The sequence below is a fragment of the Bufo gargarizans genome, chromosome 11, assembly GCF_014858855.1.
Source record: "Bufo gargarizans isolate SCDJY-AF-19 chromosome 11, ASM1485885v1, whole genome shotgun sequence".
In the NCBI taxonomy this organism is placed as follows: domain Eukaryota; kingdom Metazoa; phylum Chordata; class Amphibia; order Anura; family Bufonidae; genus Bufo; species Bufo gargarizans.
The window spans coordinates 30,201,926-30,274,014 of NC_058090.1; positions in this window are offsets into that span (position 1 = coordinate 30,201,926).

Consider the following 72,089-nt stretch of genomic DNA (forward strand, 5'->3'; position numbering starts at 1 on the left):
TTCTAATCACATTTTAACCTCTTTGGTGTGGCTTCGTGTTCCTGTAGACTAGTACCAACCAGTGGGTCCAGATGTACATGTGGCTCTTGAGTGTACCTGCAATCTGCAGTTAATTCTTGTGCTTCAAGAAATGATGGCTGTAGACCTCCATAAAATGACTCAATACCCCTTGTGATGATGAAGCTAAACCATGTGAGAACATGTACCCAACATTGACGCAATGCTTTGCTGAATGTTCTGTAGTTTAGTGAATGTTTTACTGAATCCTGCATTCCTTGGAGATTGGTCAAGTCTTCTGGGACTTTAGAAAGTCTCCTCTTTTTTCATAAATCTTCTTCATGTTCCAGGTGAGTTGGCAACTATGTTTTACACAAAGACTTTAACAAAAAGAAAGGGTTTATGCTGACTACTCCTGGTTCATGTGACTGCTTAGTTGAGACCAGCACGCATGGACATGTGCGTTTGTGCCCATTGTACTTCCATGGCCACATAAGGGCTCATACACATGGCCATACTATAGCTTTGTTTTAGAGATGCACAAATCTATTGTTTAGAATCGAAATTCAGCACAAATAAAATAAAAAAAAAATTGTTACAATCTGAAATTTATGAGATTTGATTAGAGAGAATTTTCCAGAGAGAGAACGATATAAAGAGTTTCTTGGTCGATTCTCAAGAATTGGACTGAAACAAATTTTAGAAATTTCATTCATCTAAATTTTGTTTCTTACAGAGTTTCCGTAGAGGTATATAAGGTCTCTACTGCACTTCCATATGATGCATACAGAGCCTTGTGTGTTTGAAACCGACAGGACTGGCGTGCTCCACATGGACTCCATCGGCAAAGGAGCCACACAATCTCAGTGGACTACTGTACAGGCTTCGTGCCATTGGGCAAGGGCCCTTAAAGTTGTGTGCCAAAAATACAACTAAGCAGCTGCAACCCCTTCTTCTTTCGATATCCCATTCTCAGAGGTACATTATCAATACAGTCCAGCAGGGCTTCTGAAGACTCGCTATATCTACAGTGTTCTCCTCAAGAGGGTGGAGATGTAGGTCTAGCATAGTCACACAATGACTGAAAGTCCTGTTCCACTCAAACTTACTTGAGCATTTTGTAACCAGCTCAACTTTTAATGTTAAACTCCATTATTTAAATAGTTTCCCTTTAAAAGAAACCCAATGGGGGTCAGATGATACCACTCAACACTATATTATCAGCTGGATGGACATTCTAGAAGGACCGAGTGGCCGTTGCCTTTCGACAACCTTCTATGTTTCCATGTCTTCTCCATGTTTTCCTTTTAAACTCTGCAGCTGTTCATGCGAGCCGCAATACCAAACTCTAATTATAACTTTAATTCCTAAATATTGCTATAAGTATGATGCTCCGTTACCAGGGGACTTGTGCTTAGAATAGCCGTGAAAGGAATCATTATGCAGCTTCTCATGCATTAACTGCAATACAAGCCTATCATTTAGTCTCGGATGCTCCGTCTGCCCAGTAATCTATCTGCACTGGAAATCGTCATTTGCCGTAGTCTTCTATTTGTGTCTGGTCTTATCTCCTCCTACATCTTTGCTTGTCATTGTTCATTAAGTCTCTTTCTGTTGGGCATTCACTTTGTTGCTAATGTCATGGTGACCTTTAAAGGGACTGCAGCCTAAAAAAAACTAAATTGGACTTGAAGAGGAGCTGTCCTCCTCTCTGTTTTAGTAACTACTTGCATTCCCGGTGTAATAACAATTCTGGAGCATCTATACTTATTACTCTATGATGTGTTCATTCCTTTATTATTCTTGCTAGAAAAGTTCTGAATGAATTGTTAACAGTTGGCAATAAAGGTCCAGCTGGGTGTTACCAGTTGGGGGGGGATGTCCCTGAACAGTCTGACATTTTACAATCAGTGGCCTTTCCACTAAGAAATATGAGAGGAAAAGCCTAGGAGAGGTAATATAGGGGGGAGTTGGTTCGGGTGTAGCAACGGAGTCCCAGCAGCGGAAGGATGAGGGTTCCTTGAGGACAGGTGAAATAGAAAATATTAAAATTAAAGGGGTTTTTGGCAACCCCTTCACCCCTAAGGGATCTGCCAAGAGAAGCATACATACCTGCTTCCTGGCACTGGCTTCCATCTCCTTCTCTTCCTTGGCTTACAGGATGTATGCTTCCATTTTGATGCCACTACAGCCAATCGTGCACCGCAGCAGTGACCTGCCACCTTTGCGTCACATAACCATTTCACATGACGCAAGGGGAGTAGGTCCTTGCTGTGGCCAGCGATTGGCTGCAGAGGCATAGTTTATATCCTGTGAGCCGAGCGGAGACGACAAGGTCGGGAAGAGAGGGAGCCAGCGCCGGGAAGCAGGTAACTAAGCTTCCATTTGCAGGTCCGTCAAAGAGGCGGGGGTTTGCCCAAAAAACAAAAGTGCACAACCGCTTTACAATAACAGCTATGGTAATTGTGGGATTGGGCGGTGCACTCAGCCCGTTGGGTGATTTCCCCAGATTCCTGGGAAAGGGTGTTGGTTCTGTATCATAATCTGATAACTGTTGCCACTTTATACATGTTTTTGTTGATTGGATATTTTGTATTATATTATTATATTACTAAGTTATTTGTATTGGCTGCTTGGATTTTTATACATTGTGTCATAAACCTGTCCACCAAGAATGTTCTTGGGTAGTTGGTAGTAAGCTTTCCACACAAAATCTGTCACCTCGTCATGAGACTGAAAGGCGATTTACCGTTCTCCTTGTCAGAGATTGTAAAGTCTACCACGTTTAGCACTATTTCAAGGAAAACGCTAATGTAACCAAGAGAGAACGGAACAGAAGAGGACAGCTCAAGATAATCCCTGCACAGCAGCGCTCTCCCACCTGTACCTTTCCAGCTATTGCAAAACTACAACTTACAGTCTGACCTGAGTGTAGGGGACTGGTGGTGCCTGGATGGTTTGTGGTCTAAACTGTGGTCAGTATATATCGTAATATTGCTTTCACTTCCTTTTTATATGTCGCTAATTGTTGGTGTTTCATATATAGCTCTATTTAGTTTAAAGGGGTTGTCCGAGTTATGAAAATCTGATATATAACTGAGCTAAGCAAGTTTTATGCAAAAAAAAATATTTTTTTTCCCCCTCATTTCCCTGGTTATTTTCTGGCCCTTTGTTTACATGCAATAAAAACAATCTCTGCCCCTCCCCCTGCTCTGCTAAGGGAGTGAATACAAAAGCTGCCCTGACTGACATGTCTGACTGCTGGGAGATTCTGCAGCATGTTGTATGTGTAGGACTACAAGTCCCAGCTGTATAATGGCACTGCTAAGGGAGTGGATACAAGAGCTGCCCTAAGTGCTGGGAGAAAACAGCAACTTGTAAGTGTAGGACTACAAGTCCCAGCTGTTTAATGACACTGTTAATACACACAGGATCTTCCCCCTACCTTCTTGTTCAATGCTCTTTCTAGTATGTCAGCTCCAGTGCCCAGAATTGTCTCCTCACTGCCTGCAGAGCTACCCAGTGTGTGCAGCTGAAGGGGTTAAGAATCCTAGCAGAGAGCAGACGGCAGTGAAGGGGGGCGTGGCCAGCACAGTGACGTCTCGTTTACAGGCTTGTAAACGACCTTTATCAGAGCAGGGAGAGAAGCTGACATCACAGGTCATGTGACCCTCCGTGAAATCTGAGAAACCAGCCACTGGAGATAAAGGGAGTGACTTGGAAAGCTGTTACATTTGCCCAGTTAGGAACATAGAACAAAAAAATAACTCGGATAACCCCTTTAACACATTTATACTGTACGGCTATATGCCTCTTGTGGCGCCAAAGGCGCACACTGACTTGGTGTATGTCTTTTACTAATCCAGTGATTACATTACTGTTGGTGTAAATATCGATTTATTTATAAATTTTTGCTGCGGATTGCACTTGCACTTTACCCTTTGGCCCACCAATCATGCACCACCAGCCCCAGTGCTTTTTTTTTAATTTTATTGTGTTTTTAACCTTGTGCTTTGTCAATCGGGTGTATTACTGTGATTATAATAAAATTGTGTATGGTTTCATTATATTTTGCGTTGGTATATTTCATGTGATTCAGCGAGTATCCATATATTCTTTTTGGGTTGAGCTGAGGGTAGGCTGGGAGGTGTAGTTTTGCAACAGCTGGAGAGCCACAGGTGGAGAACGCTGGTGAAATTAGAAGTAGATGTTTGCGTTTCTACAAGTATACAAATTAGGCTAAGAACGATGGTTCACACAAGGTCATCTGTGTCTAGACCTGTGATGTCATCGGCTGCTGTCTGTGTTAATACACAATGATTGTAAATAAAGAGCAGATGTGATGCGACCAGAAGCTTAGATTTCTCCTGTCTAGGTGTAAACCACAGGGGATAGTGTTCGAAGTGAAGGGCAGACACTATGAGTTAGTGTTCAGGTTGTATTATGGGGAAATGCTATTCTTATTTGTGGTGTTCTCTGATTACTGTTACATATATGGTATGGGTTATTGCAGTTCTGAGAATTATAGTTACCCTCACCCAGGGCGAAGATTTAATTCTGCATCTCTGCAAACCATACTGGTACCTTGACTTCTGCAAGGCTATGTCTTCCTTTATCTGCAGACGACAGGGGCAAAACTACCACTGTAGTGGCTGCCACAGGGCCTACAGTTGCAGGGGGCCTGGGCTATAATGGATGTCTGTAATCCAATAAGACCCAGGCCTCATTCCCCGGCCTGTGCTCTCCCCAGCAGGAGCAATGCTAGCGATATCGTGGCACCTACTGGGCTGAATAGAAGAGCCCACGGGCTGAGGATCATTCCTCAGCCCGTGCGGGACGATGTCACTGCATCACTCCTACTGAGGAGAGCAGGATATGCTCTATTCATTGGGGGAACGGGGCTAGGCGAGCATTAATGTTTTTTATTTTATTTATACCACAGTAATGTAAGGGAGGCACTAATGGGGAGCATTACTGTGTGGGGGCACCAAGAGGGCATGCTACTGTGAAGGGGACACAAAGAGGGCATAACTACTTTGTTGGTGCACTAAGTGGGCATAGCTACTGTGTAGGGGCACTAAGAGAGCACAACTATTGTGAAAGAGGCACTAAGGGGGCATAACTACTGTGTGGGTGGGCAGTTGTATGGTAAGCGTGGGTGGTCTTGACTAGCCGCAGTGGGGAGGGGGAGAGAAGGTTGCTTGGGATGGGACCCTGTTAAAAAATTTGCTATGGGCCCAACCTTTTCTTGGTATGCCCCAAGCCCATGGTGCACCCATTTCCCGCATTTAAAATTTTTAACTGCAGCAGTAAGGCATTGCATAATTGCGTTGAGACCCATTTACACAATGTTATTATACACCGTTGTGTTTGCACCTAGTACTACGATGTACAGTAGCTCTCTGCAGAGGCAATTTCATGTTTTGCTTCGGATATTGCAGTGTACTGGTTTGGAGCAGTATAGCATTGTGCCATAAATGATTAGAGGTGGGGTGGCGGACATACTATAGAAATACAGCAAAAGAGGGGAAGATACTAGTGAGTCAAACTACCCTGCTCCCCTAGAAGGTTCTGTAAGTGGACTTAAGTGGGCACAAGCCTCCAGCTGTGCTCTTCCATGATGGTGTAGTACAGAGATCAGCAACCTCCAGCACTTTAGCTGTTGTGAAACTACAATTCCCAGCATGCTCCATTTCCTTCTACAGGAGATCTAAGAACAGCCAAGCAAGTGTGCATGTTGGGAGTTTTAGTTTTACCACAACTAGAGTGCATGAACCAGCAGCAGCAGGAGGCCCCATTCCTTTGCTATGTTGTAAATAGGGCTGGCATTTAAAGTTTTTTTTCCAGAATTGGAAAAAATTAGGGTGACGGAAGGAAATGCCATATAATTATAAAAGGGAACCATTACTAGCCTGATAAATGCCCTGCTGGTCCAGCACCACCACTCCAATGGGCTTTGTTTATTTTCCTGTACCAGTGACATGCCATAACTACTGGCAGCCAATCACTGGCCTCTGCATCTTGTGCTGTACATGTCAGTATTACTGCTGAGGTCAGTGATTGGCTGCAGTGGTCATATAGGTGTACAGGACAGCAAGAAAATCATCAAGGACCAGTATTACCCACTGTAACAGCAGCGCTGGAGCAGCGAGGGATCGATCAGGTGAGTAATGGCTCAGATGACCTCGGCAAATGGAGCTTACACCCTTCCAGCCCAAAGATATCTGCTCTGGTTTCAGATATATTCCCTGGTTTATTGACTGGGTAGTAATATTGGGGCACCTTATGGCCATGTTATGTGGGCACCAGAGATGAGCAAATTCATTCTGTAGAATCAAAAGTTGACCCAAGTTTTTTTAAAAATTTGGATTCTGTCAAATCAAATTTTTTGCTGATTCAGTTCGGGAGAATTTGTGGAGAGAATGGTGGGGAAATGACAGAGAATGTGTGAGAGAGAGAAAACGCCAGAATGTCACCCACAAGTTTGCAAGGCATTTGAAGCACTTTTGATGTGGCATTGAATCACACCCCAACTTGGTTGAATCTGATCCGAATTTCTGGAAATTCACTCATTACTAAGAGTCCCTATGTGATATGGTTATCTGTGCACTATAGGGTACATCATTAACCCCTTCCTGACCAGCGCCGTACATGTACAGTGCTGATTGGTTCTTTAAAGATGGCACCAGCTCTGGAGAGCAGCAAGTGCCATGGCCGCAGGGTGCCTTCTGTTTCACACAGCAGACACCCAAGGCTAATCCATAAAGTAAAAACCAGCACTGTTCTTAAAAGCTGTGACGATCCTTTATTCTTGAGTACAGCAAGAACATACAAATAATCACAGCACCCCGACTAATAGTTTGTATGTGCTAGCTGAACTCAAGAATAAAGGATCATCACAGCTTTTAAGAACAGTGCTGGTTTTTACTTTGTGGATTACAAAAGGTCGGGAATTGGACTACAACCGTGCACGTCTGGTACAAAAAAGGTACAGGTGAGCTGGAGCTTACTTTTGTATATACAGGTGAGCCAGCGGGGTGTGCACCTTTTTCATCTCTGCATTGGTGGGCGAGCCACTTATAGTTCTCTTCTCTCTACTTTTGTATATAAATTACCCAAGGTTAATGTCTGCGATCGGCAACAACACCGTTCACAGACGTTTAAACCCTCAGATGCCGTGGTCAATTGTGACCACAGCATTTGAGCGCTGAAAACCCAGGAGTGCCCACACAGTTCCGTAGATGGAAATATAAAAATAAAAAAAAAGTTGTGTGGGTCAAAATATGGTGAACCAAAGAAAAAAAACTAAACATTTCTTTCCAAAGTTTTTTTCAGTATTAAAACACAAGAAAACTATATAAATGTGGTATCGCTGTAATCGTACTGACTTAGAGAATGAAGGAAACAGGTCAATTTTACTGCAGAGGGAACGCGGAATAGCATTTCTTTTTCCAATTTCATCCAATTTGGATTTTTTTCCAGCTTCCCACTACATTGTATGCAGTATAATAAAATACGAGAAAGTAGATATTTTCTTACAAAAACAAGCTATGTGAACTGAAAAAAAGTTATGGCTCCGGGAAGGCAGCGAGTGAAAAATGAAAACGGAAAATCTCCCGGGGCTGAAAGGTTAAAAGAAGGCCATACACCAAGCACCCTCCACCCTAAAGATCTATGCTACTGATGGCTACAGATTTGTTATTCTAATATCTGCTATTTGTGAAGTGTTTTCCCTTTTGAGGAATTAAATGTGCTTTTTTTTCCCCTGTCTGTGTTTCCTGATGAATTCGCCCCGAGGACATAAGAAGTGTAAGACCCAATAAACATTTTTGAGTCATGTAACCATGCACGCCCTAATCTCTTAAGACGAAATGTCATCCAACCCCTAAATCACGGGTCTATTTTCTTTAATCCATGTAGTTACCGTGCGCTGTAAATCTCATGCTTCCAGGTGAAATTAAAGGAAAATAATTATAATTGTAAAAAGAAATGTATATTGCTCCTTCTAATGCCCCCATAAATGGGGAAGTGCAGCGTTAGTATTTAATGCGTGTCTGACTACCTAAACTCTGGCATATAAGGAGCGTATAAGGCTCCATTCACACGTCCGTGGTGGGTTGCGGACCCGCAATACCCACCCCTATAGAAATGCCTATTCTTGTCCGCAAGCTGCGGACAAGAATAGGACATGTTCTATCTTTTGCAGGGCTGCGGACCCGAAGATCGGGGCCGCGCTCCCCATATGATGTACTTTTTATACAGTGCACAAATATGGCTGCATTCACATAATGTTCTTACTCTGTGCTCAGCATGCATTGGAAGGATCCATAGGGCTCCATGTACCTTACAGATTCTCAATCTAACTAAAGCAAAGATCATCGTCATACTCTATGGTGCCTGATAACAGTGCCATATTATAATACTACCATACAGTTATCTAAATAACAATGTAATATAGTTCCACCACTACACAATGCAAAAATATTATACTGTACTGTGCCACGTAACGGCACCATGCATTGGCTAAATATCTACCCCCATATAGTGCTCCATATAAAGAGCTTTAATAAGAATGCCGCGTAATGTCTATGTACTGTATTACCGCTACAACATTAAACAGGTTATGACATTATTAATGTAAAAAAGGAAAAATAAGACATTATAAAGTATAAAACCAGCCCTGTACCTCACGTTGATCCAGAGATCTCCACATTCACTGCTCCAGTTGCTCTGCTAGATATATTTAAAGGCATTGTTCTAGCATTTTTCAACATGGCCGGACCAGCAGTGGTGATCATACTTACCTGATTCCCGCCTCTGTGTTCCAGGACCTGCAGAGCTGGCGCAGCAGCGATGGAGCCGGATCTCCCCGTATCAATATCCGTTTTTATTGCAGGTCACTGGCTGCAGCGGTAATGTGTCACCTGTGTGGCACATCTCCAGGCCCCAAATGAGAACGGATGCTGATGCGCGGAGACGTCGGACCTGCAGATCTGGTGAAATCAGGTAAGTATGATCACCGCCGCCGGTCCAGCCACTCTGTGGGGTCTGTTGAAAAGCACTTATAAAGGTGAACATCCTCTTTAAATCTGGCAGCTCTGGGTTTGGGTCCTTTCTGCAGCAGTTCTCTCCCTACCACAGCTGAGGTGTGTGTCCTTTCTGGTGCAGCTCAGGGGGCATTTTCTTTCTGCAGCAGCTCGCTCCCTGTAACTGTCACAGCTTCAGAAGATAGGGCTGGTGACAGTTGAAGGATGGAACTGAGCATGTGCGTCCACCTCAGCAAGGTGGACAGAGAAATTAGAAAAAGAACAAACAGCAGGTGGTGCAATACAGATACTTTCTTTTTTTTAATTTTTTTTTATAACTGCTATACAATTTTTTTTATTTCATGCAATTATGAAGGTATTTATATCCAGGTGCTGGTTTGAAAACGACCTTGGGATTAGAATTCGTGATGGTCCCATGCCCTAGGTGCAGGACCAACTGTGGGTGACGTCCCCTGTGATGCTAGGGAGATGCAGCGGCGGTCGTGCAGGAATCTAGAGTGACGCGGGTGTCGGGGAGCGGGGTGAATATGATCTATAATAAGGGCTCGGACATTGTGAGGGGCATTTTTAGAATTGGATGACCCCTTTAAATTAGCTTTTTCCTCGCCACATTTGGAAGATTTCCAAATACAATGTTCTACATGTATTCTTTGTCATACCCATTGTATTATTAAATCTACTTCTATTATCGGTTCCTGGGTCTTCTAAGTGTTTAACCCCTTAGTGACCAATCCTTTTTGGGCCATAATGACCAAACCAGATTTTGGAAATCTGACGTGTCACATTAGCAGAGAATAACTTCGTAAAGGTTTTGCACATCAAAGTAATTCTGACATTGTTTTCTCATCACATATTGTACTTTATTTACCGTAGATGGTAAAATTTTACCAATAAAATATGCGTATCTTTATTAAAAAACGTAAAAATCTATGGAAAATTTTTAAAAATTTGCATATTTTCCTATTTTCAACTGCAATCTTTCACATGCGTACATAAGCACATGAAAATAAAGAAGTGCCCCAGGACGAAAATGCTCGTCCTGGGGCACTTAGTACCGGCCCTTTAGGACGAGCATTCTCGTCCTGGGTCCTTAACGTGTTAAAAAGGGGTATGCTGGTATAAAAAATATCAGTGTACATGTGGTACCCTTTGTGTAGGAATGACGCCAATAAATCCCACACAATTTTTCCCAATGTCCCAATATTTTTGGGGCAGCCTGGGGGTTAAGTTGGGAGTCTCTGCCCTCATATACAGACAGACTGCAGGTGTAGCCTGGTGTGCTCCCATTATCTGGCACGCTTGGAAGGAATAAACTGACGGAAGGAAAGGCAGCCTTTAAAACTAATAAGGGATTTATCGACGGATAGATTTTTTTATCAGCGGTATATAATGTTAAGGATAAATCCTTAAGGAGGGAAATAAGGGGTCTCAATTTATTTAGGCGGTCGTAGGCTGGGTCAGTTCTGGGGGGGACTTGGGAATTATATGAAAAATGCATAAACCGCATTAGTGCTATATAGCGGTTTCGGGACATAACTGCTGCAAACACAAGGGTTGAGTGGACAGTACTCGCAGCCCAATAGGATCGGACAGATGGGTTTTTTACAATGCCCATATCCAGGGTAAGCCCCAAAACATTTTTTTATTTCAGGGACACTTGTGGGGGTCCACCATCTTATATAAATAGACGTGGGCTTTTTGTACAGCAAATTGTGTAGCTTACAGATTAGTCTGCCACACAATTAATTCCATAACTTTATCGTCCACAAATACAGATGTAGCAGGGTTAACACACAAACTAAAATGTCTTAACTTATCATGTTATTTTGAGAGAAAAGCAATTAAAGGTGTTTGCTTAACGCAATTAGTTTACATAACACGTCTCATAAACCATGTGTGTTAACTCTACTACATCTGTAAATAAAAAAATCATAAGGGGTAAAATTGGTGACATCCACATTAATTTGGCGAGTAGATAAAAATTGGGGTACTGGGGGGGGGGGGGGGAAATGATGATGCAGTAACCTACGTAGTAGAAGGGACAGGAACGCCTGGGTGGAGAATGAGATGAGGTGGCGACTTCTACCCCCATAGGGCTATGGGGTCTGGGGATGGAAGCGGAACTAGAGTCCCCACTATCGGAACACATTTGTGCCTCTGAAACGGTGTCCGATTCAGATTTTTCAGAGCACAGAAATTCATATGCCTGCTCTGCACTATATACCGGTAATCTTTGAGCCATTTTTATTTATTTTTTTACTAAAAAGCTCAAAGAAAAAAAAAAAAAATAAATATATATATATATATATAGACGAAAACGGACAGCAACTCCAGGTAGTAAAAAATAGTATAATTTATTGGGCCACAGTGGCACAGAGGCGACGTTTCGGCTCAAAATCCAGAGCCTTTCTCAAGCATGAGAAAGGCTTGAGAAAGGCTCTGGATTTTGAGCCGAAACGTCGCCTCTGTGCCACTGTGGCCCAATAAATTATACTATTTTTTACTACCTGGAGTTGCTGTCCGTTTTCGTCTAAATACAAGGGTAAGCAGTGTACTCCCTGGACCTAGCACCCTAATCTCTTTTTGGTACAGATTGGTGCTGCCATACATTTTTTCATTTTATATATATATATATATATATATATATATATATATATATATATATATATATATATATATATATATATATATATATATATATATAGTGTCAGTAGCGGTGCGTCCACTGACTGACAATTATGGACGGACCCTAACAGATGCCCACTGACTAACAGACGGACAGAGACAGATGGCCTCTGACTCCCAGTGACAGACGGACACACGGTCCCTAATGAAAGCAGGTAACTGACCGTCCCTAATGGATGTCTAATGACGGACGCCCACTGACCGACTGTAACCGGCGCTTAGTGACGGACACCCACTACCCGCCAGTTACGGACAGACAGTTTATAAATTGATTTTTATTTTTTTCCACAGTAAGGCTACTTTCACACTGGCGTTTTGGTTTCCATTTGTGAGATCCGTTCAGGGCTCTCACAAGCGGTCCAAGACGGATCAGTTTTGCCCTTAATGCATTCTGAATGGCTAAGGATAAGGATCAGTTCGGCTCCGTTCCGCCTCCATTCCTTTTTGGACGCCAGACACCAAAACGCTGCTTGCAGCGTTTTGGTGTCCATCTGACGAAACTGAGCCAAACGGATCCGTTCTGACACACAATGTAAGTCAATGGGATCCATTTTCACTGACACAATCTGGCACAATAGAAAACTGATCTGTCCGCCATTGACTTTCAATGGTGTTCAAGACGGATCTGTTTTGGCTGTGTTACAGATAATACAAACTGATCCGTTCTGAACGGACGCATGCGGTTGTATTATCTGAACGGATCAGTTAAATCGCACAGCCAGGACACAAGTCTGATCTCTCTCTCCTCACAGAACTACTGCACTGAGGGGAGAGAGAAGCTCAGCCCATATTGGATGTGATCTGATAGGTTTATCATGGCGACCACATGATCAGGGACAATTACTATTGGTCCCTGTTGGTTACTGTGCTGAAGGCAGATCTTCAGCCCAGTAAGCAGTGCGCATGTCTGCGCCATTTATTTATTTTTTATTTTATGGCTTAGGGGGGCTCCTGTCCTTTATTAAAACGTTTGGGGGGCCATATTGCCCCGATTGGGGTGCTGGAGGTCCCAATCGAGGCATAATCCATTACTCTCTCTCCTCTCCTGAGGAGAGAGAACTACTGTATGGGTGGCGGCGGCCGGCATATGGTCTGTGCATGCGCCGGGCCCCCGTCGCCATCTTTGTTTAGGTACTGGGGGGTGGAGTGAGGAACGGGACCCAGATTTCCCTTATGGGGAAGCTGGGGGACCCGAATCCGATCCTAGCACCGGAGACTTTCTCCCTCCTCTCTTACATGAGAGAAGGGAGAAAGTTTACTGAGCTGCCGGCATTTTCGGTGATCAGAGGCCGCTTGTCACGGTCTCTGATCACTACCCTCAGCTACCTTTGGTAGCTGCGGGCAGGGAGCGCCTACGCTTTTTTATAGCGCTAGCTTGGGCTGAAGTGCTGCTGTAAAAAGGCGGCACTCCAGCCCAAGGCCCCTTAGTGACTGCCGTAAAAACACGTATGGGTGGTCACTAAGGGGTTAAGTAAACTCTTTACCTTCAAAATCAAACAGTGATAAAAAAAATGTCTTTATCAAAAAGTAACTGAATCTGCTCAAAGGGTCTAAGGCTACATGTTGTAGTTTTATTCCAGCCGCCTCTTGGCAGAGAAGGCTGCCGCTAATGTGAAAGTAGCCTTGCCGTTCCCTCATCATTTATCAAATCCTTTAGTGTAACTATATCTAGACCTTTTAAATAATCCCACACTGTTGAAGTGAAAAGTGAATATAATGCTGGATGTTTTTTTTTTTAATCTTCATATTTATAGGCTGTGTACACCTTTTTGGAGGCAATTTTTTATGATTGCATTTTACCCATTTTTGGCTAAAAAATCTTATTTTGAATTGGCCTTTATTTAAAATATTGAGCCATTCTGCCACAAAGTTTTAGCTGTTTTTCTAAGGCCTCATGCACATGACCGTTGTTTCATTCCGTGTCCGCTGTTCCGTTTTTCGTGATTTTCTGCGGACCCATTGACTTGCACCGTCCGTGATCCGTGATTCCAGTCCGTCAAAAAAATATAACCTGTCCTATTTTTTTTCACGGAAAACGGTTCGCGGACCCATTCAAGTCAATGGGTCCGTGAAAAAACGCAGAGGCACACAAGATTGTCGTCCGCGTCCGTTTTTTTTCCCTATCCTTTGCATGGCAAACTTGACTTAGACTTTTTTCTTCCTTTCCTTCATGTCTGGTGGTCCTCCAAAAATAAAGGAAGACACACGGAAACGGATCACGGAACAACGGAACACAACGGTCGTGTGCATGAGGCCTAACTGTGTGATTGGTATTTTCACTTTGTGCCAGTCATCTAATAACTCTTCCCTCTAAACTCCTGAGAGGTCATAAATACTTACTTAAGCCACATTTTTAACAGTAAGATAAGGATTGAGCTATAATGAGTGTTTATTGGTCTTAAAGGGGTTCTGTAGTTTGTTTAAACTGATAATCTATCCTCTGGATAGATCATCAGCATCTGATCGGCAGAGGTCCGTCCTCCGGGACCCCCGCTGATCAGCTGTTTGAGAAGGGGCTAAGCTCTGTTTTCTTGAATGGAGCTTAGCAGCTCCCAGGCCAGTTGATACTAGTCGTGATGTCACTGGGCCAGGGGTAAACAGTGAGAAGGCCGCGGCGCTCCTAGTGCGCAGCTGCCTTCTCAAACAGCTGATCGGCGGGGGTCCCGGGGGTCGGACCCCCGCCGATCAGATGCTGATGATCTATCCAGAGGATAGATCATCAGTTTAAACAAACTGCAGAACCCCTTTAATAAATTGAAATTGAAAAAAATATGTTTTGCTAAAAATAAGTACAGTGCAATAATAAAAAAAATTGCCCCCAGAGGTGTACATAGCCTTTAAATCATAATAAATAGGCAAATCAAATAGTTTCCTAATAATCCCCCATCCCTTCATCGTGTCTTTAAGGACTCTTTCACACGGGCGTCATGTTTTTTGCCCGGATAAGAGGCGGGTGCGTTGCGGGAAAATGCGCTATTTTTCCGCGCGAGTGCAAAACATTGTCATGCGTTTTGCACTCGCGTGAGAAAAATCGCGCATGTTTGGTACCCAAACCCGAACTTCTTCACAGAAGTTCGGGCTTGGGATTGATGTTCTGAAGATTGTATTATTTTCCCTTATAACATGGTTATAAGGGAAAATAATAGCATTCTGAATACAGAATGCTTAGTATAATAGTGCTGGAAGGGTTAAAAATAATAAAAAAGTTAACTCACCTTCTCCTCTTGTTCGGGTAGATGCCGGTCTGTTCTTTAGCTGTGGGCTGAAGGACCTGTGGTGATGTCAGATCACATGCTCCAATCACATGGTCCATCACCATGGTCCTTCAGCCCACAGCTAAAGAACAGACCGGCATCTACCCGAACAAGAGGAGAAGGTGAGTTAACTTTTTTATTATTTTTAACCCTTCCAGCACTATTATACTAAGCATTCTGTATTCAGAATGCTATTATTTTCCCTTATAACCATGTTATAAGGGAAAATAATACAGTGAATAGACTGTCACCTAGAACCCATGCGTGAAAATCGCACCGCATCCGCACTTGCTTGCGGATGCATGCGATTTTCACGCAACCCCATTCATTTCTATAGGGCCTGCGTTACGTGAAAAACGCACAAAGAGGAGCATGCTGCGATTTTCACGCAACGCACAAGTGATGCGTGAAAATCACCGCTCGTGTGCACTGTCCCATAGAAATGAATGGGTCAGGATTCAGTGCGGGTGCAGTGCGTTCACCGCACGCATCGCACCCGCACGGAAAACTCGCCCGTGTGAAAGGGGCCTAAGGGTTCTTTCACACTTGCGTTTAACTTTTCCAGTATTGAGATCCGGCAGAGAATTTCAATACCGGAGAAAAACGCTTCCGTTTTGTCCCCATTCATTGTCAATGGGGACAAAACTGAACAGAACGGAATGGTCCAAAATGGATTAATTTCCATTTGGTTGCGTTCCCATACCGGAGAGCAAATCGCAGCTTGCCTGCTTCTGTCCGGCATGGGATGCGGAGCAAAACGCATGACACACAATTCAAGTCAATGGTGCCGGATCAATTTTCTTGGACACAGTTGAAAACGGATCTAGCACCCATAGACTTTCAGTAGTTTTAATGCCGTATCCGTCATTGCTGTTTCAAAGATAATACAAATGGATCCGTTTATAACGGATGCAGCCGGTTGTATTATCAGAAACGGAAGCGTTTTTTGCTGATCCTTGCTAGATCGGGCAAAAACGCAAGTGTGAAAGTAGCCTAAATAGTGTAGTAGAACCTTATAACAGCTCCATATATTGGCCTGATACATCTTATTTGTTTCCCTAATCCCCAAGTAATTTGAGCCTCTAATTAGCATTAATATTTCCGATTTAGTTTGGTTTATTTGATATCCTGAGAGCTCACCAAAGGTTTTTAGATTCCTAAGGCTACTTTCACACTTGCGCTAGCAGGGTCCGGCAGGGGAACAGCCTGCCGGATCCGTACTAACGCTAGCCCACTAGCTGGAAGTCCGCTCCGGCCCCATTCACTAGCCTGAGTGTGAAAGTAGCCTTACTATTTTATTAATTTCGCATATGTTTGTGTAAGTGTGAAATTAAAAATCCCACAAAAAATCTTACATGATTTGAGAATTTGCCTTAGGGCTCATTCAGACGGCCGTATGTTTTGTTCCGCACCCGTTCCGCACCTATTCATTTCAATGGGGCTGCAAAAGATGCGGACAGCACACCGTGTGCTGTCCACATCCGTTGTTCCGTTCCGCGGCCCCGCAAAAAATATTGAGCATGTCCTATTGTTATCTGCAATTGCGGACAAGAGTAGGCATTTTCTATGAGAGTGACGGCCATGTGTGGTCCGCAAATTGTGAAACGCACACGGGCCGGTATCTGTGTTTTGCCGATCTGCAATTTGCGGACCGCAAAACACATACAGACGTCTTAATGAACCCTTACAAGGTATTTTCAAGGACATTCAATGCCCTTATGGCAGCGGAACAGTGTAACAATACCATTCTGTTCATGAATATAATATTAGCTCCGATGCCAGCGTTTCTCCTAAAATCCTTAATTGGCATACAACTGCCCGGTCCAATGTATGTAGCTCAGTCATTGTGAGTATAAGGCCTCCCAAAATGTAGCACTTGAAGGCACTGCAAAACTATTTGCAATAAATTCCTAATAAATCTTTGACAAAATGTCATCCCGAGAAGCAAATACAAGACGCTCGAGGCACTGTCGGATACCTTTGAACATGAAATGTTGCCTTAAGAACTTTGCTTTACCTTTTATGTTGGTGTTTGAATTATTATTGACCAAGAATTTACATGTGAGACAGGGCTTTTGCTTACTTTACCTGACACCTCGTTGCATTAGGTTATACAGCCATGGCTTAGGGTACTGATTAACTAAGGCAGGTTCAGAGCTCAAGTAGCTTTAAATGAGTGGTCTCCAACCTATGGCTTTCCAGCTGTTGCAAAACTACAACTCCCAACATGCCTCAACAGCCATAGTCTGGAAATAGGTAGTTTTGCCACAGCTGGGCAGACGCAAGTTGGACTCCACAGCTCTAAACTGGTGTTGCAGTTTCACTCTTTTGAAGGAAATGTGGCTGAGCTACAACACCACACAAAACCCATGGAAGGTGAAGCACTATTTTTGGAAGAAATTACCCATGTTTTTTTCCAGTTCTGTCCAATCCCTTTAAGAGGAGAAGTTTTTGTGAAAAGACTAAGGTGGAATTTATCACGTTAGTTTTCTGATGTAAAAAAGGTGCAATCTCTGCAGCAAAATAAACAAAAAACAGTGCGAACTACCGTGTTAGCAATGCTGGAGGAGCAATGGACTTTTAAAGGGGTCCACCCTTGAAGACCTTTTCTGCAGACTCCCTAGTGTGGCTGGCCTTGTGATTGAAATCATACTTGCCTGATCCCCTGCTGCTGAATTTTGACTCCATTGCTCACCATCAGGAGCCACAGGTCTCGGCTCTCTCTGCATCAACATTTGGTTTCACATAGGTCATGTAGCCACTACAGCCAATGACTGGCTGCAGCAGTGATGTGTCACCCAAGCATAATGTCGCTGGGTCCCGTGATGCATTGGGTAACACGTCACTGCTGCAGGCAAGGTGACCTGCATCAAACCAGATGTTGACACGGGGAGTTGTGCGGGAGGTTGTGAGAGAGATATCGGGTAAATATGATTTCAACTGTAGGTCTAGCCAGGGGTGAACTATCCCTTTAAAGGGGTAACATTTCGGTTAGACTAAGTAGATTAGATTGGTCGGGTCCCACAGCTGGGCATGCATTCATTTCTATGGGAATTCTGAACTGCTGTACTCGGCTATCTCCGGATCTCCCATAGAAATTAATGGGGTGGCACATGTCTGACCGGCCGCTCCGTTCATTTCAGGGGGGATGCAGGTGGAACAGGGGCCTCTGTTCCCGTGATCAGTCAGAGTCCCAGTGGTTAGACCCCCACCATGCTAATAGTTATCCCCTATCCTGTAGATAAATTAATCTAACTGGAATACCCCTTCAAGGGTGAAGGCTTTTTTAACTTTATTTTATCACCGTTCCTGCTCTTTGCCCATGTTTTTTTAAATCCTGGAAAACCCCTTTAATACACAAGACATTTAGTCCCAACAAAAAGGTTGGGTAGATATGGAGGAGCTAGCACTAGATTGTGGTATTTGTTTTTAATGCTGTAATATGGTAAGCGCTGGGGCGTGGCAGAGGACTTTGTGTGTCCCCATGGGAGTTTTTATTTAAATGGGACTTGTCGGCAAGATCAACCCTGTTGATCCAGGTATACTGCCTGTTAGGGCTGATCCTGCCGATTAAAAAGATACCTGGATGGCGAATATCTATCAATGCTTTTCTAGAGAAAACTGACTTTAATTCCATGCACAAATCATGGGGTCAGTGCACCGAGGGGGCGGGCCCTAGCTCCTCTGCTTTCCTCTTTTAGCCACACCCCCTCTCCGCCTGTCTGTGCAATAAAGCTTTACTTTCCATAAGGAATTAAACTCTGTTTTCTCCGGATTGGAGCAACAGATTTTCACCACCAAGGTATCATTTTAACCAGAAGATCCCTTTATCCCTGCCTGGTTTAATAGAGTTGATCCTGCTGACAGGTGCTCTTTAAAATAAATATTTCTCCAAAGAACGTTTAATGAATTTTGAGTAGTAAAAGTTTCCTATTTTTCCTTCTGCAGCAGGATAATGAGTGCCTTCAGTGCCTTGTTATGACATCGGAAACTGATCACATAGCAGATTAGCTGCAAGATAATTCCCCTCCCCCCCTCCAAAAAAAAGCATCAACACACTTGACAGCTTGATGGATTTGGCCACAAGCAAAAAGTCAATAAGATCTATGTTCATGATCCTAAATAGGATGGGCAGGTGATATAATCTCCCTCAGGATCAGAGAATGGTACACTTCATTGACCGCCAGGAGACGAGGGCTCGATACAACAAGTTCTGACTGGAAGGTGTCTGCTTGCCCCTGGACGTGATGTCACTGATTGCTCGCCACACTCAGCAAATATTTACGATGTGCCGGCGCACGTGAAATATTAACCAGGCGATAACCCTCAGCAATGAGTAAGCCGATATTCATCACCTTTCAGTGATGCAGATACGCAACAGATGTGCTCTGATATGGTCGTCATCCTCATCCTCATCATCCTACTGCTTTGTTACACATGACGTGTAACCAGGTACATGGAAGAGCGGGCTTGTTCCACCATGAGTAAAATGGTAGACTGAACGTCTATTGACTCCAAAGCTTCGTGACTCAGGGATGACTACACGGTCTATGGAAAATTCCCAGTAGTATGTTTCAAACTCTTGTTGACTTTCTAACACATTTGTAGCAGTGTCACCAACTACCCCATGCTTTACTGGTGTCTTATGTGTTGGAGGAGCCTTGTTGGTCTAGGAGCCTTGGAGGTCTAGTGGCTAACCGCCGATTAGCACAATGGATCCTATTTAGATGTAACCCCTGCAGAGAAAACAGTGGATCTAGTGCAGGGGTGGCCAACCTGTGGCTCTTGAGCCACATATGGCTCTTTGCTTCTTCAAGTGAGGCTCTAGCTGTGAATCCAGGAAGCAGTGAGGCCGACTCACTCTCCACCCCATGCTCAGATCTCTTTTTCCAATCAGGCACTGTTACTCCTTTGCAGCTCCAGCTCACTCTTCACTACGTCCTAATGCACACAGTGTGCGAACGTAGTACGTGGAGACACACACTATGACCTGACGTTGTGCTCATCAGGTCACAGTGAAGAGCGTGTCAGATCTGCAGAGTAGCAGGTGCCCGAGCAGGTGCCCAGTGCCTGATCAGGAGAGGGAAGAGATTTTTTTATATTTATAGAACTGAGCATGGGGGTCTGAACTGAGCATGGGGGTCTGAACTGAGCATGGGGGTCTGAACTGAGCATGGGGGTCTGAACTGAGCATGGGGGTCTGAACTGAGCATGGGGGTCTGAACTGAGCATGGGGGTCTGAACTGAGCATGGGGGGTCTGAACTGAGCATGGGGGGTCTGAACTGAGCATGGGGGTCTGAACTGAGCATGGGGGGTCTGATCTGAGCATGGGGGGTCTGATCTGAGCATGGGGGGTCTGATCTGAGCATGGGGGGTCTGATCTGAGCATGGGGGGTCTGATCTGAGCATGGGGGTCTGATCTGAGCATGGGGGTCTGATCTGAGCATGGGGGTCTGATCTGAGCATGGGGGGGGGGCAGATCTGAGCAAGGGAGTCTTGTTTGAGCATGGGTTGGTCAGGTCTGATTAATAATATACTTTTTTCTTTTTTTCTCTGCTAATGAAAAATAAGAAAATATTTTTATCAGACCTCAGATCAGATGAAAAATCTTTTTTTTCTCTTATTTTTCTTTGCTAAAACCTAGGTGCATCTTGTAGGGCGAAGAATACGGTGACTCGTGTGTAAATGTATAGCTTGTGGCTCCTGGTGGTCATAAGTTTTTTTTTTTTTTTGGGCTCTTTGTGTATGTAAGGTTGGCCACCCCTGATCTAGTGGATGCTGCTGCTGCCAGTTACAAGCAGGGACTCACAGCAGCAGGCATTAGAGCTGATTCTTCTGAGGTGAAGTTGATTATATAAAAAATTAAAAGTATTTGGTAGTGGGGTTTAAAAAAAAATAAAAATGCCACACCACCACTGATTTCCACTGCAGCCCAGGTCCACATTACTTTCTACTTTTGGCTGTTGTCTCAATGTACAGGTAATGTCTCGAAATCCCCTCTGAGGCGAGTCACCTAGTGATTAGTTGGGAGCTGTGCCAAAATGGGAAGCAGAGAGCAACGGGGCGGAACTGGAGCTTCAGGTGATCAGTGTAGGTGAATATTGCTTCTTTTATGTGTTTTTTAACCCTCTTTTACCCCACTGTCAACTGGAATACCCTGTTAATATAAATGTGGCTATGCTTCTGTACATGTTCCTGCACTAAGGGTGGTTGATAACACCACTGTAGAGGGACTGTGAGCCACTATTTTTGACTCGCACTGCGACCCCTTTATTCTGAAGATCAGTGGCTATCACAGCAGTCAAACCCTCGAAGATGACATAGTTATAGCATACCCTAATGATATGCTGTCACCTCTAAAGCTGGTCATACACATTAGATGTGGGCAGGTTCAGCCGTCCCTCTAATGTTTATGGTGGCCTCCATACTCTCCCTAATAGCAGATTGGGGAGATAAGGATCATACTTCACCAGCCCAATCCTTCTGTCTGCAGAGTTCATGGTGGCAGACAGTCCTCCTGGGACTGTGCAGTTAATGGGCGCAACCTTTCTTCCTTTGAGGCAAACCCTGGTATTGGGGCTCCTGCCTGATGGTAATTGGAATACCCTTGATGGTATATGTTTGGCAGGAGTGGATACGCAACAGGCTGTCAATGACCAGGCCCAGTTTAGTGATAACAAACTGCGGATGATGGGTGAAGCCATACAAGCATACATCAGGCACAGTTTTGAGGTATTTCTCAAAGTTCACCTCTCCCAATAGCTGTTTACAGGCAGCAATGATGGTAGGAGTAGTCCCCGAGTCTCACTCTAAACTCTCCAACTAAACAACTTCCAAGCTGATCACAGGTGTGCAAAACTCAAACAGGCGGCCAGTCCGTTAAGTGTGGCAAGTACTCTTAGCATTACCCTGTCCACGGCAGCAAAGTCTTTTGCCATAAGTGAGCATACCTTTGCTACCACACAGGGCCTTATGATCCTAGGTGGTCTGTGGATATCTCTTCTCATTCCCTCAGGGCTATTCTCCTGGCACAGTTGCTGGCCTCTGGAAGCGTCCTCATTCCGCAGGAATTATGTCTTTTTTCCTGTAGAAGACTGCTCTTTTGTGACTTTTAGCTTCACACAGGATCACAGTCTTCTGGCTCTCTCACAGGCAGAGCCAGACTGCTCTTGCTGATGCAATCCAACTACCCAGCATCTCCTTCAGAGAAGGCAGGGCCAGCCTCCCTCTGCTGAGTTAAGGCGTATTAAATAAATAGTGCTATCTATACAGAGCATAACGCAAAGCATAAACTCTTTCAGCACCAAATTAACTTTTTAGCATTGATCTGGGTCCCTGCACTTTCTCCTCTCACCCGGGGAGCCAAGAATGAATACATATGGAAGGATCGGGAACAGCATCAGATTGAAGTCCATTTGGCCCAACGGAGGAAGTCCATACAGTACCTTTAAAGGTGTTGGCCCATCTTGAACATTGGGGACAAATGTCTGATAGGTGCAGATCCTACCTCCGGGACCCACACCTATACTTAGAAAGGACCCCGAAAGTGCCGGAGGGCACATGCACGGCTGTCCTTCATTCATTTTTATGCTCATCGCTCGGCTATTTTCAGCAGTCCCTTAGAAATTAATGGAGGGCTCTGATCTCAGTATAGGTGCAGATCCCTGAGGTGGGACCCGCACCTCTCAGACATTGAGGGCATATCCTAACGATATGTCCAAGATGGGCCAGCCCCTTTAAGGACCCTGTTTTATTAGGGGTCCATTATTGTCAGAGCTTGGGCCCACCAGAGGATTCTCTGGTACTCTGGTGGGCCAGTCCAACCCTGATTGGGATTGGTCTGGCTCACCAGTCCTTTGACATGGTTTAGGATTGTACTACAGAGTTTCTCCAGTGACAAGGGATTTAATGAAAAATATAAAATCTGTTCATCTGCTTCTTAATATCTGGACCACAGAAATGTGTCTACCATTGCATCTCCCACAGTGCCCGGCACCCAGCTTTCCCAGCCTCCTGATTACAACACCTACTCATACAGTGATACATTGATGCATCATGTATCAAAATGTAACTAGGCAAAGTTGCCATTCAGAATTGCAGGAAAGCTGTGTGAGCTGGAGCCATAATGGATTTCAAATTGGTTGTTCCCCACTTTCCTAGGCACAGATATAACAAAAACCTTAGGCTACTTTCACACCTGCGTTTGGTGCGGATCCGTCTGATATCTGCACAGATGGATCAGCACCTATAATGCAAACGCTTGTATCCATTCAGAACGGATCCGTTTGCATTACCATTAAAAAAAAAAAAATATATATATATAGTCCTTCTATAATCTATATATATATATATATATATATATATATATATATATATATATATTTTTATTTTTTTGGGTTCATGATGATGCAAATGGATCCGTTTTGACTTATACTGAAAGTCAATAGGAGGCGGATCCGTTTTCAATTGCACCATATTGTTTCAGTGAAAACGGATCAGTCCCCATTGACTTGCATTGTAAGTCAGGACGGATCCGTTTGGCTCCACATCGTCAGGCGGACATCAAAACGCTGCAGGCAGTATTTTGGTGTCCGCCTCCAGAGCGGAATGAAGGCTGAACGGCGGCAAACTGATGTATTCTTGCGGGATCCTTATCCATTCAGAATGCACTGATCCGTTTTGGGCCGCTTGTAGGAGCCCTGAAACGGATCTCACAAGCGGACCCAGAAACGCCAGTGTGAAAGTTAGCTATAAAGACTCTTCTTGAAGTCTCAAAGGTCTATATCCGACTGTGTTTTTATTCCGATTATGTCTGGGGCTGTTCTTCGCTAGTAACCAGCTCCGCTTTCTCCAGAGCACACTTCACCTCAAGGGCTGAGAATTTTACAGCCAAACAAATATTTGCAAATTAGACAGAAATATGTAACGGGCGGGTCTGGACAATTCTTCAAGAAGAGGGTTAATCTACTGGAAGTCTGCAGCTTCCTGTCCAATCATCAAGAGAAATTGCTTCTCTATTTGAACAAAGTATGAGTGGTGGGGGGGGGGGGAGGACAAGCGGCCACTTGCACTCAGCAAGCCAGTGATATTAGAAGCCTGCCGCAACAAGATACTTTAATTTCATAGCGTGTATTAAAGTGACTTTAGTGTCAATGAAGACTGTCTGGGGCTGGGACAAAGGTTCCCGCATTTTGGATTTGCTCTGATTACATATGATTCTAAGTGATTGTTTGACCAACTGCTGCCGTTCCTGCCCCTCTGCCTAGGAACACGACCGTTTGGATGGTGCCGCTTATCCGGAATTGACAAAATTGAATGGATCTAATTAGAATCTTAAGTTGTCTACGTGCAGGTGACCTGCCAGCTCCCCTGACCCATAGAAAATGCTCCCCCCCCCCCCCCCTATCCCAGTTAAATAACCGTGCTGGATCATCATTTCTTGGAGGTCTGCATTGTACTCTCTTATTCTTCCTGGAAATGTATGGATCAACCGACTCATGGTTGTTAGCGCCCCCCCCCCCCCAAACTGGTAAATGCCCATCTGGACCTTCATTGCAGACTGCTAGTATAACATTAAAAACCTCTACCAGCAATAATAAAGGAATAGCACAACGTAGAGCTTTAAGAATAGATGATCCAGAATTATTACATGGGGGAATGCAAGTATTTGCTAAAACAGGCATGTCAGGAGAGGTTACAGGTCCTCTTTAAAAGAACTGTCCAGAATTAGAAAAATATAGCAGTTTTTTTCCCCAAAAAACAGCACCACACCTGTCCACTGTTTATTTGTGACACTGCTGCCTAGCCCCATTCACTTCTGTGGAGCTGAGCTGCAATACCGGATGCAACCTGCGGACTGGTGTGGTGCTGTTTTAATCTTGGGCAATTTGGAACTAGTGTGACTGCCATAGGCGTATTTGGAAATAAAGAATCTGAGAAATTTGAGTAAAATTTCTTTATGAATGATAAATATGTATGAATGATAAATATATATGCAGAGAATTAGACTCAAAGGATAAAATCCAAGCTGCCTTCAACCACCACTAGGGGAGCTCAGGAGCCTACTGCATACTGCCTATTCAGTAAGCATCTAAGCTCCCTCTAGTGGTGGTTGAAGGCAGTTAAAATTGTGTATCTATGCAATGGATTTGGAGCCCTGTATCAGAAAAACAAAGCTCAGACCTCTATGAAGATATACTAAGAAATTAATTGGCACAGAATTTTCGAACAGACTAAATATTGAAAAAAATAAACGTTCAAGAGTAGACGTCATTTTAAGAGCCTTAATTGTAGTGGCTTTACATTTTCCATGTAAGACATTAGCCAGGACAGTCGAGAGAATGTAGCGGCTCTGCAGCTCAGTCTTTGGAAATCTCCCCTAAGAACTATCTGATCTTGCGTACATTAGTGCCATCAAATCTGTCGTGTGGTGTGACAGACCCTTCACATGTCAGCAGCCGCACACTCTCAGCATGGAGCACATTCCTCTGGCGCTCGCCTCTCTCTCCCTCTTCAAGGAGGGATGAATTAATGTAAATACATGTCATTCAAGCCATAACTGTTTAAAACTGAGCCGTCCAAGTTTTAAAGGTTCATCCTCTTACATCTTATAAATAGATACTGCCACAAATCCATCAGGAAAACTGGGGCCAATTGGGCTAGACACCTGGGTTCTTTTCATTTTTTTCCCCCTGATATGTCATCAGAAAATTACCTATTATGTCAATCATATTCTTCAGTAAAAATAATTTCTTTCAGAATTTTTTACTTAAAAAATTAATAAAAATCATATCACTGTCTATATTAAATGTAAAATCTTAACATTTAGCAGTTTTCTCTCTGATTGATGAACCTAATAGCAGGTTAGCACTTCTTTGGTAAGGAGATTCATAATCGGTGAAGTCACAGCTTATCTACTACCCCTCCCTGCACAATGACCTGTCCACAGGTCACACAGCTTGCCCTCAACACTATGCCATAGAAGTCAATGAATCTTCTCTAGACTACAGATCCCTATAGTCCATGTGGTTGCTGTAAAGCTTATCTTTAAATGCCGTTAGCAGAAGCTCGGGTATGAAAATAAAAAATTATGTTCAGAAAATAAAATGAAATTAGAAAAATGTGGTTCGCAATCTGGTTTTAATTTGGAAAATAAATAAAATATAGATGACACATTCCCTTCAAAGCCACCCTCTGCCATATAGCACATGACAACCTCTTTCTAACAGAGTTAGAACCTGCCCTGTACCTCACATGGATCCAGAGCTTCTGCCGTTAATTGCTCCAATTACTCTGCAAGATTTATTTCTAACTGCCAGCGCAGGGAGCATGTCCTTTGTTTGGGGGAAAGGGGTGTCCTTTCTGCTGCAGGTGGTGACAGTTGAAGGATGGAACTGAGCATGTGCATCCATCTCTGTGAGCTGGACAAAGAATTTAGAAGAATAGCAAACAGCAGGTGGCGCTATACTGATAGATTTCAGTGAATTACTCAGTGGCTATACAAAATTTTGAATTACATCCAATTGCAAAATTATTTAAATCCAGGTCCTAGTTTGAAAACTGAAGAATATTTTTTGTGAGACATCCCCTATAATTAAAGGGGTTGTCCCACCTAGAACAGCATATGCCACCAATGTCAGATAAGGGACCCGCATCTATCTCTAGAACGAAGCTCCCAATGAGAACGAGAGCGCACTGCGCGCATGTAGACGCCCTCTATTCATTTCGGCAGGCACGCCGAAAATAGCCGAGCATTGTGCTCGGCTATTTTTGGAAGTCCCATAGAAATGAATGGAGAGCGCACTGCGCAATTGCGGCCTATCTGCTTTTTCTGTAAACGGCCCTGAGGGAGGGGGGGGGGGGGCTGAAAACAAGGCATTTGATGGACAGGTGAGTGGAACCAATCTGTCTGGGGCTTCTAAGGTCAAAGCTAATGAGGTCACTTCATGAACCGTAACTGATCCAAACAGATTACCCTTAATAAATGAAGTCTTCAAAACACGTACAAACAGAGATGACATTTCTGATCGTATCTGCTGCTGGACATTTAAAGCAACAGTGCACTGCGGTGAGGCAGCGTAGCCACCTTCCATGCAAGAGTGAAGGTGTAAATTCAAAAACTTGAGAATTTACAGATTAATAGCAGCCAATTACAGCACAGCTTTTATTATTCAAGAGCAGAATACAAAATGAAAGCTGCGCTGTGATTGGCTTCAATGGGCAACAAAGACCTTTTCACTGTCAGACGGATTTTTTAAATCTCCCCATTTGTTCTTTATTTGGAGGGGGGTTTAATAAACAAAAAAAGTTACAAACCTCATAATACTGTGCAAAAAAAGGCAGGTGTGTAAAAATGCTGCAAAGTAAGAATGCTTTCAAAAATAGAAAAGTTAATTATTTTTAACAATTAAGAAAATGCAAAATTCCTGAACAAAAGAGAAATCTAAATCCAACCAATCCTCGGTGTGACCACCCTTTGGACACCATATGTTCTTTTAGATACACTTAGGCCCCTTTCACACGGGCGAGTATTCCTCGCGGATGCGATGCGTGAGTTGAACGCATTGCACCCGCACTGAATCCCGACCCATTCATTTCTATAGGGCTGTTCACATGAGCGGTGATTTTCACGCATCACTTGTATGTTGCAGCAAGCTCTATATTCTGTGTTTTTCACGTAACGCAGGCCCCATAGAAATGCGTCAAACAAGTGCGGATGCGGTGTGATTTTCACGCACGGTTGCTAGGAGACGATCGGGATGGAGACCCGATCATTATTATTTTCCCTTATAACATGGTTATAAGGGAAAATAATAGCATTCTGAATACAGAATGCATAGTAAAATAGCTCTGGAGGGGTTAAAAAAAATAAAAATAATTTAACTCACCTTAATCCAATTGATCGCGCCGCCGGCATCTCCTTCTGTTTTCATCATAGCTGTGTGCAGTAACAGGACCTGTGGTGACGTCACTCCGGTCATCACATGGTCCATCACCACAGGTCCTGTTACTGCACACAGCTAAGATGAAGACAGAAGGAGATGCCGGCGGCGCGATCAAGTGGATTAAGGTGAGTTAAAAAAATGTTTTATTTTTTTTTAACCCCTCCAGCGCTATTTTACTATGCATTCTGTATTCAGAATGCTATTATTTTCCCTTATAACCATGTTATAAGGGAAAATAATACAATCTACAGAACACCGATCCCAAGCCCGAACTTCTGTGAAGAAGTTCGGGTACTAAACATGCGCGATTTTTCTCACGCGAGTGCAAAACGCATTACAATGTTTTGCACTCGCGCGGAAAAATCGCGTGTGTTCCCGCAACGCACCCACACATTTTCCCGCAACGCCCGTGTGAAAGAGGCCTTAGAGGCAGGGAAGTTGTTTCAGACATCTTGGAGAACTAAGCACAGATCCTCTGTGGATGTAGGTTTGCTCCGATCCTTCTGTCTCTTCATGTAATCCCAGACAGACCGGATGATGTTGAGATCAGAGCTCTGTGGGGGCCATATCATCACTTCCAGGACACCTTAATGATTTTCTCCAAGCTGAGGATAGTTCTAAATGACATTGGCCGGATGTTTGGGGTTGTTTTCCTTGCAAGTTTGGGACTGCATTTCAGCAAACAGAGTTGGGATTTGGCCAGGATTAGTGGTGTCTTCAATGCTGAGAAATATAGGTAGATGCTGTATTTATCCATCAGGGAGGCTTCTGACTGGCTCCAAGTTGAATCTGCAGCAGGCAGTGGTGTACCTCTAATACAGGCAGACCACGTGGGTACTATTGGGCCTGTGGAGGAAGGGGGCCCGGTCGTGCAGGAAAGCCCCGCCCCCAATTATATTTACATAGCTAGCTGTGCAGAAGGACCTGCGATGATGTCATCAGCATGTGATCAGGACAGGGAGATGGAGCTGAGCGGTGTAGTGAAACTACCTGGGGAGCAACTTCTCTGTGTGCCTTGAGGAAAGGTCAGAGGTGTCCTGGGATTGCCCATAATATCCTAATATTGGGAGTTGTACTTTTGTCCTACTGTCTGGGCATGCTGGGAGTTGTAGATTTCTCCTCTTATAATATCCACTGATGCTGTATAATGACAGTCTGATAATGCTGGGGATTCTAGTTCTCTCCTCTTATACCCTCTCACTATAATGTCAACTTGTGTTCCATAATAATAGCCTGGACGTGCTAGGAGTTTTCTCCTCTTTTATCCCTCCATGTAGTTCTGGCAAACTAGAGAACAACCTGCCGAAGCTCTCTGGATCCAGCATTGCTAGAGGCTATCAGAGTTCCCGCCAGCCATATTGTACCCAGGGAGATCCGGCAGGCCGTACTCTGCTGGAACTACTGCCGGCGGTGTGACACACGCCTAAACTGGTCATGATGAGACTTGTTCTCTTATCACTATTATGATGTTCTGCAGCAGCTGAGGTATGTATTAGGTTTTGTTTATGTCTGCGCTAGGGACGTTCGCTGTTCTGCTCTGTCATAGGAGCACAACAACGAAAATCACGGTACTGCCAGATCTGGCGCATCCGGAAAAGGGGGCCCAATTTAGATTTTTACTATGGGGCCCAATGATTTTTATGTACGCCCCTGGAAGCAGGACAACTGCTTCTGGCACACGGAAGCCATCCATCTGTCTGCCACCCGCATTTTGCAGACCTGTTGCCTGGAAGCGCCAGAGACAGCTCAAATTCTTGGTGCGATACATGGGCGCTTCTCTCTCTTCGTTCTAGCGATCTGTGAGGATGATCAAAACCTTTTGATATGTTGCTAAACGTTTGTTTTTTTAAGTTCAGGTACCCTTTAAGCTTGAACCTATTCTGCAGTTCACTTTCATAATAGTCGCTCAGATGGGCCACCCAGCTTACATGCCCCATGGGGATGTTTTGTTACACATGAGAAATGAATATGGCTTTCAACAATGTGCTTAATTGTTACCTGATTTAATTTCGTAAGATGGAAATATAGTTGATAAGGTTACAACACAATGCAAGAACTGGTGTAATCATAAACACCTATGGTACAGTGTGTACTCGTTCGCATGTTTTTGTTTTTCCAATGTCCATTCCTCTAATGCTGAGAAATGTTATTTTGATTTTTGCAAGGTTTTGGGTGCACCATGGCCGGACCTGCTCTCTTCAGTGCACCTGGCATCCCGTGTGTCATTGCTGCCATCAGGGACTGTCCATCAAACCAGAGTGAAGGTCCTGGCCACGACATTACTAGTGGAGCGATGGTGCACCAAACAGAACAAGCCCATCCACAGTGTACTGAAAACCTCTCTTACATAAAAAAAGAAGATGCAATTCACATGCACGGTATGACTATGTATCAGGAGACCTACCCTACATGGCGGTATGCTTACTTCGAAACCCTTTATGACAGAAAGATGAAGATTTAGGCACTTGTAGGAGTCGAAAATGTATGCTACGTTTTGAGCACCCTTGTGGAGGTAATAGACATACTCTACACAAAAAGTTGAGTATCTTTGTAAATGCATTACTTATGTTTTAGTAGTCATGACAGCTTGTTTTATACTCCAGCGCTGCATTCACAATTCTTTGGACTTAAGAGCTAAGATCTCCCGCCATTCCTTGTCTCTTCTTATGATCTGCTTTCTGCCAAATGTAGTCTATACACCAGGCGTTGTGCAATAATCTGAAGAAGTTCAGGTAAGGCTACTTTCACACTAGCGTTTCTCTTTTCCGGAGTACCGGAGAAAAAACGCTTCCGATTTGTCCACATTGTTTGTCAATGGGTTTACAAGTTACTCAACGTTTTATGTAGATACATTCTGGTTCTATTCTGTCAAATTGTATTCAAGGGGAATTTATGCTTTAAAGGGGTCCTGTCACTGCCTCCGACATGTCGGTTTTAGTAACTACTTGCATTTCTCATCAAATAACAATCCTGGAGCATTAATTCTTTGACATAACTCTATGTTGTGATATTCCTCTAATATTCCTTTTAGAAGTTTATGATTAAATTGCAAGCAGTGTTACCAATTGCAGATGTGACCCTGCACAGTCTGACACTTTACTTATTCTAAGTTTTGAACAAGTTTTGAACATGATTATGGGGGCAGCCATCTTGCCTGAACTGTTCTCAATAGCATTCAGAGATATAGTTTACAGCAGACAACCATAGGCCATAGACACAATGGACAGGAGCTGAACCATTGACTTCAATGGGAGAGTTTTCTGGGAATGATCCAAACATAAAAAGAAAAAGCCCAGCTTACCAGATATCCATCGGGAATGCATTCTGGGAATGCTCTGTGACCTGTGCAGAGGTCATTGTACAAGGAAAGAATAGATGAGATGTGACAGTCGCCTACTGTGCATGGTGATTTCCATGTTATCCATATATAAGTGATATCTGTTGTCCTAATCCTGCCTATGATGATAATGAGATGACTGTTGGAAGTGATCTGTTCAGCCAAGAAGCGGTGCCGTTTATTAGTCTTAGTGGCCAGTGTAAAGACTGCAGTATTTAATATTTTTTTAAGTATAGATATTGACATGCAGAATAAAAAAATAGCTTTTAAAAATGTTTAACCTAAAAACATGATTTAAACAATAGGTCATATTCATTTTTTTAATATTTTTTTATTCATTTATTTTCATTTTCAATAAAACAAGATAACAAGTCACAGGTAAAAGTGTAACATGGTACAAGATACTGATGAGAACATGCCACGAGGTGAGTACACAAATGAAAGACTGGATGCTATTAGAAAAGAGAGGCGATATTGTTTCCATTGCCATACAGGCATTATGGAGCTACAGATGGTGGGCAAGTGAATTACCAATGGAGGGAAGGAGAGAAATCGACAGGGATAAACATCTCTACAGGCCCCGCAACCACAATAGGTCATATTCTGATATTAGGTTTCTTGTAAAGGGGTGGTCCGCTGTGTACAGACCCTATTCATTATATGCCCCCTCCAAAAAGAAAACAAAAAAACAGCTCACATTGAGACTAGAGACGGCGAATTTAATGTTATGAAATTCATCCACGCTTCGTTTGGTGGTAAAAGCAGAATTGCGTTATGGATTCCGTTACCACGGACAATAACATTCATTCCCCTGCATAACGGAAACGGGACGGATCCGTTTTGCAGCCCATAGACTTCTATTATGACGGAATGAATAATGGAATGCCTCTAAAGGTATTTTGTTATGCATTCCATCATAGAATTGCGTCATGGTCCGTGGTAACGCAATTCACCTTTTACCACCAAATGAAGCGTGAACGAATTTCAAAATATGAAATTTGCTACTCTCTAATTAAGACTCCCAGTGATCAGCTGTGATCTGTTAAAGATCCTATCAGCACAGCAAGTGTTGAATTTCCCTTCAGCGCCACCACTGGGGAAATGAAGTACTACATGGTGCCCACTGAAAGAGAGAGAAGCCCTGGCTTGAGGGTCCCAGTGAGGTATTTGAAAATGTTAACTTTATTTTTTATGTTCCTTGTTTCCATATTTCGGCATATATTTGCACGTCTGACACTTTACCTGAAATACCCTGTAGGGATACTTTTGAGAGTCTCTACGGCTACTATAAAGGGACTGCAGGACTCCGCTCTTCACTGATACTGTAAATGAGATGGCACCGAAGCAAACTGAGCTGGGAAAAAAATGAGCCGTCAGCCACATGAAATAGCACTTAAGTAATGCACTTGGAATATGACCCGTTACTGAGACGCAGCAGAATGCCAACTCTTAAACTTTGGACGGGATAAAAATGTCTCCCCCACCCACCCCAATAGGACTGCTCTGAGGTATTCGTAGGTCTATATGAGTTATTCCCCTGAGTGACCTGTTGACAATTGTGTTTCCATCATTAATGCTGTGCATCAACCTTTTTATTTTTATATTAGTATTTTGCACCCATTATATCACATGCGGGCTGGCACCATATGCCCACCTTGAAGCATGTCACAAAACAGATTAAAGGGGTCCATAGGCCAATCTGGGACATGAAGGGCATATGGACAGGATATGCCATCAATTTCAGATATATGTGGGTCCCACCTCTGGGACCCGCTCCTATTTTCAGAACATGGCGCCCGAAGTAAAGGAGAGCACAATGCACGTGTATGGCAACCCTGCATTCACCACTCGCAGGCTGTGTGCAATTTTTGGAACTCCCGTAGCGGTGAAAGGAATGTGGCTACTTTCTTTTCACGTCTGGAGACATGAGTGGGTCCCAAAGGTGGGACCCCGCACCAATCTGACATTGATGGCATATCCTAGTGATGTGCTGGTGTCATGCCCTGCTCAGGCTATGTGCGGAGGTCTGCCAGGTAGCAGCGCGTGTGTAGCCTTTTTGTTTTTGTTTTGGAATTGAGCTATATCCGCCTCCCTTCAGGTGCACTGGGTGGGGTCGTTGGTTTGAGTTTAAATTACGCCCACTCCCAGTGTCCTGTGCGGGTTATAGCTTTTGTCTGGCCCAGAGGAAGGAAGGAAGGAAGGATTGGCTGTTCCTGCTCAGTAAAAGATAAGTTGGTTTTTGTTTTCTTGTTGTTGTCTGTCTAGGCTGTTAGAGAGACACCTGCCCCCTCCAGGTCCTGAGGGAGCAGGCTGCCTCTTTCCCCCTTTCACCATCTTAGGGATTCTAGGGAATCTTCAGCCGAGGCATGAGGACATGTTATTCCCACCTTCAGGGTCTGAACGTGGGCAAAGAAGTCTAGGGAGAGCTGGTAGGGATTTGTCAGGAGGTGACCTCTATCCCCAGCTTCTTGCCTAGACACTTGTTTGTTTATATCCTGTGTATCTTGTATCCTGTCTGCCGTGACAGCTGGATGGGAATACCCCTTTAATGTATTTCCCTCTATGGATTTTTTTACTCCAACCCTCTAATGCTACATGTGCCATTTGCAGAGATGTGGTTATAAAGGGTGAAGTTGCACCCAGCCATGGTCTATGAGGGGACTTAAAGGCCCCTCTGCCATGTACCAGTATTAAAATGGCACATGCTAGTGACCCTGTACAGATTTTGTATTGCATCCTGGATCATCAAGGCTACGATCTATTAAACCTGTGACACGATTGACCCTGTTGCTGTTTCTAAATCTCAGGCATACCCTCAAATAATCTGCAGAAGAAAAGTCTGCCATGAATTGATGAAGTTTCTCTAAAGTTTTAGGTAGACTTAAAGAAAACAGAGTTAGATCTTCATGTATCTGATGTTTTTGTGTAAATCACTAGTGTTTTTTAGTAACAGATCTAAGGACTTCCCGACACCATGTTAATTTCTACATAATTTGAATGGTACGTGTTTATTTGGATGCTGCTCTTACAAAAAAAATATAAATAAACCGCTCACAGCATCCTGCATGATGCGTTCCTTGGCACAAGAACGTGCTGACACAACCGATATATAACTTGTCAGATTTTTCTATATAGATATCATTCCAAAGATGGGTATTAAAAAAACATAGCAATGAATGAATTCCATTGTAATATGAATCATTGTCAGCCAGGGACAGACTGGGAAATTAAAGTGGCTGTGAAAAAAAACTAAAAGTGGCCTCCTGTTGTAGGCAAGTTCAAATTGACAGAAGACTGGTCAACACAAGTAGGCAGAGACAATACAAGCCCCAAGAAGGCAGGGACAACAGAAGTAGGCGGGGACAGGAATACTGTAATGCAGCACAAAGTACCGCCCCAGCAGAACCAAATACCATAATGCAACATAAAATATTAACCTATCTCCATAATGAGGATGGTGATACAGTTGAATTCAGGAGGGCACCTGGCTGCCTAAAGGCTCTTTCACACGAGCGGATGCCGTGCGGGTAATCTGCTGTGTGAAAGAGTGCCAAGCCCCATTCCGGACAGCAGAGACATGGAGCATTAACATGATTAATAATGCTCCATGCCTCTCTGTGATCTTTTTACTACAAAATCACAGTGAGATAAAGTTGTCACTGTGATTTTGTATTAAAAACATCACAGAGAGGCATGGAGCATTATCAGTCATTTTTTCTCTTACATTTAATGTATACAAAAAAGTATACTTTAACCCTTTCTACCCCGGGCCAGTTTTCACCTTCCTGCCCAGGCCATTTTTTGCAAATCTGACATAAGTCAATATATTTTTCCTTTATTTATAAAGAAATCCCAAATTTACTAAAAATTTGGAAAAATTCACAAGACCGATATTAATGCCTCATAAAAAAGTTATCAGTCATCATTTTCCATATGTCTGCTTTATGTTGGCATCATTTTGTAAATGTAATTGTTTTTTTTTTTAGGATGTTAGAAGGTTTAGAAGGCTTAGAAGTCATTTTTCACATTTTCAACAAAATTTCTAAAACCATTTTTTTGTAAGCACTAATTCAGTTATAAAATTATTTTTAAGGGCCTTACATAATGGAAACCACCCATAAATGACCCGATTTTAGAAACTACATCCCTCAAATTAATTAAAACTGATGTTACAAACTTTGTTAACCCTTTAGGTGTTCCACAAGAATTAAAGGAAAATGGAGGCAACATTTCATTTTTTATGCAGATTTTTCATGATAATCAATTTTTTTCTTGCAACACAGCAAGGGTCAACAGCAAACTAAACCTCAATATGCATTACTCTGATTCTGCCGTTTACAGAAATACCCCCATATGTGGTGGTAAACTGCTCTATGGGCACGTGGCAATGGTCAGAAGGAAAGAGCGCCATATGGATTTTGGAGGCAGATTTTCCTAGAATGGTTTTTGGGCACCATTTTGTATTTGAAGAAACCCTGACATACACCTACAATGGAAACCCTCAAAAAGTGACCCTATTTTGGAAACTACACCCTTCAAAGAATATATTAAGAGGGGTACTGAGCACTTTGACCCCCTAAGCGTTTTACAGAATTTGAAAACACTTGGCTGTGAAAATGCAAAGTTTCATTTCTTCCAATAAAATGTTGCTTTAGCCCCAAATTTTTCATTTTTACAAGGGGTAACAGGAGAAAAAGCACCCAAAATGTGTTACCCATTTTCTCCTGAATACGGCAACACCCCGTATGTGGTGGTAAACTGCTGTAGGGGCACATGGCAGGTCTCAGAACGGAAGGAGTGTCATATGGCTTTTGCAGCGCAGATTTTGATGGATTGGTTTATGGGCGCCATTGGTTTTTATTTTTTGAGTGATTGTCTTATGTGGGGGATCATTTTTTGCGGGACGAGGTGCTTTTCATGGTTACCATTTTAGGGTACATATGACTTTTTGATCGCTTGGTATTACACTTTTTGTGAGGCAAGGTGAAAAAAGGCTGTTTTGGCGTAGTTTAAAAAAAAAATGATTCTTGCGGGATGAGATGACAGTTTGATTGGTACCATTTTGGGCTAAATACGCCTTTTTGATTGCTTGCTATGAAACTTTTTGTGAGGGTATTTTTATTTTTTTACTGCATTCAGCTGACAGGGTGGATCATGTGAAATTTTTATAGAGCCAGTCGATACGGACGCGGCAATACCTAATATGTAAACTATTCCTTTTTTTTTTCTTTTTTTTACAATTTTTTTTATTACTTAATTATGGGTTTTTTTAAATTGAAACTTTTATTTTTTTTATTATGCAAAACTTTATTTAAACTTTTTTTTTTTTCACAACTTTTGGGGGTCTGCTCCTCTGTACAATGCATTACAGTACTTCTGTGTTGTAATGCATTGGCTGTAAGTGTATTACACACTGTAATACACTTACAGCCTTCCTGCCTGTGAGATCCAGGGGGATGAATCTCACAGGCTTACATGGAAGGCAGCCCCAATGCCTGTGGAAGGCATCGGGCTGCCTTCCCTGCCATCGGGTCCCCGTCACAGCAGCGCGTCGACCCGATGGGGAAGGGAACGGAGCTCCCTCCCTCCACACACCCTGCACCTGCCGCGGTCAGCACTGCTGCGGAATAGTGAGGATTAATGCTCCGGCATCAGTGTTTTCAGAGGCCGGCGCATACATCAGGGGTCCGGCTAACGGGAACAGCCAGTCCCCTGCAGCTGATCGGGCGGGTACTAAGGCACTGGTCGGGAAGTCACTTCATTACGGCACTGGTCCGGAAGGGATTAAATGGATACCTCTGATGGATGCCATATAGTGGCATCCATCGCTATAGGGTTCCATTGTAAAATAAAAAGTATACTTGTTTTTGCTGGATCCACTGCAGGATGGAAAAGCATAGTGCATCATCCTTTTGCATCCCCCTCCCTCCCCCCAACAACATATACATTAAACATAGGGAAAATATGTGATATGAACCCAGCCTTATGGGTATTTTGATCTGCAATACCCTTTAATTTCCTATACGGGATACTGGTGCATGACCATTCTGCCTATTGACAATAATGGGACCTTAGCTCAGAATTTTAGTCCTGGCCGATGCTCAGCTCTTCCATGAATTGTTGATATGGAGGCCAGCCTAGCATTAGTATTAGCTGGGATATAGTTGGGTGGTTCAGTCTCATCAGAGATCACCCACTAGTTGTAAAATATCACTTTGTCTGAGAGCTTTTCCTTCTCCTTATCAATCTTGCACTCATGTTCTGGTGTAGGATGATGTCTGGAAGTGAATGAGATCTTCTTTCCAATGAGCAGTATCTGAAGCATCACTCTACGTTTCATCCCTCTTCTCGCTGCTGCACAATTTGATCTTGCACCTATGTCTATAAGCGTCTTTCATCCACCACAATCGGCCTGATAAACTCTCACCAGGTAGACAGAAATACTCCTAATAATCCCTTCCCAGGGTCTCATTATCTGGGAACACGTGCTGGTTACACATCTCTTACCACTGACATATCGTTTATTTCACTTTTAATAATTAAAGGGGTTGTCTGGGACTTACTTATGGATGAACTATCCTTTAGGAAGGTCATCAGTTTCAGATTGGCCTATCACTCCGCTGATCAGGTGGCACCAGAACTACACAGCTCCATACACCATATAATGGCCTGGACTGGTTACTGCGACACCGCTCCCATTTACTTCAGCCTCTGAAAACAGCTGATCAGTGGTGGTGCCAGGAGTCAGACCCTTTCTGTTCTGATATTGATGACCTATCCAAAGGATAAGCAGGAGTGGACTGGAAACTTAAAGCAGCCCTGGAAAAAAAAAAAGTGTCCCTAATGTTGTGGGTGGGTCCAAATTGACAGAAGGTGAGGCAACACAAGTAGATGGAGCCAATACAAGTTGGCAGGGCCAGTAATACCATAGTGCAGCACAGAATACCATCCCAAAGAACCAAATACAATACAGCACAAAATACTCCCCAAGAAACTGTCCCTCTGTGGTGGCCATCAATAGCTGCCAAGTTTTGTCCTCCTCCTCCACTTGTCTCTAACATGGATATGGAGTGTGTGTGTGTGTGTGTGTGGGGGGGGGGGGTAGGAGGTGAAGTATGGACCACAGCACCAAGCCAGCCCTACCTACAGCATGCTGCCTGGACTTCCTCTAATAATGAACCCTATAGTTCCCTCATCAGTATGTACCTGGCCGGCGGCAGTGAGGAATGCTCCAGTGGCCCCCTGGACATCAGCGCATCAGGAAAATTCCCCATGGGGTCCATGGACAGTCTGCCTCTGAGGATAGCTCATCCGTAAGTAAGTCCCAGACAATCCCCTTTAGAAGTTGTGCATATATGAATTTTGAGTTCTGTTGTGTTTTTTACAGCACCGTAAAAAGTCACCCATAGAAGACCCCCGGTCATTACTATTTTTTTTCTGTTAGCTCATTAGTAACTGCCAATATGCATTTTTACAGCAGCCTAGTCTGAGCACTGCACGGAACTCCTGCTCTAATGGCCATGATTTGCACAAGCACCGATCTGGGACATTTAACCTCTAGGATGCAGTGGTCAATAGTGACCACGGCATCTAAGTCTCGCTTCTGCACCCCACAGTCTTAGAGCTCATGCACACAAACGTATTTTCTTTCCATGTCCATTCCGTTTATTTTGTGGACTGTATGCGGAACCATTCATTTTAATGGGTCCGCAAAAAAAAATGCGTTACTCCATGTGCATTCTGTTTTAGTTTGTCCGTATTCCCCTTCCTCAAAAAATAGAACATTTCCTATTATTGTCCACATTGCTGACAAGGTATTCTGGGGCCTAATGCCCATCAGGCTGCGCCTCTCTAACAGTATAATACACTGTACTGCATAAGCTGGTGGGACAAGTAAAAGGTTAAATAAAAGTTCGTTTTAAATAATTAAAAAAGTCTCTAAGTAAAAAAAAATACACCTTTTCTATGGAAAAAGCTTTTCAATGGAAAATTTCAAAAATAAAATCCCATCGACTTGTATCGCTATGACTGTAATGACCCCGCACTACACAATTATCATGTAATTTATCCCATATGGTGAATACCATAAAAAAAGTCAACAATTGCAGTTTTTTTGTTTATTCACCAGAAAAAAAACCTGAATTAAAAGCGATAAAGTATCATGTATCCCAAAAGGATACCAATGAAAACTACCGCAAAAATAGTTGTACCACAAAAATCAAGCACTCGCACAGGTCCATAGAATGAAAAATAAAGAAATGGGGCCACTAAAAGCGAAAACTTGTCCAATAAGCCCTCACACCGGTAGATTGAAGGAAATGTTATAAAAGTTATAGATTTTGGAAAGTGACAAATTGCTTGGTCACTAAGGCCCTATGACATGCCTCCATTGTCAGATAGGTGCAGTTCCCACCTCTAGGACTCACATTTATCTCTAGAATGGTGCCCTGAAATGATCTCACCATTCACTCGTACGGGAGTGCCAAAAATAGCCCAGCCGATGCTTGCCTAGTTTTGGAACTCCCATAGAAGAGAATAGAGGGTGGGTGCCTTCGTTCACTTTGGGGTCCCAACTCTGTGACCCGCACCTATCTGATATTGGTGGCATTTCCCGTCGATATGCCACCAATGTGTGAGATGGGCCAACCCTTTTAAGTATAAATCCAACAGGGAAAAAATGGCATACTCCATCACATTCTGCATGTACAGAGTTATTCTTTTCTAAATGAATTGCTTCTAGTGGTGAAAAACTGTGTGTGTATGTATGTATGTGTGTGTATATATATATATATATATATATATATATCACCCATTGTACTGCGGCATACAGAGCTGTACAGGACTTTGGGGCAAAGAATGAGGAGCAAAAGTCACAGCTTTGTTTCTCTATAGACTCCAGTCTAGAATGACTTAAGGGTAGGGGTGGAACCAGCCCACTCCTAACCTCCTACAAGGGCTAAGCCAGAATTGTTAACCCTGGCTGTGCCATCCATACATGGTTATATTGGGTGCAATACATTACATGACATAACATCAAATAACATTAGAGAATATTCAATTTACAGATATCTCCCCCCCCCCCCCATGTTTTGGGGTACTGCACATCCTGTTCCATTCAAGAGCTAGTTCCTGTGCTGGAGGCTGCAGGAAACAGCTGATCAGGAGGGGGCTTGGGGTGTTGCACCCTAACCAGTACCGGAGGACCGGGAAGCGGTGATGCTCTGTACTCGCCGCTTCCTGGTCCTCGACTGTCGGCTGTGTAGGGCTGCACACAGTGTGACCTCATGCTGTGCGCATCCTTCACAGCCGGCAGACAAGGACCAGGAAGAAGAGAGAAAGCGCTGGTGGTGAGGAGCGGTGGTGTCCAGGAGCAGGAGAGGTAAGTGGTTTATTTATTTTATTTGTGCTGATGGCTGGGGGGCTGATATATGGGGCTGGGGGGCTGATATATGGGGCTGGGGGGCTGATATATGAGGCTGGGGGGCTGATATATGGGGCTGGGGGGCTGATATATGAGGCTGGGGGGCTGATATATGAGGCTGGCGGGCTGATATATGGGGCTGGGGGGCTGATATATGGGGCTGGGGGGCTGATATATGGGGCTGGGGGGCTGATATATGAGGCTGGGGGGCTGATATATGAGGCTGGGGGGCTGATATATGAGGCTGGGGGGCTGATATATAAGGGTGGGAGATGATATATGGCATTGGGGGGCTGATATATGAGGCTGGGGGCAGATATATGAGGCTGAAGGGATCATATATGACATTGGGGGGCTGATATGAGGCTGGGGGCTGATATATGGCATTGGGGGACTGATATATAGCATTGGGGGTCTGATATCAGGTCTGATTGAGGGTCTTATTAACATTGGGGGTCTGATTGGGGCTGTCAGCTAAGGTCTGATTAGCATTGGGGGTCTGCTGGTCTGACCTGAGGTGTAATGGGAAATATTTTTTTCTTATTGTCCTCCCCTAAAACCTAGGTGCGTCTTATGGGCCGTTGCGTCTTATAGGGCGAAAAATACGGTATTCCATGACCTTCCACTCCATGCCTCTGCTCTGTATCTTCCAAATTGTGGAACCATTCAAGTGAAACGGTGCGCACACGGCCAGTATATTGTGGATCCGCTGTTTACGGGTTGCAATATGGGCATGGCGGCACACAGTCGTGTGCATGAGGCCTAAAACAGAGTCTAGGTTCACAGGCATTCCTTCACAGCATATTGTTTTACAGAGTTGTCTCTTTCGAGGTTGCAATAAGTTATAGTACGTGTACCCGTGGCCTGGTGCAGTAAGGATCCAGGGACCTAATAGCCTCTTTGCCACATGGGAGGGGGGGGGGCTGTTACAGAATTTCCACTGGGACCTAGAAACTTCAAACTATCATTTCTATGACACGTCATATTTATTTCATTGCCTTCTGTAATTGATATACCCTACAAGCAACTGGCAGTTAAACAGTTATTTTATGTCAAGGTCCTTTTGCTTTTTAAATCCCCTGGCAGCTGCTTTTCCAATCCCAGACTCTCACCTCCGCCATATCAAAGCAGGACTAAAGCTGGCCATGGCTTTGGCTGACCATCTAATGTGTATGGTAGCCCCCCTACACTCCCTCAGTGGCTGATGTTGGGGGGACAGCAGAGATGAGGATCGGGCAAGCTGGGAGCTAAGCCGCTGCCAGAGGAGCCAGCAACTTTCTCCCTCCTCCTCATTCACTACATAAGCATGCTCAGCCGCACAATCATTTGTATCGGAGGATATTGGGAGATAGTTGTCAGCCGAATTAGTTTTTGGACCACAGCTATCTCATGTGTGTAAAGTCAGCTTTCATTTTGATTCGGGGATGAGATATTCTGTGATCTTTGCCGACTACAGAAAGCATAATTTGAAATAGATTTTGTTTCCCAAGTACTAAGAGGGGAAGATTATTGGTATACCCAAGAATAGGGTCACTGCAAAGGGTAAATTGTTATTATATTAAGTGAAATGTTCTGAAATAAATTTTGTAAACAAACAAACAAGGGTTAACAACCGTGGCTTATCCCCTTACGTTGCCAGTAGATGGACCTGAGTCCACCCTCTGGTTAGTCAGTGAGAGACTAGCTGTGCTACAGTGAGGACCTACTTGCGCCTTCTCCTCAGAGCTAGGCCCGCGCTTAGAGAACCTTCATCTCTGAAACAATCTAGGAAGCACCATTACCATCAAAAGTGCTCCAGAGAAAGGAAATCAGAAAGTCTGGAATCTGCAGGGACATGCATTGAAGTCAGACAGCAAGGTATTATGCATGTTTATGGCAGAGAGAGACTTTGCTGCTGTGAGAGGGAACCCTGCTAACACACCCCCTCCGCACTTGGCCAACCATGTCTTATATCTGCAGCCCACGGAAACATTTACAAAGAACCTCATTACATGCCTAAGGTTCTGCAGAGAGACAGAGAGAAGGAGTAGTTAGTTAGTTATTTATTGATATCCACTGGCCTGGTTACTGATCCCTCTATCATCCAGCCACTGCTTCCTCATTCTTGCCAAAACCCTTAACATCTAGGGCTCCCCAATCACCACAAGGCAGACGCCCCAAAACCAGGGTGTGTGCCGTGGGAAGAAAGAGTGCAACCTCCAGTCACTGCATGGCTCCAGGGAGTGCCACTGTGAGTACCATTGCCACCCTCAGAGCCAAAACTACCACTCCTGTCCTCCACACCCCTTTCCAGGGCTCACTGCACTAGTATACCACGGATGTCACAAATTACGGCGCATTCCATATTTGCACCATAACTGGCAAGAAAAGGGGCAGGGTTTAGTGGAAGCGGTAGAGTTCTGCCGGCCGTTGGTTTTACTATAATTCACGCCAGTACATGATGTAAATTATAGCTCAACCTAGCTGGTGTAGATTTGGGTTCCTGCCTCATGGAGGGCACGTGCCTCTTAATAAATTAGGCACACCTTTCTTCAGCCACAGGAGATCGAGTCTTGATGAGTCTCCCCAAGTGCTTACCTATATCTTGGCCTCTATAGAGTGCTACGACATCTTTGTGCTGACAGTTGGGTTTCTTGCTGTGTGCACCACAATCGGTGCCAGGTTTCCTTTAAGGGCTGCTTCCTCACTTACAACACATTAATATCTCCCCATCCTTCTGAATCATTGAGAATCTTTATGCTCTGGTCTGGCCACATTCCAAATTCTCGTACAAGCCAGCAGCTGGCATGTTCAAAATTGGCTGGCTCCAGAAAGGATTTTTTGGGGGTTTAAAAAAAACAAACCTGAGACTATTGTTAGATCAGATTTTGCCCACCTGTCCGAACAAAGATATCTTTAAATAAAAGCAAAGTAAGTCAAACCCAGGGCCGGGTGGCAAAACAAAACCAGTTTCAAACATAGTCTGCCAAAGGACTCATGTGTGAAGGGTACTGACATCAAAGTCAAACATCAGATTTCTTTCCCACAGTTGAACAATTACCAAATAAACGTGAGACTTTAGAGGAAAAAAAACAGACGATCTCAAGTTTAAATAAGAAGAATTTAAAGCATGGACTCAGGTCGTGTAAAGGGGCTGCAGGGGTAGAAAATGAAGGTCAGATTTCCTAATATAATCTATGGCAAAATTTGGAGACTCTGAATGTAATGTGTCAAACCCTGTGTGACAACTTTCTGCACAAGTGTCTTTTGTGCAGAGTATTTTTGAGACTTTTTGCAGCTTTAAGCCTCATTTACGCGTCCGTGATGTAATCCATGAGAAGGTGGTCAGTGATGCATCAGTGAAGCTGCCCGTGAAGGATCCATGTTTGGTCCGTGTGTCTGTTTTTTGCTGTCCGTGTGTCATCCGTGTTTCACTGACACTGAACAGCTGAAAAATAATTTTCAAAGCATCTCTTCTTAATGATCCATGAAACACGGATGGTTTTTATGGACCCATAGACTATAATATTTGTGATGGATCCGTGAACACGGACAAAATAGAGCATGCATCTGTGCTAAAAACATGGACCCACGCACTGTGTTTTTAAAAACTGATGTGTGATCATTAGGTAATGGCTGCTGGAGACTGGGACACCTCAAATGGAGTGGCCTGCACTTTCTCCAGACTTGAATCCCATTGAAAAACTATGGGGTCAGCTAAGTCGCCGTGTAGAGGCTCGTAACTCTGTACCCCAGAACCTCAATGATCTGACGATTGCTCCTTCAAGAAGAGTGGGATGCCATGCCTCAGCGGAGAATAAGTCGAAACATGACAAGTTCTTGAGACACTGACATTTTTTGTGGGAGTGTACCCACCACTGCTGTTGGCTTTTGTTTCAATAATTAGTTTGAGATGAGGAAATCACCATTGCTGCTTCTACTTAAATGCCCCACTTTTATGATATAATATGACTGTAGCGTGAACTTTTTACATTTTCCATAAATTCAAATATCCTTACCTTTTGGTGAGTAGTGTATATAGTGTGTTGCGACTGATGTAATGTGAAATACACACATTTCCTTTCCCAGGTGGACATAATATAACATCCCAGGAATTCGGCTGGAGTGCTATGCCTTTGGGATACACATATGAAGGCTACAGGCTGCCGGGAATTACATTTTAATGGTTGTTTTTTAAACTTAAATCCTTATTTGTGGCTACTATAGGTTATGAATCATACGTGACCTTGTCACAGAGGTTGTAGCTGGCCAGCTAAGACCTGTCCTAGGTTGCTAGTATAGCTTATATGTGTATACAGCTAAACCTGCCAATAGCCTTAATACAGTTCCTATGTTTATGTGTTAAAGACAAAAGCAGAGTTATTTACTGTTACATCATGTTTTGGATGTCATATAACTGTTATATTTTGTGTTCACAGAAGCAGAAAAAGATAATATGCCTTTAAGATTAATTTTGTAGTGTAAGGTACGCTCAGTGACACAGCAGAAACAACAGAATGCATAGTGTTAATCTGTTGTTGCTGGGCAGAAGTCTAGACCAATCACAGCCAGCTTTTCACACAGCAAGACTTTTCACCAATCACAGCCAGCCTCACCCACAGCCTGTCTGGGAATTCCCCTAGCAGGAGCTACTAGAATCATTATTCACCAAAGACAGGAGCTGAAGAGACATTCACTCCACTGAGAGCTGTTTTATGGGAACAAGAGGCCAAAATAGGTATTTAGAACAGTTATATAATATTCATATTGTTAGTGTTGTGATTAGAACTGTATACTGAACTAGATATATATGTGTTTACTTACAGTTCCACCAATTGCAACCATACAATTGCAAGTTCAAATACAACTAGCAATCCAATTGCAAATACAAATTGCAAGCTGCAGATTGTAAGCATACAATTGCAAGCATTCATATTCCATATTGCAATCCAAATTGCATACAACCATACCAGATCATACTCAACCAATCTGCAAATAGTCACTGCTAACTGCATACTGCAAGTAAAACTATTAGTTAGACCTCAGATATACCTCTCAGAGAGATCATAAAGTGCTTAAATAACTTATAGAGAAAATCATAAAAAGTGTGAGACCACTTGTTCGGCGCTGCTGGCATATAGATAAGTCCTCAGGATTGATAATCTTTTATTGAATTCAGGTCAACGCGTTTCAAGGGAGGAGCGCCCCCTCGTCAGGACAATTTACAGAATAAAAGATTACTCGCTAAATACTCCAGTAGCGAGTAAACTTTCATTCTGCAAATTGTCCTGACAAAGGGGGCGCTCTGCCCTCGAAACGCGTTGACCTGAATTCAATAAAAGATTATCAATCCTGAGGACTTATCTATATGCCAGCAGCGCCGAACAAGTGGTCTCACACTTTTTCTGATTTTCTCTATAAAACATTTTCCTGGAACTCTTGAGACAGGAAGAGACCCGGGCAGCAGCACAGCATTCCCTGATGCTGGTGGGGATAGATACCAGCTAAGGCATATATAGTTGTTGTGACTCCTCACAACAGCCTCCGGTAAGCGAAATACGCACCATACAATTGTATTATCCATAAGGCGATACCACACATGAGGCGCTGTGTTTTTTTGTCTTTCTCTTGTTTATAAATAACTTAAAGTGACAGTACAGATACTTGAGAGAAATATAGCCACCATTTTATGTTGAATGACAAGATTGAACAGTTGAACCACCATCTTATGCATACCGCCATTTTGTGATATCTTTTTAACACGTGTTCTGTACATGGACTATCTGCTGCGGAGGCGGCAGTGTTATATGAAGAAAAGTTGAAGTTAATAAAGAAGTTATTTCAAGCATTTGGTGTGCTCTTTAAACCTACTGCTTCCATAGAACGGCGCTAGAGGAATTACAGAGTAATAGACGGTCTGGTTAGACTAAAAGTCAGAGATATCAAAATTCTTCTAATGCCACCGCGCAAAAGGCACTTCATAATGCTGCACCTGTCACAGAGGTCGTCTTACAGATGCCACCTGTCTTGATGGGATGCGCTCCATGTGCTGTATGGCCAGCATGAGCAATCTAGCCAAAGATGCAAATTCGCACCATTCACCACTATGGTAACGATGATATAAGGAAGGTCAAAATATTCCACAATTACTGTCTATTTTGGGAATACATTTAGATGATAGAATGTAGATGCAGGATAGGGACATTGGTTGAGGTTTGATACCAATGCCTGAAGCTTGCATTGCTCTCCTCATGTTTAAAAGGGTTTACTCCAGGCAGGGCCATTAGACACTCCATTGGGTGATCAGACACGTTCAGAAATATCTGTGTGGTGATCAAGGTTGGACACTGTAGACACACATGATGTATAAAGCTGGCCTTACAGGGTAGACACACATGATGTATAAAGCTGGCCTTACAGGTGGATTTTTTATAATGGCTCATTAAAGGGGTTGTCTTATGGGCACACTGTGGGGTTGGCAATGTTTGGGGGATATGAGTTCTATTTTAGGGAGAACTGTTACTGCATTATGCCTGGTGTTCTCTCTTTCATGGTCTTGAATTATTGTACAATTGCACTGCCCCCTAGGATCTTGCAAAAGGCATAACATATTGCATCAGTTTTACCCATATTTGTCCTTTAAAGGGGTATTCCTATATGAGACCTTTATGACCTATCACCAGAGACTGATATGCCATAAATATCTCAGATGATTGCAGCTCTTGGGAGTCGTACAATCGGACAATGGGGCCCTCAGACCACAGTTTGTGCACCCCAGCTGTATTAGGACATATTGACATCATAGAATGGTGGTCTCCTAGCCATAACCACCCTCTATTAGTCAGGACAGGGAGATGCTAGCAAAGAACAGCAATCCATCTGGTGGACTCAGCCCATACATATATTATATGGTCAGTCATATATTTGAAAAGCTAGAATTCAATAGCTACATGTACCTGCATTGGCAAATGTTGAGATGAGTGTATGGACAGTTCCAGCTTACCTTAATGAGGCTTTCTGAAGCTTCTGAGTAGCATAGGAGAGATCTGTTTGTTATGACCACCTCCCAAAGAGTGATCAGGTCTCAGAAAAAATTTGGAAAAGTGTTTAACCTCTTTAGGACACAGGGCTGTGATCGGAGCAAGGCCACCCCCGTGTCAATGGAATGCATTGTAAAGGATTAGACCCCCAAAAGTTGAAGTCCCAAAGTGGGACAAAAAATAAAATGAAAAAAAGTTTAAAAAACAACATTTCCCTCCCAGAAATTAAAAGTCTCAAAACAAAAATGTAATTTTCCCCAAATAAAGTTTAAAAAAAATTGGTAACGAATAGGGGGAAACAAAAATGTAGACATATTGAGTATTGCCGCATCCGAATCGACCGGCTCTATAAACATATCACATGACCTAACCCCTCAGATGAACACCGTAAAAAATGAAAAATAAAAACTGTGCTAAATAAACCATTTTTTGTTACCTTACATCACAAAAAGTACAACAGCAAGCGATCAAAAAGGCGTACGCCCACCAAAATAGTACCAATCTAACCATCACCTCATCCCGCAAAAAATGAGCCCCTACCTGAGTCATAAATTAAAAAAAAGTATACACCACATGATCTAACCTATCAGATGAATGTTGTAAATAGCAAAAAAAATAAAAAGTGCCAAAACAGCTATTTCTTGTTACCTTGCCTCACAAAAAGTGTAATATAGAGCAACCAAAAATCATATTTACCCTAAACTAGTACCAACAAAAATTCCACCCTATCCTGTAGTTTCTAAAATGGGGTCACTATTTTGGAGTTTCTACTCTAGGGGTGCATTAGGGGGGCTTCAAATGGGATATGGTGTCAAAAAAACAGTCCAGCAAAATCTGCCTTCCAAAAACCGTATGGCATTCCTTTCCTTCTGCGCCCTGCCGTGTGACCGTACAGCGGTTTACGACCACATATGGGGTGTTTCTGTAAACTACAGAATCAGGGCCATAAATACTGAGTTTTGTTTGGCTGTTAACCCTTTGTTTGTAACTGGAAAAAAATTTTTTAATGGAAAATCTGCGAAAAAAGTGAAATTTTGAAATTGTATCTCTATTTTCCATCAATTCTTGTCGAACACCTAAAGGTTTAAAAAAGTTTGTAAAATCAGTTTTGAATACCTTGAGGGGTGTAGTTTCTTAGATGGGGTCACTTTTATTGAGTTTTTACTCTAGGGGTGCATCAGGGGGGCTTCAAATGGGACATGGTGTAAAAAAAAAAAACAGTCCAGAAAAATCTGCCTTCCAAAAACCGTATGGCGTTCCTTTCTTTCTGCGTCCTGCCGTGTTCCCGTACAGCAGTTTACGACCACATATAGGGTGTTTCTGTAAACTACAGAATCAAGGCCATAAATAATGAGTTTGGTTTGGCTGTTAACCCTTGCTTTGTAACTAAAAAAAAAATATTAAAATGGAAAATCTGCCCAAAAAGTGAAATTTTGAAATTGTATCTCTATTTTCCATTAATTCTTGTGGAACACCTAAAGGGTTAACGACATTTGTAAAATCAGTTTTGAATACCTTGAGGGGTGTAGTTTCTAGAATGGGGTCATTTTGGGGTGGTTTCTATTATGTAAGCCTTTAGATTTACTTCTAAACTTCTAAGCCTTGTAATGTCCCCCAAAAATAAAATGTCATTCCCAAAATGATCCTAACATGAAGTAGACATATGGGAAATGTAAAGTAATAACTATTTTTGTAGGTATTAATATGTATTATAGAAGTAGAGAAATTGAAACTTGGAAATTTGCTAATTTTTCAAAAATGTTATAAATAAATAAAAAAAATTTACTCCATTTTACCAGTGTCATGAAGTACAATATGTGACGAAAAAACATTCTCAGAATGGCCTGGATAAGTCAAAGCGTTTTAAAGTTATCACCACATAAAGTGACACTGGTCAGATTTGCAAAAAATGGCCTGGTCCTGAAGGTGAAAATGAGCCCGGTCCTTAAGGAGTTAAAGGGGTTGTCTAGGATTTTAAAATTGATGGTCTATCCCTAGGATAGGCTATCAGTATCAGACCTACAGTGGTCTGACACCCTGCATCCCCACTAATCAGCTGATTCCTGTGGTGCAAGAACTACACAGCTTTGTCCATTGTGTAGAGAATGAGCTAGTAACTGCAGCATTGTTCCCTTTCACTTCAGTGGGAGCAGTGCTGCAGTTACCAAGTCTGTCCACTACTGTTTAGTTCTGGCACTGGAGCTACAGCGAATCAGCTGACCGGGTATACGGGGTGTCAGACCCCTGCCGATCTGGTTTTAATAGCCTATCTTGTGAATAGGCCATCAATATCAAAATCCTGTACAACTCCTTCAAGGGGTTAAGATGCCTGAATGAACTATTGTCATGGCCTCCCATGTATGGTTGTCCATACAGTCAAACATTGCTTTGAAAAATGGTCTTCTAGGGGTTTGATCTTCTCAAGAAAGATGGCGAATATGCATAATATGCAGGGGAACAGGAAATTTAGTCTGAATGAATGAGTGGACTTCTCAAGGAGGGGGACTTTTGGGGAGCTTCTCCTTATCTATTTGGTTCCAATGGTCCAGATATTATCTTTGACATATTTGGTTTCTGAGAATATTATTCTTAAAAAGTTCCTAATCATCACAACACGCATCACAAGGATTGCATTTCAGAATATGATCAGGTGAACAGCTCTGACATGACTCCAGGTAATGAGATTCTTACCCAAATAAAACCTCAGCTTGGAACATATAGTTTTACAGTTTTTTGTATACCAGATCACATTTCATTGCTTCTTTATATAGAAATTCTTCCAGGACAAATTCTTGTCAAGCAGAACATTAGGAGGAAATGAAGGTCTGATGTGAATCTCCCAACTAAAAAGAAAATCATTGTAGGACTCGTGGGACTTCTTAGACTATATTTTCATGTCTGCTACAGTTTTTATTAGGGGTCTGGACACATTTAAAAGAATTTTCCATTCCCATGTGTGAGATTCCAGCGTTGATCAATCTTATATGGCTTTTTGAGATCTATGAAGGAGGTTTTACAGCATGGGCCTGGATTTCCTCCTCACCAATGCAATGGAAGACATGATTTTATAGTGTTAAACAGGTCCAAGGATGCTCAGTGCACCAGTAGATGGTCCCTGACCACACAAGCTGAAAAATTATTAAACGATTATTGCTCCACTCTTGAGAGAATGAAAACCAAGTAACATGTTTTTGGATTCAGTTTGAGGACAACAATCTGAAAAAAATTCAGCCTTACTTGTTATTGTAGGCTGCAAACATATCATATTCAGTGTTGGACTGGCCCACTAGAGTACTAGAGGATCCCCTGTTTGGCCCAGGTTCTGATTCCATAGTAGGCTCCAAAGGTCCAGGAGAAAAAATTGAGCTGCATTTTGAGCCCAAAACTTGCCACTAGGGTCTATTTCTTTGAATCAAAATCTTTTAGACTTTATTATTGATATGGGGTTTGGGCCCTGAGAATAATTTCCTCTCGTGGGCCAAAGTAACCCCAGTCCGACCCTGCATATATTTGTGTCCCTATTTCAGGTTCCTGTCAAATGTTAAAGGGTTGAACCATTATAACAACGTATCTGCTATCCACAGGATAGGGGGATGTGTCTGATCAGGTGAAGCCCCGTCCAATCTCGAGAACTTGGGCCATGTTGCCCTATTTGAATTGAGTGGCAAAAGCGAATTCTGACCACTACACCATTCAGCTCTTTGTGACTGCCAGAGATAGCCGAGTATAAGCGCGCAACACTCTGGTGGATAGGAGGTTTTAGTAATGGGACAACCCCTTTAAGGTTTGTTCACTGTGGAAGGTGATAACTCCTTCTGAGGGAGTTTGTTGAGGTTCAGAAAAGAGAGAGACAGATGTTTGATGACATGTAGTTTATTGTCTTGATGTATTTCAGCCTCTTATATGATGCTGAGACTTAGTGCTGCGAGAGATGGAGAAATAGCTGTTAATTTCATAATCTGGACACATCTACACACCACTTTTTTTTTGCTTGATAGTCCCCCCATATATATGAATATATTTTTAGCAATTTTATGAGGTGATCGTGCAATTACAGTTCCTTTCATATAATCAAATCTTTACTTTCCAAGTTGTTAGATTTAAATTGGATGAACGTGGCAGTCACTTGTAAAAGCCATAATGGGAATTTCAGCAGTGTGATCTAGTCAGAGGCAGTGACCCTAAGCTGGCCAAATGCTCATTCTGCTTACAACTCTCTATCCCAATCCACTGCAGGCATCAGTTTTTCTTCCCAAGAACAAAAGGATCGGACATATTAAAATAAAATATGCCTGACCCTTCTTTTCCCTGCCATCTGCCATCAGTGGATAGTTGGTAGGCCCTATACACATTTGGTGGTCAGCTAATCCCACCAGAATCAGCGGGCTTGGTCGATAGACATCTAATGTTTGTGGCCAGCAATATCCTTCAGTTCTAGTTTCCACCATCTTAAGGGTCCATTCACACGTCCGCAAAAGGGTCCGCACCCCTTCCGCAATTTTGCAGAACGGGTGCGGACCCATTCATTCTCTATGGGCCGGACGTGAAGCAGAGAGCACACTATGTGCTCTCCGCTTCCGCATTTGCGAAGCGCGGCCCCGAACTTCCGGGTTTCGGCCCCGAACTTCCGGTCCGCAGCTCCGCAAAAGATAGAACATGTCCTATTCTTGTCCGCAGCTGCGGACAAGAATAGGCATTTCTATAGCGGGTGCCGGCTGGGTGTGTTGCGGATCCGCAATTTGTGGGTCCGCAACACACCACGGACGTGTGAATGGACCCTTAGCGTTATTATTAAATGGGTTATCCAGGATTAGATAAAAATGGCAGTTTTTCCCCCCAGAAAAAGCACCTCCCCTGTCCACAAGTTGTGGGTGGTATTGCAGCTTTAGTTCAATAGATCTGAACTGCAATACCAAAAACAACCCATAGACAAGGGGTGGTGCTGTTTTTGGAAGAAAGCAGACATGTTTTTATAATTTTGGGCAACTCCTTTAATATAGGCCATGGACATCCAGACATCTCTGTGTGGCACATGTAGCCCCATGTGGACCACATTTACCAGACCTGCACCCAGGGGTGGACTGGCCATAGACCCTACAGGGAAATTTCCATGTGGGCCAATGCCCAGGGAGCCACCTGAGCCCTACTCTCTGCCGCTGGCCAATGACCACGCATGCCATCCTACTGCTGTGGCCTGCATCTCACCTCCTAAGCCCCCTGCTCCATATCTTAATCAGAAGGAGCTGGAGGAGGACAGAAGATGGTAGCTATTGATGGCCACCAGAGGGACAGCTTTTGAGGCAATATATTGTCCTGCACTGTGGTATTTTGTTCTGCTGGGATGGTATTGTGCTATGGTATTGCTGACCCCGCCTACATGTTTTGCACCAACTTCTGTTAATTTGGACCCCTCCTACAACATGGGGCCACTTAATTTTTTTTCTCACAGGGCCACTTTAAGTTCCCAGTCCACCCCTGCCTGTACCTATTGTAACACCCTCTGGCTGTACTATTTGGAACCTGGAGCTTTCTTTCACAGCCTGTCCTTGTGCACTCACAGAACATGGTCGTATTAGACACAGGGCTGTTTGCTGATCTTGTGTATGCTTACCTTCTATGAAGATGTTTGTAGTCAGGACACCTACTTTCCATATTGCATATATTCGATAATCTCTTCATTTATTTACATTGTTTGCCAGGAAAGCTGCAATGAAATATATATATACGACAAATTGCCCCATCTCATCAAAGACCCAAAGAAAAAATATAGCTGGCAATGTAATTGTGCATAGCAGGAGAGTGTATGAAGTGGGGGATGGGGGATGGCCCAGTACAGTTATGTAAATGCCCAATTTATCACAGATCCTGTGCCAATGTACAGTACATTGTACTCCTGAGGCCTCATTATACCTTTTGAAGCGCTAACATTGTGGATCCTTGTTTACGCATCTACGGAATTGGCTGCAGTTACCGAAATGACTACAGCGGAGATCAGACATTGTTTTCAATCTTAGATTGTAAAAGCAAAACTTTTATGTAGCGTTCATCTGTATCTTTACGTGGCTGATGGTGCAGTGACGACATGAAGTATTAAAGGGAGTCTGTCACCAGGAAATTCACTGATAAACTATCTTGGCTGAATGTAATGATACCTTTTGCTTAGCCATTTGTTGCTTCATTCTGGAGAAAAGTACTTTTGACTCATGGAAATAGACAGTAAAGTGCACTAAGGGCAGTCCCAAGCCACTCTGTGCACCCCTGGCTCCTCCTCCTTCCTCTGCCAGGGTCTGACACAGAAAAGGTCATCAATATTGTTACCCTTTAAATACTTACCAGATTTCCTTCAAAGGTTATAGCTGGTCTTTGGGGATTTAAGGAATAGGGAAATCATTTTTAATTCGGGCAGCGAGCCCAGGAGCAGCCAGAGCAGAGGATGGGAGTGGTAGTGGTTCTGGCTGTAGCAATCACAGTGGCTTTCCTCAAACCGATGCTCCTAGGACCATGCAGTAAAAGGAGGGCACCACCTTTCTTCCCTTCGGTGCACGCCCTGGTTCTGGAGCTCCTGCCTGACAGTAGTTCGGGTGCCCGTGATGTTAAGTGACTGAAGAGATTGTTTGAAATGTGCTATGCTACTGACAACATTGATTGACATGTACTATGTGCAATAACGCCGGGCGCACAACCAGTTTATTTTTTATTTTTAATGTACATGTTTTGTCATGTCGCCAGTTGCAGTGAAGCAACAAGGACACAGGGCCCCTTTCAGAGATACTGTGGATGGTACCCAGGTGTAGGAATGCCAGAGTGGTGTAGGGTGGCCTAAATGTCCCTTAATGTTTTGTGCACTTGTCACGGTCCTCCTACCTGGATATGCTGGAACCCCAGGCGTTGCCCTCCGAAAGCAGAAAAAGGGGTAGTTGATGAAGGGAATGATGAAATAAATTGAGTTCAGACTTTGTGATGAAGTTAAACAGCTTTTCTTGAATAAACTTTTCCTTAAACAGACTCACAGGTTTTGTCTTGGTTTCCAGCAGGCTTTGGCATTAACTTTGGCAGGCAAGCAAACTCAACACTGCTACATCAGTTGCTCTCTTTGGCTCTGCTGTGCTAACAGTATAACAGTAGAATTTAGCTGTAGCTGTAGGCTGTATTTTGCTTGGTAATCTGGCCTCTAACTTTATCCAGGGAACTTTCTTCTCCTGGCTTCTGAGGCTTGAGGCTTTGGTCTGTGTCCAGCAGAGCTGAAGGTGCTCTAGCTGGCCTAGGCAGGGCTCGTCCAGGAGGGACGGGCTCCTGCTGCACACTCTCCCTTGGCAGTGGGTAAGATAGACTGACCTATAACTAATTAAACTCCTCCCTCTCTTGGAGAGAGCTAGAATGGAAAGAAGGTTCCATTCTAGATAAAATAGGTCTGCCATTGTTGTTGCCATCTGCTGGTGAACCAGGCACATTACACTTAAACATAACAGCTGCAAAATATTAGATGCACATTATGCAGGACCTGGGAATTAATACACAGGATGACACATGGTTAACCGTAAGAGACAGTAGCAAGGTGCAAAGGTGGTAACGGCACTCTGTGGCGTTACATATGCTACTGACAACATTGTTTGACATGTGCTATGCTACTGATGACACCCCTAGGTTAGCGCATACTAGTGATACCAAGTTTCATGTTGAAAAAAATAGTTTTTTTTAAATTATTTGTAGTTGAAGAAGTAAAGAGTCAATTGTGGAGCTGCTGGGACCAATTCCGTAAAGAAATGATCCATCAAGGCCGCAGTGGGTCGGGCCCACTTAAGAAAGGGCCCTATTTGTTTAAAGAACAATTAATGTTCCTTCATGACATGATGGACCTGCGCCCATAAATATATATATATATATATATATATATATATATATATATATATATATGCTTGGTAATGTATAGTAAATTCTCGGATTGACCAAAATCTAATTTGTAATTTGTTATACATTTTTTTAAATGCTTTCTCTATTGAAGATCGGAGGACAACCTGGAGGAGGAGAGTAACCAGGCTGCCCAGCAGCATTCTTCCGCAGCTCAGGAGGAGAATCCACCTTCATAGGCTATGGAAGATATGGCCGAAGTAGGACCTTTCACCATCTCCATGTCCCACATCCTTCCTGCAGTGGAGTCGGCCCCTTCACTTCAGCTGCCGCAATGTCGGAAATGGTCGTTGCCATCAGCTGAAGTGGAGGTGAATAGTCGGGTGCTTGACTATCTTTTATGAGCCCGCCACGAGGACCATTATGAACTTTATGGTCGTAGTCTGGGCCCTCTTTTGAAGAGCGTGCCTCCGGATCTGTACTTGCGGACACAAGGCGCAGTTGGGATTGTTCTGGAGGCAGCCACTTCTCCAAATGACCCCAAAGATGTATTTCGGGCCCTAGAAAACTGCCGCCTTTACAAGAACATCAATGGGCCACCACCTAGGGCTCCTCCACAGATACCCACCAGGCCTTCCCACTACCCTCCTCCTCGCCAAACATTTGCCCCTCCACCCCAACAATACGGCCAGCAATACATTGGTGAGACATCCTATATGCACCAAGCTTCCTCCGCATCTCGGGCTGCTCCACCCCAGCACTTAGGACCCTCTTCTCAGGGCACTTACCAGCCCTCTCAATGTGAAGGTCCCCCGGCCACACCAGGATGTTATTATAATTTGTAATTATATTGGTTATAGTGTAAGAAATTATCATTACATTGTCAGATCAGACTATTGTTTTTTAGTTTTTTTTTTTCAAAAAACAAAAGACAAATGTATTGGTTATTGGTGTTCTTTAAAGTAATATACACTGTAATTTTATTTAAATATAGTTCTAAAGATGACTTGATATATTGTAATAATGAGGGATTAGGTTATATTTCACACACATTTCAACTTACATTATGCATGCAAAATATGTAAGCTTGCAATCCACGTCAAGGGTCCTTATCGTTTTGAGAGTCCCTAACTAAAAAAAACTAAAATACTAACTAAAAAAATTATCCATCCAGGATACATACACTTTATAGTCAGCTTGAGGGGACGGGAAAAAAATTATGTTGCTCCACGTGAAGAGTGCTGTTGGATGAACTAACTGGAGACATAAAATTAGTCTGAAAATAATTCCCTCACCAGCTCTTCCAACATGAGGGGTCTCCTATGGGCTGCTGCTGTAAAGACGTCCGCATCTTCCTCAGAAGTGGCCTCATACATGCGAATGTAGTTATGGAGCACTACAGATGCTTTAATAACATGATTAACATTTTCCGTGGCCAGCTGGATGGCTGAAAGAAATATACGCCATTTGCTGGCTAAGATCCTGAAGGCACACTCCACAAACCTTCTGGCCCTGCTTAACAGATTGTTGAATGTGCGCCTTTTCTCATCCAATCATCGCCTGGGGAAAGGACACATGAGGTTTGGCGATGGGGCAAACCCCTCATCGCCAACTATGACATATGGTGCAGGTCGGCCAGAGGAGCTGGCTGGGGAATGTCCAGTTGGTTGGACTGAAGCCATCGACCCATTTTGGAAGCCCGGAAGATGCGAGCATCAGCCAAACTTCCATAGGCCCCAATATCTACAATTATAGACCTGTAGTTTGTGTCAGCCAAGGCCAACAAAACTACAGAAAAAAACTGTTTATAGTTATAGAATCGGGACCCTGAGTTCAGTGGCTTCTTCACCCGTATGTGATTCCCGTTAAGGGCACCAATACATTTGGGTAATTGTGCCCTCTCCAAACAGCCCTGGGCAATCTGAAGCCACTGCTGCCTTGTTAGATGTGGCAGCACAGCAGCTCGCAGTCGCAACCAAATGGTGGCACAGGTTGCCCTCACCATCCCAGCAATTGTGGAGGTCCCCATTTGAAATTCAAAATGTAACGAGAAAAAATAATTTCCTGTGGCCAAAAATCTGTGAACAAAAAATTAAAACGATCAGGGAACAGTCAAAACACTATCACCATCCACTATATTTAATATGCAAAATCAAATTCTCTATATATCGGAAATAAATTACATTTCTGAGGTTAAGTGCACAAATATTTTCACACTTCAGAGTTATAATTAGCCATTCCTCAGCTGAAACACTACGCCGCATGTTGGTGTCCATGAAGGTCAAGCCAGGCCTCATCTCCGCCAAAAGCTGATGAAAAGTAGTCATCGACATGCGACAATAATTATAAAATTTTGCAGGGTGCTCACATAGGTCTGCATACAGACTCGGACACTGACCTTTGCAAGCCCTCTGCGAAATAATAGGATGAACCCACATCCTCTTCCTCCGCGGTTTCTCCTCAAACATTTCTCTCCGCTCTGCGAAGCATCGGTACACCAGCCAGTGCAAAAGCACATGGTCAGGATTTCATAACAGGAAAGCGGGACATCCTGCAAAGGAACAAATGCAAACACTCCACACACTAGATTATATCCTCAAAAAATGAAGCTTTCCCAAACAGAAGAGCATGCTGGGGGTTTTATATGTGTTTCAAATGAACTATGACTATAGAGGATGGTTGCATTTTTTTTCACTATCACGGCGATCACAGAAAATGCCGGCAGCGGAGCTGCCCGCACTAAACTTTCTCCCTCCTCTCATGTAGGAGAGGAGGGAGAAAGGCTCCGGTGCAGCGATCGGGTCCCCCAGTGATTCTGGCCCTAAGCTGGGTCCCGATCCTTACCCCCTTACCCTCAAGAAAGATGGCGGCGCAGACTGAAAGCCGGCTGCCGCCGCTCACCGCTGCTCTCAGTAAGGTCTCTCTTCTCAGGAGAGGAGAGAGAAGTTCAAATTATGCCCCGATCGGGTCCCCCAGCAATATGGCCCCCAGATGTGTTAAATAAAGTTATTAGGGCGCCCCCCCCCCTCCATATCTAAATAAAAAGTGCAGCCAAAATAAAGTAAAGATGTGGAAATATATTTCTGATAAAAATATTGAATAGTATTTATGTATGTGAAATATTGCAGTTAAAAATAGGAAAATGTGGCAATTTTCATAAATTTTCACTTTTTTAATAAAGGTACGCATATTTTATCGGTAGAATTTTACCACCTAGGTAAAGTACAATATGTGACGAGAAAACAATGTCAGAATTACAGTACAGACCAAAAGTTTGGAAACACCTTCTCATTCAAAGAGTTTTCTTTATTTTCATGACTATGAAAATTGTAGATTCACACTGAAGGCATCAAAACTATGAATTAACACATGTGGAATTATATACATAACAAAAAAGTGTGAAACAACTGAAAATGTCATATTCTAGGTTCTTCAAAGTTAGCCACCTTTTGCTTTGATTACTGCTTTGCACACTCTTGGCATTCTCTTGATGAGCTTCAAGAGGTAGTCATCTGAAATGGTCTTCCAACAGTCTTGAAGGAGTTCCCAGAGATGCTTAGCACTTGTTGGCCCTTTTGCCTTCACTCTGCGGTCCAGCTCACCCCAAACCATCTCGATTGGGTTCAGGTCCGGTGACTGTGGAGGCCAGGTCATCTGGCGCAGCACCCCATCACTCTCCTTCATGGTCAAATAGCCCTTACACAGCCTGGAGGTGTGTTTGGGGTCATTGTCCTGTTGAAAAATAAATGATGGTCCAACTAAACGCAAACCGGATGGAATAGCATGCCGCTGCAAGATGCTGTGGTAGCCATGCTGGTTCAGTATGCCTTCAATTTTGAATAAATCCCCAACAGTGTCACCAGCAAAGCACCCCCACACCATCACACCTCCTCCTCCATGCTTCACGGTGGGAACCAGGCATGTAGAGTCCATCCGTTCACCTTTTCTGCGTCGCACAAAGACACGGTGGTTGGAACCAAAGATCTCAAATTTGGACTCATCAGACCAAAGCACAGATTTCCACTGGTCTAATGTCCATTCCTTGTGTTCTTTAGCCCAAACAAGTCTCTTCTGCTTGTTGCCTGTCCTTAGCAGTGGTTTCCAAGCAAATATTCTACCATAAAGGCCTGATTGTCACGGCTGAGGATGGGGGAAATCCTCAGCCGTGTGTTGTTAGAGGCTGTCCGGTCGCTGCTTGGCCAGGACCACAGCATTAGGGAGCAGGTCACCTCCTATTGCGTCCCTAACGCTGACCCTGTCTCCTGTCAGTATGAGCCAACCTTGATGGTAGGAGGGCTCATACGCCGGAACCTAAAGTCCCTACAAGCCCTCAAGTCGGCCCTGACCTAGGTGACAGAGTAGGACAACCCACCGGTCAACCACACCCAGTGACATCACACACACTGGGAAGGAAGTTAACCCTTCCAGCACCACAGAAGGGAAAACACCAACTTAAAGGGGAAGTGCACACAAAACATAAACACAAGTGCACACCTACACGGATATCACACACAACCGCATGCACAGCATAACAAGCTGCCACATACATACTGTTGCCAGCGGCAACCACAAGTGAGATACCACAGGCCTCACCTGTGATTGACAAGCAAACTAAACCGCTGACAACCGCATGCGGTTCAGGAGTCACGGTCATGGCCATGGCCGTGAGACTCCCCAGACAAACTACAAGTGCTTACAAAATACACACACCTAACATAGAGGTTGCTAGGTGCAACCGCATGCAACTGCAGCACGCTGCCTAGCCACGCTCAGACTGCTGCTGCACATACACATGAGACAAACAGTTGCCCGCGGCAACGACAAATTAGGCCACACGCCAGCGGCCCTCACCTGTGGTTTTAACCCACACGAAACCGCAGGCAACCGCATGCGGTTAGAGAGTCACGGCCATAGCCATGGCCGTGACACTGATTCACACAGTCTCCTCTTAACAGTTGTTCTAGAGATGTGTCTGCTGCTAGAACTCTGTGTGGCATTGACCTGGTCTCTAATCTGAGCTGCTGTTAACCTGCGATTTCTGAGGCTGGTGACTCGGATGAACTTATCCTCCGCAGCAGAGGTGACTCTTGGTCTTCCTTTCCTGGGGCGGTCCGCATGTGAGCCAGTTTCTTTGTAGCGCTTGATGGTTTTTGTGACTGCACTTGGGGACACTTTCAAAGTTTTCCCAATTTTTCGGACTGACTGACCTCCATTTCTTAAAGTAATGATGGCCACTTGTTTTTCTTTACTTAGCTGCTTTTTTCTTGCCATAATACAAATTCTAACAGTCTATTCAGTAGGACTATCAGCTGTGTATCCACCTGACTTCTCCACAACACAACTGATGGTCCCAACCCCATTTATAAGGCAAGAAATCCCACTTATTAAACCTGACAGGGCACACCTGCGAAGTGAAAACCATTTCAGGTGACTACCTCTTAAAGCTCATCAAGAGAATGCAAAGCAGTAATTAAAGCAAAAGGTGGCTACTTTGAAGAACCTAGAATATGACATATTTTCAGTTGTTTCACACTTTTTTCTTATGTATATAATTCCACATGTGTTAATTCATAGTTTTGATGCCTTCAGTGTGAATCTACAATTTGCATAGTCATGAAAATAAAGAAAACTCCTTGAATGAGAAGGTGTGTCCAAACTTTTGGTCTGTAATGTACTTTGATGTGTAAAACCGTTACATAGTTATTCTAAGCTAAAATGACACATGTCAGATTTCCAAAATTTGTCTTGGTCATTAAGGCCCAAACAGGCTTGGCAACTAAGGGGTTAACTGAACACATCCTGAGCCAATCCGTCATGCTCGTGTGAAAGGGGCCTAACACTGGCCAACTGACCTGGGGGTGGATCATGGATCCACACCCAACCTCCTATAAAGGTCTGAACCACGAGTATTAACCCCAGTTGTGCTATCCGTACGCAGCTATGCTTGGTATAATACGTAACATGAAATAACATTACATAAAATTAAATAATAAAACATTTACAGATACTCCCTGTTCCATATGATCGTTTTTTCCACGCAGATTTCCTGTGTATTTAAATTTATTGTAACGAATGATCCCTACGCATCAGCTTTTCTTGGGGAGGGGGAACGGGGTTATCCTACAAAGCCATTTTCCTTTTCGATCATCGCCATGCTCATCAGTTATATGGTCACCACTCCAGTTTTGCAGCCCATATACATTAGTAAATGCACAGCTGTTCCAATGGTCAGTGTATTCAATATGGTCAGTGTTCCACATAACCAGCTTAGTAGAGCTTTATCAGTAACCTTTGAAGATTGTGGATTTACTAAGATTTCAGCCTTTTGTCTCAGTGTGGTTGAAAGTATTGGGAACGCATTTTATACATGACAGCTGTCGTAGTCCAGCTCTGAAAAAAATCTGTGCTAGTTGCAGATTTAATTAGCCTTTCTCATTTGTGATGAGGACCCAAAAATAGCCTTTAATGACCAGAGCCAATTAAACATGTCCTTAATGTTTTAGATAAGCGACTAGCAACTAAATTGAGATGGGACTACTAGACGCCATCGTCTTTTGGACATTGTAGGTGCTCAAGTTTAAAACAGGTCTGCTTGCTTCCCCACAATAGGTCTCCAATGACCCCCTCTAGTGCTCTTCATAAGCTAATCAGAAGCCAGAAGGGACAGTTATACAAAATGTATTATATGGATAAAAAATTGTAATGGGGGTCACTCAATATAAGGCAAACACACGGTGATTGGTATCCATATAAATTCTTTATATATTGTCATTCACCAGACGCGTTTCGGGGTAAAAGGGACCCCTTCCTCAGTGGTTGCATGCGGTTGCACCACTGAGGAAGGGGTCCCTTTTACCCCGAAACGCGTCTGGTGAATGACAGTGAGGGACGACTAAAGAAAAGACTCTACAGACGCATATCTACATGAATTCGCGTTAAAGAAGTTTGAAAACCCCGCCTGGAAATACAGATCACGTGACCACCCAGTAAACCACGTGGGACGCCACCTAGGTCCTGGAAGGTCAGAGCGGCAATACCAAGCTGCACCGTTACTAACGGCGTGGGGAACTTCATACACAGAGCCTATCTACAGGTCCTTACAGCTTACAGCAGTATATTCTGTTGAAAATCGGACGTTTATGTGGATCTACTGCAGGAGTGGTAAAGTACATTTCAACAAAATTGTGAAATCCAGTGTTCTTACTATCATTGCCATCTCTGGAACATTGATATTGAATCTGTACCTACCTGCTAACAGTTATAGTCCCTGGACATGAACCAGGGCCATTAGAAAATAGCTCTTGAGAGACTTCATACATTGAATCACAGAGCTTAAGTTCATTAGTGCGGCGTTTTAAGTGTATATTTTACTCATTCAATTTTTATGAAATGTTTTATATGTAAATTGTTTTATTTGCATATTTTGAAGCCTATATACAATATATAAAGAATTTATATGGATACCAATCACCGTGTGTTTGCCTTATATTGAGTGACCCCCATTACAATTTTTTATCCACATTTTTCTCCAGCATTTGGGAGTGCTGTGGGGTTGTGCACCATTCCAGAAGTGGAACAGTGAGAGAGCCACCATTTCTTTTCTAAAATGTATTATATATTCATTGTAGTTACATGGATGCATCCTACCACTGTAAGCAGTGACTTAGTCCACTTCTTGACCCTGTTTTTAAGATTTCCCTGTAACAGAATAAGCCTAGCCACACATTAGATAGTTAATGGCTAACTGTTTCCCGGCCTCTCCATACACATGCAAGCCTGCCAATCATGCAAGTGTCCTGAATGAGGAGAGGGGTGAAAGCCACTAACAGACACATGGTAGTATCTTCTCCCTGAGAATAAAAGGACCAGGCCTAGAATATGCCCCTATTGTCTTATAGGTGTGGGTCCCACCGCTGTGACCTGCACCTATATCGGGATTGGAGCCCCGCAAAGTGTAGGCGGGAGGACTCCAGTCCGGCCTCCACCAAGTGTTGTCCCTAAAGAAGTAAATGGGAGCACACCGTGTATGACTGGCCATCACTCCCATTCACTTCTATGGGCCAGACGGATATAGCCGAGCCAGCACTCAGCCATTTTCGGCTGCCCCATAGGAAATGAATGGAGGGCGGCTGCACATGTGCAGTGCGCCCTCCACCGCTTTCTGGGCTCCGTTCTCGATGGGTGCGTGACCCGCACCTATCAGACTATGGGGGCATATCCCCTTTACCCCACCTATCCCTAGAATTAAAATGTATAATTAGAATTTGATGTCTTCCTTATTTCCACCTAGTTTACACATGTGCAGTTCTCAGTTGAGGTTGGGCTGGCCGCCCTAGTGCCCCAATAGTTGTCATGAACCCCTGTGGTGCACCCAATAATTGTAATGCTCCCTATAGTGTTTGCAGTGGTTATAATGCCCTCTAGTACCCCTAGTTTATATAATGTCCCTATAGTGCCTCCAATAAATATAATGGCCCCCTATAGTGCCACCAGTAGTTACAATGTCCACTGTAATGCCCCTAGTAGTTTAAATCCCCCCTGTAGTACCTCCAGTTGGTATGATGTCCCCTATAGTGCCCCCTGTAGTGCTACCAGTAGGTGTAATGCTCAAGTAATTATAATGAACACTATAATGCCCCCCATAGTACACCCAGCAGGTATGATGCCCCCTATAGAGCCCCTTGTAGTTGTAGTGCCCTCAATAGGTATTATGTCCCCTTTAATGCTCAAGTAGGTACTCTTCAGTTGTAATGCCCCAGTGTCTTCAATAGGTATAATATCCCATGTAGTGCCCCCGGTATTATAGTGCACCCCTAGAGGGCTTCCATTATATATAGTGCCCCTACTACTTTTTTCACCCTATAGTTATAATGACCCCCACATATTTCCCCAGTAGGTATAATGTCCCCTGTAGTGCCTCCAGTACTTATAAAGCCCTCTTGTAGCTATAATGCCCCCCCAAAATAGTCCTCCCAGTATGATCTTCCCCCAATTTCAGTTAGAAAAAGCAAAACGCATGCTCACCCAACTCCCTGCAGCTGTCCTGCATAGTCAGATCATCAGGTCCTGTCAATCAAGAAGGAGATGGAGGGTCTGGCATAGGAAGCAGGAGGAGCTTGGGCCCGCCCTCGATGCACTTAACTGCTCATCTACATATGGATTAAAACTACTTTTTCTCCAGAATGGAGCAACAGGTCACTAAGTGAAAGGAATCATTACATTCAGCAGAGCTAGGACTAAAAGGCATTGTACCTGGGAAATTTGTCACAGATTGCCATTAAAGCAAAATACATTGCATAATGAAATAAATATAATACCACATTATTGGTTGGATACACAATTCTCCGGCATGCTATGTATTGCAAAACCATAGTAGAATGCATGACATAGACTTGAAAAACTCGTAAATATAAGATCTTTTTCTTGAAAAGGTCACATTACGAGATATTTTCCCATGTGTCTGCCTTGTGTCGGATACAAGGGTGTTTTAATGATGGGTGTGACAAGTGCTTGCACAGTCATTCAAGCTAACATGCTGGTATTGATATGATATCTGAATGATACTGGAGACTTCCGCTTTTCACAATGAGCCCTTGGTGTGATACTCCTAGGGAGCGAGTCCCTTCCCAACCTCTGTGCCCCGGTCATAAAGAAAAAACCCTCTTTTCATGTGCACATCAGAGAGATATTGTCTGCCATCTTGGCACATCCGCAGGTAATATGTATCAAGGTATAGTTTCTGAAGAGGTGAATATGAAAAGCCAACGCCCTGGCAAGGCTTTGTCGCATAGACAATAGGAATTCTACAAAAGTCAATTTCTAAAAGATCTGTCAAGGAGGGACGTGGGAAGTTTGCCGCGTGAGATGAAGATAGTACCGAGGAACTAGGGAAACGTATCTTTAGAAAATAGCAAGAGTGCCACATGGGTCATCTCTGGAGACCCTCAGGGGGCCTGTGAAGTGCACAGTTTAGGGCAAGCTGTCAGCTAACACCTGCCTTATGATAACCCCTTGTGAGGCTAAAATTACTTTGCTTGTATGTTATTGGAAGGAGCCAGCGGATGTAGAGGGTGCAGAGTGCATTGTCCTTCTTTTATCTCCACAGCTAGTTGATTATGGAATGTCACAGCTCATGGGACATCCAGACATAAACGTAAAAATGTGTGCAAAATATTCCTCTAGTAAAAAAAATATATATAAATATATATATACTTGCAAATACTGCAGCAGCACAGTCAGACAGTGTGCACTGGGTGCAATTCCTCTTGGAGGCCCGGCTTCTCCTCCACAATGTATACGTTCCAAAAAACAAGGCAGCACTTCCAGATTTTCGTGAAAGGGTGAAGACCCCAAACTTTAATTCCCCAGCAACGTTTCGGCCTACTCAATAAGGCCTTTGTCAGCTGTTACATAGACAGGATTCGTTGTGAGTCTAATTTTTCCTTCCTTCTGACAGATCAGAAGAAGGGTCAAATAAATTATGTCAGCCAGGCCGAAAGGCAAAATAGTAGCCCAGTCATGAAGTGGGGAGGGTGGGAGCAGCATGAGAAGTCCACAGAGTAGCCCTATGACATAGTGGTGTAGTGGAAGCAACATGAGGAGACCACAGAGTGGCCCAATGACAGTGTGGAGGTGGCAGTAACATCAGGAGGCCACGGAGTGGCACAATGACAGTCTGGAGGTGGCAGCATCAGGAGACCACAGAGTGGCAAGGTGACATAGTGTGGAGGTGACGGCAGCATCAGGACACCACAGAGTGACCAAGTGACAGAGTGTCACGCCTTGCCCTGTGAGTGATCTGAGAAGATCTGTCAGACTTGCTGCACGTGTATCTATCTGACAGATTGCTTTGTTGTGGCTTTGGGCAGGATCCCACCCCCTCACAGGTTCTGCTTATTAGTTTGTTAGTGATGCTATTTATACATGCCTCTTACTATAGCCCTTGCGGTTTATAGTTTCTCCTGGAGATCTCTGCTGGTGTTTTGTGGATCTCCTGCTCCAAGTTCGTCTTCGGTTAAGTCCTCCTTCCTTCCCTTCTGTTGTTTGTACTGGCTAGGCCTTAGGTAGATGCTGGTTCCTTCATCATGTGCAAGGAACCGGTTGTCTTTTCGTCTGCTCCCTAGCTGAGGGTTTGTATCAGTTGTAGCAAGGCTTAGGTTTGAGTGTATGAACGCTTCTACCATCGAGACTTGTTTATGGTAGCAGTCAGGGAAAGGCTCAGGGATTGTCAGGAGGTGACCTTTCCCTGTTCCCTAGCTGTGGGGCCTAGCCTGTTTTGTGTATTTTTGTACCTGTTTTGTATAATTTTGTTGTGTTTGGTTTGCTTCCCTTCCCTCACCTTCTGTGACAGAGTGGGGAGGTGGGTGGCAATACAAGTACCAGCTGAAGATGGGTAAAAGGAGCACTTGGCATCAGATTTGTGGCATCAGGCGGGTGGCAGCACAGAATAGTAGCTGAGGCAGCTAGCCAGAAGAAACCAGTCTCTTTTGTCAAAGTGTTGGTGTGACACCATGGATGATCTAGTCTAATGCATCAGGCATTGGTGGGTGGAAATCCTGGCTGATCCACGCCTGATTTATCTTGACAAAGGTCAGTCTCTCCACATTTTGGGTGGACAGGCAAGTTCTTCTTGGGGTAACTGTGGCCCCCGCTGCACTAAACACCCGCTCTGATGCCACCCTACTGGCCGGGCAGGACAGCTTTTCCAGGGCAAACTCTGATAGTTGCAGCCACCAATCCAGTTTGGCTGCCCAGTAGTCCAGCGGTTCTTCAATGTGGGGTGGCAGGGTGCTGTTCAAGTATGCCACCACCTGCTGGTTCAGGTCCTGCTCCAGATCTAGCTGCTGCTGCTGGTGAGTATTTTTTTCACTAGGGGGGTGAAGAAAGCTGCTCATCAGCGACTCTAGACTCAAGTTGCTGGTGATAGAGCTGGAACTGCTCCTACCCCCCCCCCCCCCACCCTGCCACAGCAGCCATGGCAGAGGAACGTGAGCGCAGAGGGCCCCCCTCCTGTCAGACCTGCGAGAGGATGGACGATGGCGCAGATAGGCAGCGCCCAACTCACTACATAGGATGTCTCTATAGTAGTTCAGTTTGTCCTCCCTCAGCGGGTGTAAAAAAGGCCCCTGTTTTGGACCAGTAGCGAGGGTCCAACAAGGTGGAGAGCCAGAAGTCATCCCTCTGCCGAATGGTGACAATTTGGCGGTCACTACGCAAGCAAGTGAGCATGCAGCGGGCCATTTGTGCCAGTGACTCGGAGGGACTCCATCTCCACTGCATACTGCCACGGTGTGTCTGGGTCCTCTGCCTCATCTTTCTCATTGCCCTGTAGCTCCTCTGGCTCCTCCTGCTCCTCCTCTCCTGTCACCTGTGTGTAAAAACCACCCATTTCGCTACACATTGCTTGTACTCCAACATCCTTCTCCAGTTAGGCCCCCACAGGGCTCATGTGGCCGTGAGATCTAGGCGCCACGTCTCCAGTCCCCTGACCAGCCAGATTTACCAGCATCTGTTCCAGGACATGAAGCAGTGGAATGACGTTGTTCATCCTGTAGTGCTGGTGACTGACAAATAACGTGGCCTCCTCAAAGGGCCTGAGAAAACGGCAGGTGTCACGCATGAGCTGCCACTGGCTGACACCGAAGTTACACAGGGGAATACTCCTGTCTGCTTGGATCATCAAGAAATCATTTATGGCCTTTCTCTGTTCATATAGTCGGTCCAACATATGGAGGGTGGAAACATATTGCATATCAGCCTAAGTTGGGGGATACCGTTCTGCCGCTACAGTTCTAGGAGGGTGTGCTTTGCGGTGTACAAGTGGCTGAAGTGCATGCAAAGTTTCCTGGCCATTTTTAGGATGTCTTGCAGATGGGTGGAAGACTTCAGGAACCGCTTGACAACCAGATTGAACACGTGTGCCATGCAGGGTGCATGGATTAGCCCTCCTTGACGCAGTGCAGACACCATGTTCTTCCTGTTGTCGGTCACCATGGTTCTGATTTTGAGTTGTCGCAGAGAAAGCCAGGATTTGATTTCTTGATGAAGGACACGGAGCTGTTTCTCCCCTGTGTCACTCTGTTCACCCAGGCAAACGAGGTGTAGAACAGCGTGACCCCGCTATGCCCCGCACATGTGGTATGCTGGAGGAGCACTGTGAACTGTCCCTGCGGTGGAGGATGAGGAGGTAGAGGCGAACCTAGTTCCAGGACCAACGGCGTAAGAACGTGGAGGCGGAAGCAGCGTCACCTGGCCATGTTGCTGGTGTAGTTGGGCAAGAACCACATTTACCCAGTAGGCCGTAAAGGACATATATTGTCCATGACCATAGTTACAGCTACCGACAAATTTTGCCAAAAAAGGCTGTATCACAAACAAATTTCACCACTGAATGACTAATCAACATAAGTCGGTTCATACAGAAGAAAGTCTACAATCGCCCATCAATTTTCCCCATAAAGGCTGTTTCACAAAAAAATTCACCAATGAATGGCTAATTGATGTAATTCGGTTCATACAGAAGAAAGTCTACAATCACCCATCAATTTTCCTGTATTCTATTTCCTATTAATACACCCCCAAAAAATAAATATAACATTCACAATTCACCGCAGAACTGCTATTAGTATGTGTCTATCCTATTAATACACCCTGTAAATGGCTATAGTACAATGGAACTTCACCGTTGAATGGCAAATATTTTTTCTCACTTCAGCACACAACGGCTAATAAGCCATTTTCCTTTTTCCCCACTAATACACGCCAAAAAGGGCTTTAGAACATATCTGCAGAACGGCAAATATATATTTTTATGGCCACTTATACACGACAAAAAGGGGCTTTAGAACATATAACTGCACTGCTGAACGGCAAATAGGCCCTTTTTTTTCCCACTTATACACTCCACAAAAGGCTTTAGAACATATAACTGCACCTCTGAACGGCAAATATATTTTTCTTTTTTCCACTTATACACTCCACAAAAGGCTTTAGAACATATAACTACAACGCTGAATGACAAATATATTTTTCTTTTGCCACTAATACATGACAAAAAGGGGTGTAGAACATATAACTGCACCGCTGAACGGCAAATAATTTTTTTTTTGTGCCACTAATACACACCAAAAAGGGCTGTAATTTTCGCACTTCACCACACAACGGCTAATAAGCCTTTTCTATCCCACTAATGCAAGCCAAAAAATGCTTTAGAACATATAACTGCACCGCACAAGGGCAAATAAGACATATAAATATTTCCTTGTAATAAACCCTGTTAATGGCTGTATCAAACAGCATTTGCACCCCAATAACAAGAACGGTTTGCTGGAATTACAGAGCTACCCACAGCATGCCCTTACCTTGCTCCCCGGCACCCGCGTCACTTCTCATACCGGCACGGCCGTCGCTGCATCTCCCCATCACGCGGATATAACATCCGGCGTTGGGTGGGGTTGGGCGGGTGACAGCCAATAGCCGTCTGCGATGGGAACGAGCCTACCTAGCATCGCGGGTGACACTAGGGAGGCTCGTTCTCATCACGGCCTGCTATTGGCTGCCCCCCCAAGCCAAATGTTTTCATCCGCGTGACAGGGAGATGCAGCGGCAGCTGTGCAGGTAAGAGAAGCGTCGCGGGTGTCGGGGAGTGGGGCAAGTACAACCTCTGTGAGGGGCCCGGGCATATAGGGGGGCACTATAGAACTTAGATAACCCTTTAAGATTTTTAAGGCAACAAATTCAAAATATTTATTAGTATTAGTATTATTATTATTTCCAGTTACCAATAAATATATTATATGTATTACTATTAGTATTATTAGTATTTCCAGTTGCCAAGAAATATATTACCATACAATTACTAATAATATATTAAAAGTGTGGATGTGATAAAAAAAAAAAAACTGGTTGGATGATTCCAGCAATTGCTAAAGCAGACGATCAAGAACAGGGCATTTTGGTAACAGCTGTTAAAGGGACTGTTGAATACGGTTACAGTATTTAACTCTTCGTACCTGTCAGAGAAATCCCTCCTGGGGGTTAAAATGAGGTAAGACAATTTTAGAATCAATATAAAAATCTCTCACTGTTATAATTGGCTTTACAAATTATCCTGCAAATAACTGAATAATTTGAAAAGGTAATTGAAACATAATGTACATTCATGTTGAAATCTAAGTGCTGAGTCACCTCAGTCTCCTCACAAAGTGTGCAGAAATAATAGTACAAGTTATTATTTTTATGTAATTTACAATTTCAAGTAGTTGTCCAAGTTATTAAAAATAAGTCCCTAAATGCAGCAGTGTTGATTAAATAAGAAAAGAACATATACTCCCATGTATCATCCCCTGCTGCATCCAGGTCCAGCACTCCGATCCTCTCCAACACTGCAGTCGTGATGGCCGCAGTCATGGTATGCCCTCATACCCCGGACACCTCTGCACCCAGTCACTGGCCTTAGTGGTATAGGGCACATGATTGCTGAGGTCACTGGCTGCAATGGTCACATGGAGTTTAGGGTGTCATCGGTGCAGCCAAAGAATGTATTGTATAACACTGACATAATGCTGTCAGTGTTATTAATACGAAGTCGATTCGCTCATCCCTAGCTGCAGCAGTCATGTGTCCTCTCGTGGACGGATGTTGATTTAAATGCAACAGGAAGAGCAAGCACTGGTCCAAGAGTGATAGACACCGAACCCAGTGGTGGGGACCAGGTAAGTATGATCTCCACCAAGGTTCGGTCACTGTGGGAGGTCTGTCTTACTCTTGGATAACCCCTTTAAACCCACTAGCTATGTCACAATGTAAGTCTTTAGAAGAGAAATCATGTTTATGTTTTTATTTTGTAGCTGTTTATTTTTAAAATGTTGCCGATCTCTCCAGACACTGTCCCAATCTACACAGCAAAGCTAAGCAAGTGAGCTGAATTGCGAGGGACATATGAGCCTAATGTATGTGATGAGAAAACTGGAAGATCTAAAGATGGATAGTAACATAAAATGTGTTGATACTAAAGACCTGATTCACCTAATGATAAAATATCTTCACATTAGATTGCTTCAGGCTTTGTACATTGAGTATTGTGGCATAGAACAAAGCCTCCATAACCAATCTATAGGTATCAGACAGCAGCAATTATTGTGTATTTTGAAACTGCGTCCCTTGAAAAAAATAAAAATAACCCTAATATAACCTGATGGTTTATAGGAGGAGGGTTTTTTCGTCTTATGCAACCAGTCTCACCAATAAGTAAACAGGGAACCATTGTAAAGTTCCCGAAGTTCATACAAATAGCAGACCTATAGGTCAGATGTTTTAGACAGGGGGAACTTGCTCCTGGGACCCCAGTGCACATTCTGAAATCGTGCCAACTACCAAGTACTATTTACATTACTAGTGTCTTCTCATGTAGCAGAGACCGCTCTCTCAGGGACAGGGTCTGACTGCTACCCTTGTAGGTGGCATTCTCCTTTAAATGTTAGGGTTGGCTGTCACCACCTACAAGGCTTATTTAAGTACTCTTGATTGAAGCTCTTT